Source organism: Dipodomys ordii, unplaced genomic scaffold, assembly GCF_000151885.1.
Source record: "Dipodomys ordii isolate 6190 unplaced genomic scaffold, Dord_2.0 Scaffold91, whole genome shotgun sequence".
NCBI classification, from domain to species: domain Eukaryota; kingdom Metazoa; phylum Chordata; class Mammalia; order Rodentia; family Heteromyidae; genus Dipodomys; species Dipodomys ordii.
In genome coordinates, this window is record NW_012267307.1 from 1,059,163 (window position 1) to 1,130,850 (window position 71,688).

Here is a 71,688-nt window from a genome sequence, read left to right on the forward strand (position 1 = left end):
GAGGCGGCTGCTGCGGTCGGCGTGCGTGCCCGGCAGAGCCTGCCCGGGGGCCGAGCCCGGCGCGCGGTGGCGGCCGCCGGGGCCGAGGAGGACGGCGCCCCCCAAGGCCGTCCTCACGGTCGCCCCGAAAAACATCTGGTCGCAGGCCCACGGGCCGCGGAACGCCAAGGACGACGGCGGCAAGCCGGTGCCGGTGCTCCGAAGTGAGAGACTGGAACCCGCCGCGTCACCGTCCCAGAAAGGTAACAGGAGGCCTTCCGCAGAGACCAGGCCCCAGCCACGCTGACCGGCGCGGCCAGCGCCCCGGTGCCAAGCTCACAGCCAGCTGCCAAGACAGTTCACACGCAGATCACGAGGTAGAGCCCATGGGGCAGGACTGACTTAGAAACGCAGAACACAGAGCTAGGTTCACCGACTGAAACGCACTTAAAAGCTTGAATTTGGTATCACTTCGTCGCATTTCTGTCATGGAAATTTTTCTCAGCCTTAGTCTGAGGAATATTAGAAGTGGATAGGATAAGTAGAACAGACAGGTATGATTAAATCGTGATAAGCAGCGAAAGTGTTTTGTTCCTCAGCTCAATAAGTATTTTACTTAATAACTTCCCACATACTGAGTTAAACTCCGTAGGAACTGAATTGAGAACGTCTCTTGCCATCACACACACTTGGGTGCAGTGATAGGAAGAACACATGAAACAAAGAGCGTGAAGCATAATTTTGTCAGAAAGCCAGAAGTATGTTCATCTTCATGGGTGAGAGCTGCAACAGTTAACACTACCAACAGAATCCTCCATCTACAACCAAGGACAGGGTCCCCATGGCCAGTGGGTGACTATTGTCCCAGTCCCCAAATCTTAATCTGAGATGGCTTTCTAGGAGCACTCTTGGTAGCCCTTGCTGTAGGTATGCTTCCAAGGAAGCAGATTCAAGAGCTTTGTTTAACAGGGGAGTGTTAGGGAGTGCTCTCAGTAAGGGTCAGGGAAGCAAGCAAGACCTGGCCCAGGATGCAGCTCAAGTACATGGCAAAAGAGGCCTCAGGCAGGTGCAGGAAAGAACTGTCCTAGGAGACTCTTCAGAAGAAAGAATGCTCAGAAAGGAACTTGACCGAAGACTGACAGCCACCAGTGTTCTCACAATGGCAGTACCCCCACCACAGCATGAAGATTAGAGAATTGTAGAATAGCAAGAAGTCTTGTGGATAAACATATTAGGACTGAGAACTCAGAAGAGTGAAGTAGACGATGAGCAGTTTTCACTGGAGACATCTATAAAATAATACTAAACAGAAGTCTTTTTAATGAGTAGTATTTAGCATAGGCCTAGAGATACTGTAGACACACAGGAATGTTAGGAGGGTTAATTAGGAATCCAGAGTATGTGAGCCTAATTTGTGTAATAGGCACAAATATGGCTACTCGTTGGGGCAGTTGTTACTATACTCTTAACTTAGGACTTGGCACACAGCTGGAAGCTAGTATTTAAGTATAATTCATGACATTAATGGACAACAATGAGATGTTGTCATTGAAAGCCTATCAACTTGTATACCTGGTACAAATTAGATTTGTGATGGCAGTTATTGTCTGGATTGGTCCCATGAGTTACACATGTTTTAGGAGATGCAGTCTCTGACATTTTTAATCATATCTTTTAACTTTTAATGAAAAGTTGGATTGTGTTATGCTAAAGAGTACTATACGTACTATCTCATAAAAGTAGTAGAAGCTTACATACAAAAGGTAAAAATAGAGATAATAAAAACAACTGTTAAAATTTTGCTTAATGCAAAAAAGATATACATAAGTCTGAGTTTCTGATGTAATGAATAAATTAGTCTGTATAATAACATAAAAGGCCCTAAATATCTGTAGAAAAGTATAGTTATAATTTCAGTGTAGTAGTCCTTCATATATAAGTGAAAATATCTATATAATAGGTACATAACGGCTATATTTCTTTACACCCCATCCCCACCCCAGGACTTCTCTTTAACCTGTATATCAACATACTTGGAAACAGTGGTTGAAACAGGTCTTGCTGTGTAGTCCAAATTGGCCTCGAATTCACAGTAATCCTCGTGCTTTCCAAGTGCTGAGATTACAAGGCTGTGCACCATGCCAGGATCACACATTTTTTATTAGTGTTGGAAAAAATACGTAAAGAGCATTATCTTTGTAGATTCTTCATTTTCTGAGTTTAATTTGTAAAGCTTTCTAACAGGAAAATTCCATTCCACATTGTATTTTATGCAGTCAATGAGGGAACATGGTGAAATGGCATTTGGGAGGACTGCTAACAACTAAGAGTTAATATCCATTTTGTTCTCTGGTCTCTTGGCTTTAGTTGACAAAGCCAGGCTTAATCTGTGTGAGGCAGACCTGTGGAAGTCATTCTGAGGGACTTAAGAGAACTACCTTCTAGAAAATAAATAGTAGGGGCTGGGAAGGTGGCTCAGTGGTAGAGCGCTTGCCTTGCATGCCTGAGGCCCTGGGTTCGATTCCTCAGTACCACATAAGCAAAAAGAAAAAAGCTAACCGGAAGTGGAGCTGTGGCTCAAGTGGTAGAGCGCTAGCCTTGAGCTGAAGAGCTGAGGGACAGCGCCCAGGCCCAGAGTTCAGGCCCCACGACCGGACCAAAAAAAAAAAAAAAGAATAAATAGTATTCCAATTATAGCATTTAAAAGAAAAGCAGAGATTCCTAGGCCCTATCCATACCACCCTAAGCATGCCACTCTCATCTGATTTTGAAGGCTAAGTGAGGATGGTCCTGGTTAGCACTTGGATGAGAGAGTTCTAAGCCCTACTCCAAGGCGCCCATAAAGTTTTATGGTCCAGGACATTGGAAAACAACTACTGAGAACATAACAGAACCACTCATTTGGACTCTTAACTCCGTGTCACCCACTAGAAATGCTGAAGCCCTGGGTGAATCGGGTTACAGTGGGCACACAGGTAATTTAGTGCCATTTTCTCTTTGCAGTGAGAGAAGCTGGGAGAGATTTCACCTACTTAATAGTGGTGCTCATTGGAATCAGCATTACAGGTTGAAAAACACAGCAAGTACCACACTCGCAAATAACTTTTAACATACCTTTTCATCTTGCTGTTGCCTTGGCTCATCTTCTTTTTCTGTGATTTCAGGTAGCTTGTTATACACGATTTTCAAAGAACTTTTTTCTTCATCCAGTCCTAATAAGATATATGGGAAAGCCTTAGAAAAATGCAGAATACATCCGGAGGTTAGTTCTTTGATGAGAGGGAGAACATGTTGGGGAGGAAAAAGTGGGCCGAACTCAAATTGCAGCCTGGTGCCTAGCTACCCAGGAGGCTGCAATCTGTGGATTGTGATTTGAAGCCAGCCCAGGCAGGAATGCTTTAAGTGGAAGTGTGGCTCGAGTAGTAGATCACTAGCCTTCAGCAGAAAGGTTCAGGGACAGTAGTTAGGCCTGAGTTCAAGCCCCAGGATCTGCACATACATACACATGAGAATAAAAATTCAAATTCCAGCTGAGAAATCAGTAAAAATATATAGTAATACATTGGTGGTGTTGGTTTTATGGTACAAGGCCTTTTTTGTACTTGAAACATGTTGATGACACCCAGAGGTCAGGTAGGATATTTTTATCCTAACTGTGCAAGTGAGATACTTTACTGGTTGTTCATAGATATTAAATGCTTAAAATACATTGAAGTAGCAAACTCAAGTGATGAATTTATAGTCTTTTCAAAATCAAGATTTGTGATCCGTGATCATAACAATAATTGTTGGCACTTACCAGTATATCATATGCCAGGATTTACAGTGCATTATCCTGCTAAATCTTATAAAAACCCTTTGCATCTCCTATAATTGCACTATTCACTAACACAGCCATCGTCTCTGGTAAATGGGAGAGCCAGACCTGAGACCTGAGACCAACTCTGTCTGATACCAGATCTTACCTTCCTGAGCACAGCCTACCTCAGCTACTCCCTAGAAGTGCAGATGTGGGGACAAGCTGTATCTTCTCTGAACAAGCCTGCCTGAAAGAAGGCAGTCCATAGCCCACGTGGCTTGCTCCCGGTGACATGCCAAATTTCTTGAGTGAAAAGCTTCCGAATGGAAAAATGGTCCGCACTGAAATCCTAATCCCAGTGCCCTGAAAACTCGCAGGAGACAGCATCACAAAAATCCAGGCTGCTCCTCACCAAGCAATGAAGTCAAAGGACAGAGAGTCTGTGGTCCCTGGGCAGGGAAAGAGGTGAGCCCACAGATCACCCCTGAGTGATGGAATGAAGCTGCCTAGGGAATGAGCCTTTGACTTTGACAAGGTGATGAAAATCAACTGTATTTGACCTGGAAGATGGTGGTTTCTGTGTGTAATTGGGCTGCCAGTAAATGCTGCCAATTTTATTTACTAATAACAAGAATAATGTACAGATTTCTCTTGATTAGAAAGCCTATGGAACACCTAGAGGAAGGGAGGGAGGGAGACACGTGTGAAAAAAAGTTGAAAGTGTGGCTGGAACTAAGGAAGTTAATGGGACTCTAAATTATATCTGACAGGAAATGTTCTTTCAGGGTGAATAATAAACAGGTGTGAGAGCAGCCCAGAGAAAAGGAACAAAAGCTGATAATCAATGGGATGGGAGGGAAGAGAAGTAGACTCTGGGTGGGTGGGGAGATGGAAAGAGGGTTGTACCTGAGAGGAGGATAAAGAAGATTGAGTACTGCCATAATAGACTATCCCCTCCTGTATAACTTGATAAGAGCCAATTAAAATGGAAAGAAGGAAAAGCTTGGCTCTTTCCCTTCTGCAGAAATAAGTAGGAATAGGAAGTACCTGGAGCCTCATTGGATACCTAGATGAATTGAGGTGATCCAGTGTGCTAAACAAACTCAGTCTCAGAGTTTCCAGCATTGAGAACAGAACTCCACAGACTAAACATGAAAAATGAGATATTAATAAGATCATCACTTAATCTACTGCCTAAGGGACCTCGGTGGATGATAATTAAACTCTAACCATTTAGTTTTGCCGGTACATTTTAAGAGCCACTCTGCCAAGTGGTGGGCATGTTTGAAAAATAGAAATCCTAGTGTCTGATGCTGTTTAACCATTTATTAAAGTCGTTTATTTAGACAATTGCTCCGCTTGTTTCACCACACTGATGTCTGTCAAATATCTTGCATATTATTCCTTTTCATTTATGCCTGAGAACTCTGATAATGAAGACAATCCAGAGCGGTAACAAGACAACCTAGCTGTGAAAAGAAACCTGTAGTTCTGTTGTTTTGAAACGACAGATACCACCCTAAGATAACCATTTCTGTGCATGACTTACAGGATGTTCCAGGCCTAGCCTTTTTGGTCGTTTTTTTATTCTTGGAGTCACCATCTTTTGAAGAGCCTTAGCCTCACTGATTTTTTTCACTGTCAGAAAATATTTCCCTAGGACTCATTTAACAAGTGACACTAAGGAAGCATTGTCTCGACCGCAGGTGATCAGTATTTTCGGTAAACCTTTGAAAGGCTACGGGGAAATGTCGAGACGTGGACGGAGGCAGCATGTCAGGTACCACCATCCCTTTGGAGTTGGGAAGCCCGTAAATTATTTTTAAACAAAAGGAACTTATGCCCGTATGGTTTCATTTTCTCCACAGTTTCATTGAATATGTTAAAGATGGGCTGAAACACATGCGTTTGAAGTTCTACATTGAGGGGTCCGAGCCAGGGAAGCAAGGAACAGTGCACGTGGAAGTCAAAGAGGTGTGAGGATCTTGGCGGGGAGGGGGGGTGGTAGTGGTTTGGAGTGTGCTGTTTAAGCTCCACTGACGGAACTAACACTTGGAAATACATTTCTCCTTAGAACCCAGAGAATGGCAAATACGAATTCCGATATATATTTGTGGAAACAGAATCCTTTCCTAGAAGAACAATTGTCATTGAAGATAATCGGTCTCAAGACAGTTAAAAGAATCGAGCAAGGATGCTGTTTTCTGAAGGATGTGGAGAGTGCAGAAGCACAACTATGTTCACAACCCTCTTCCAGAATCAGCTCACAGGAGCAAGAACATTGTTCAAAAAGCAAATGGAGTAAGATATTTGATTTGTTTAGGCAAACCAAATTAGAGATTTTCTTGTGAGAAATCATGAAACAGTGTATTTTGCATTTTTTTCTTTGTCAATCATGACAGTATTTCTATTCTACTTTCATGATGTGAATTTTTTACTGAAAATTTTACGCAATGTAAATAAAAGATTTCAGTATTTTATGCTTTTATATTGTATAATTTCATAAATCCCACAGAAAGAAATTAAAACTATCAAAATGGTATCAGAAGCATCTTCCACATACTTTGGAGTCTGACTTGAGACAAACACAGTGAACTATATGATAAATACCTCCTGGGGAGCCATATACACTGTACACACTTGGGATCCTTCTCTGTCACACATCCCCTTCCATGACTGAGCTTGTGTAGGACCTTAGCATTTGCAAACCTCACCATCACGTGGCTGGTTAGTGTTAGGGGTTGGAACATTCCCAACCCCTCAGAGTTTGAGATTTACACTGCAAAAAAAAAACCAAAAACTGGAACTATGTGAGATTCATTTAAATGTGTGAGGCTTTTTTTAATGTGGTCACAGCCAGGCACTGGAGGCTCTTGTCTATAATCCTAGGTGCTCAGGAAGCTCATATCATAGCGTCACAGTTTGAAGTCAGCCCAGGCAAAAAAATCCATCTCCATCTTGTTAATCAGCAAAACGCTGAAGTGCTCAGGTGGTAGAACATAAGCCACAAGCAAGATTCTGGAAGTGTGGCTTGAAGAGTCCTATCTCTACAGCTTGCCTGTTGTCTCGTATGCAGTTTGTCTCACAAACCTCTGGGCCAGACCAGTGATTCAGGTGACATCTCCCGACCTGCCTGATGATTACAATAATGGCTGACTCCGCATTTCACACCCTGTCTGGTTGTCAGAAAACAAGTCTTCATAGGACTAGAGCAGGGTCTACTTTAATCTACAACTACCCAAAGAAATGTCCCGTAGCCTGGCTGAGATAATAGGACCTTACTTTCACAGTGTGGAGGCCAGAAGTCTGAGGGCCGCTCTCCTGCAGGACGCTCCAGGGAAGGGAGCTCTTGGCTGTGGCTGCCTCACTGTCCCCTCTACCTCCCTCATCCTAGGGCAGGGTCTTCTGCTCACAGCCCCCACCTCTTCCACAGGACCCATCCACATGACCTAGGTTGACCCCCGTCTCCAGAACTACGTCCTGAAAGATGCTTCCAATATAAGGAATAATCATTTATTCAAACTCTTCTATCTTCTTCCAAGCAAAGCATTTTTCCCATGAGCTATTGTCAAATGCTGATGTGAATTCTTAATATTCTGAAAGAAAATGGTCCTAGAAAGTATACAATATTTACAGCCTTCTGTCTGTTCTGCCTCACTTAAGGAAAACTCATCCACACAGGAGCATTCTTTGGCTTTGGGGAACAGATGGTGATGGCGAACAAAAAGGCATGAAGTAGAGCTTCTATCTCCTATAGGGAGCAGTGGTCTGTGTTTGCCAAAGCACTTGACCCTTGACTCCTCATACCTCAGCCACACCTCCTCTCTATCACCTGCACACGACCTATCGCCCAAGGACACTACCTCCCTATGTGCATTTTCATCCCACTAAACAGGAACGTCACATCGCCTAATAGTATCAAATCCCTGCCAAGGGGGGGGCCACACGTGCACTTTCCCTCAGAGGTAGTCCATCTCATTCCACCTTCCTACTGCTCTAAAGCCATCCTCCCTCCCTTTTCCTTTAACTCCATCTGAACAATTGCAACTTGGATCCATATTGAAATACAGAGATGAAGTCCCACACTGGGACTTGACAACACCCACCTTGCAACACCCAGAGGGGGCAGGAGGCCAACCCCTTTCGGTCCTGATTCTGCTGTGGGACAAGCATCTGGTGTGGGCCAGCTCCAGGTCACATGGAGACTTTCTCTAGGGATAGACCCCAGTTTATTTGAGAGGTGATCCAGGAAACACCAGGAAGAAGGGCAGTGAGAAGGAAGCAAGGCCTGCCAAGGAGAGGGACAGACTGACACCCAGGAGCTAGCCATGGGCACAGGTGCCAGGGGCCCCGCTGCCTCATGCCAGCAAGTGCTGAGCTCCCGGAGCAGGTGTTCTCCAGGTGCCCCACAACCTCAGTGCTGTCCCCGGGAGGCCTTCCCAGTGTAACTGGTGAACACACTTCTGAAATGTTAAAGTCGCTTGAATCAAAAGGGAATGAAATAAATATTTATAAATTATGGCAATTAAACTAGTTTTTTAAATTTATATTTCAAATGTTGTGATATAAAATTCTACTTCTCCTAAGCCCTGTTTTTATTTTTAAATCCGTCTTCAAGAATATAATCATACCTCCTAGTCTTGTAATAAATTCCCTTACTTATTGAACCACCAAGCTGTTATAAATTTATTGGTGGTTCCTTTTAGAAACCCATAGCTTTGCATTTGGGGAAGTTACCTTAAAGCAAAGGAATGTCATTTAGACTATGGGATTCAGGACCTCTCTAATGCATGGACCTCACCTAACATTCTGGAAGGAGGCAGCTGGACCTCTCTCCCCTGCTTCTTCCTCTCTTCCTCTCCTCTCTCCTCTGTGGCTTTTCTTTCACTTTCTTTCTGTCTTTGTCTCTCTCCTTTCTCCTCTCTCTCTCTCTTCCCTCTTTCTGTCCCTCTCCTCTGTTTCTCTCCTCTATCTCTATGTCTCTCTTATCTCTCTTGACTCTGTGTCTCTCCCTTTTGTCTCTGTCTGTCCTCCCCACTTACACACAGTGAGAATATACACAAAGGTGTTTTCTGCAAATATGAATTTTCCATTTAGGGAGAGCAGATTTGCAACTGCTGCTCCCCAAGGATTTCATCCTGGTTTCTTCTAAAAACCAAGACGCCTTGATATATTTAGTTGGGATTTATATTTCATTCAATAATGTAAATAATCATCAAGAGCAGAAATAATGGTGACAGCAACTAATATCAAAAAATACTCATCAATAAGGAGGTACAATTCTTTTGAATGACACTATAAAGTAAAAGCTCCTACATTATTCATTCCACAAACTCTGAGTTCCTACTTTCCACTGGGCCGAGACCAGAGAAAGATGACTAGATGGGTGGATAGACAGATAAATGATGGATACACATTGTACAAATATATGGATACATACATAGATGATGCATGGAAAGAGACATGGATAAATGAATGAAGATATACATGGGGAGAAAGACAGATTACAAATAGGCATACTGATAAACCACTTTGCTTTAATTTGCAACAAAGAACTCTTATAAATAAAAGTCAACCTGGGCACCAATGGCTTGTGCCTGCAGTCCTAGCTATCAAGAGGCTGAGATCTGAGGATCATGGTTCAAAGCCAGTTTGGGCAGGAAAAATCTGTAAGACTCTTATCTCCAACTAACCACAAAAAGCTAGAAGTGAAGCTGTAGCTCAAATAATACACTAGCCTTGAGCCAAAGAATTCTAGGACCATACCTAGGCCCACGCGTGCACACACACACACACACACACAATATCAAAATATTTGCTTTGGGTGGGTTTTTTTTTCAGTTCTGTGTTTGAACTCAGGGCCTCACACTTACCAGGCAGAAGCTCTACCACTTGAGCCATATCCTCAACTCTAAGGATACAACAAGATCTGCAATATCCCAGGCTTCTGAACATGAGCAACTGTTCTAGCTGACATACTGCACAGCAGTTGAAATTTAAAAAGCAGGTCACAGTAGTATTGGATCAATGGACAGATGTGGTAGTCTACATGGTGATTTCGTGGATATTTATCACTAGTATGTTGTGATGATTGATGTTTTCCAGGACTTTCACCATGATTGATATGATTGTGCAGCAACATATTTGTATACCAGTGTAACCACAAGGTGAGTGCTGAACATAAAGAGATCATACACTTCATCTTACGATTCCCTATGGCAACTATTGGTTTACTCGTTTAGAATTTTTGTCAGGTTAACGATAGCAAGAAAGGCCAAGTTGCCACCAAGTTCATAATACCATTACTGCTTACAATATTTGTCTTCTGCCATTGTTTTCCTCTGACTCCAAACTTGTATGTTCTACTCCTCCTGGGCCACAAGGTGTATTGCCTGAGCCCCACCGTGATACTCTAACCTTTAGGGCCACCAGAGGGCCACTGTCACCACCATATGGAGAGGATATACCAGATTCATGAAAACAGTTACAATCAACTGCATTGTGTAAGACACCTGGGATCTGTTCTGCTCTGGTGTGTGTGTGTGTGTGTGTGTGTGTGTGTGTGTGTGTGTGTGTGTGTGTGTGTGTGTGTGACACAGAGAGAGAGAGTTCTAGGCTATGAACTTGGGACCTGGGCATTATTTTGCTCAAGGCTAATGCTCTACCACTTGAGTTCCAGTTCTACTTCCAGCTATTTGGTAGTTAATTGGAGATAGTGTGTCTCAGGGACTTTCTTGCCCCAGCTGGCTTTGAACTGTGATCCTCAGATCTCAACCTCCTGAGCAGCTAGGATTACAAATGTGAGCCACTGGTGCTGGGCAAAACAATTGTTTTTAGGTAGCCTCTTAAAGATACTTATTTTTATAAGATTCACCCTATATAGTATTTACTTAAATTTCAAGATCCTCTAGTAAGTTCAATTATATATGTGTATGTGTGTGTGAGCTAGTATATATATGCCCTGGTTCAATTCCTCAGACCATATAACAGAAAAGGCTGCAAGTAGCACTGTGGTTCAAGTGGTAAAGTGCTAGCCTTGAGCAAAAGAAACTCAGGGACAGACAATGCCCAGACCCTGAGTTCAAGCCCCAAGACTGGCAGGGAAAAAAAACAAGTACAGATGCCTGCGTTTATAAGGACTGGAAAAATTAATGTTAAGGTGTCCATATTGCTCAAGTCAATCTAAGATAAAATATATATATATGTAAGTTGTTCATCAAATCTTCATACTTTCAACAACATTTTAACTATTATAGCCTGTATTCTCAAAGCTTCTGTGACAGACAGTGAGACCACAAAATTGAGAAAGACTAAATTCTTATCTTCAAGAATAAACAAATTGGGCCAGATGCCAGTGGCTCATACTTGTAATTGTAACTGAGAGGCAGAGAATGGGAGAATTGTGGTTCAAGGCCAGACTAGGTAAAAAGATTACAAGACCTCTTCACACGCAATAGCTTGCACCTTTCACCCAGGTATCATAAAACAGGAAGTGTAAATAGGAGGATCAAGGTCCAGGCTGACCTGAGCAAACAGTGAGCCCCTACCACAAAAACAGTCAGAGCAAAAGAGGACTGGGTGCATTGCTTATGTAACAGAGCACTTGACTAATGCACACAAACTCCTGAGTTCAAACCTCACTTTTGTCAAAGAGGAAAAAAGAAGGAGGAGGAGACATATTGGAAGCATAGAAACCAACTGGTTATCAGGGTCAGAATCTGCTGTGAACAGCAAAGAAAACACAGTAGGAAAGTTATTGCCTCTTCACAGGGGTGGAGCCAGCTAAACACATGTCAGTCACATTGAACAGTAGATAAAGAAACAGGCATCCAATAAGAAAAGCAACACAATCTGTCCACTCAACATGGTTGCTACTTGGATCGGTAGAAGTCTGAAATCATCTTTACCCTCTCCTAAAGGACATATTATGCCCACTGTTGGGGTGATCAGAGAAGAAAGGAAGGAAAGACATCCCTAAGACTGAGCTGTATAGATTTCTACAGCAGCCTAGGAACCACCTCCATGGTGGTTTACTCCCATAAAAAATAAAACTTTTTAAATCTTCTAAAAGATTTTTAAATCTGAGAGTGCTCTCTCGCACGCGCTCTCTCTCTCCTAGACAGAAAGAAAGCCTTGTTGTGATTCAAGGAACCTACCCTCCCCACCCCCCATTCTGAGATGCCAACACGCTCTGAAAGCAGCCTGCTATGCCTGAAGCTCTCCCATGCCAGTGAAGGGCACAGTGTCCTCTGAAAGAGCTGCTGAAAACTGGAGGGAAGAAGGGGAACATGCAAATTCCTGACAGACCAAAGACTTGAACACTTCCCCTCCCACCACTTGCCTCTGCCCTTGGCATCAAGCGTGACTAAAAAGTAACCCAGCTCAGGGATTCCGCTGGGCCTGGAGGGCCTTGGCACCATCCCTGCAGCTCCAGGAGCTCCAGGAGCTCCACCAGCCTGTAAACCAGGGCTAAATCCATCATGAAGGACAACTGGAAACCTAAAGGTGTCTCTCATCCAATGCTTGCTATCCACACACAGAGCGAAGAGGCTGGAGTAGGAAACCAACTGTCAGTGCCATCTTTCATGAATGCCTTGGGTCAGGCCATGGTGACAGGCTACAGGCTAAGTAGCCCATCATGATGCTGCTCCATACACAGGTTTTAGTCCCCAAGTAATAATGCAATCCATAGATAATAGGTTATAGTCCACAAGTAATAATGCAATTCAGCTGTGGATTTGTTTATAGGTTACGAGACAAATTAATATTAGTGATGTGAGATCATGGGTGATTTGGGGGGAAGGAGGGAGGGAGGCAGCGGTTCCTATAAAAGTTCATAGTGTTTGGATCAAATTAGCGCCAACATTAATGCTATGTGACTTACAGGTGAATATGAATGTGCCACAATTGATTTTGAATGTATGGCAGAAATAAGCTTAGTTTGTTTCCATTTTTTTTCCTTAAGATGCCACAAGAAGTTTTAGAATTCTAGAAATCTTCATTATATACACAGACTTCCAATTCAGTGACATAGTTGCAAGAACTGGACCCAGAGATCAGGGCATCCACATGTGTTTCTGTTGTCATAGAAAGGTCTATCATTTTTTTGGTGAGGGAGGGGGACTTGGTCATGGGGCCTGAATTTTGGGCCTGGGCACTGTCCCTCAACTTTTCAGCTCAAGGCTAGCACTCTACCACTTGAGCCACAGCGCCACTTCTGGCTTTTTTCTTTTTTGCTTATGGGGTACTGAGGAATCGAACCCAGGGCCTCATGCATGCAAGGCAAGCGCTCTACCACTGAGCCACCTTCCCAGCCCCAAGACTAACATTTTTACCTGAATGCTGTTATCCATATTAATCACAGGAGGGCATAAGATCAGAAAGGTTTGAATTGAGGTCTTCAACAGTAGATTATTCAACAGTCTAATGAGCCTGTTAAGTTTGGGATATAATTTAATGTCATGAGGAATAGAAATAATGAGCTGATATACACAACAGAAAGTACAGCTCTGTCCTTAAGTTTGTTCTCTATGGTTTCCTCATTGGAAATGAGGAAGCAATTCTACCTTTACCTCTGCCTCTAATGTACGGGTCGTTGGGGTTAGTGTGGCTTCAAAGAGAATACAGAATACTATCATCTTGCAACTGCAAAGGCCGTACAATCTCCCTCTGTGATAACTGGGGGTACCTGGTCAAATGACTAGGTATAAGTGACAAGCAATGACTAGGCCCCTGTTTGCTCCAACTTCAGAATGCCTGTCACCCCTCCCTTTGGTGACTGGGGTCTGCAGTCCTTCCCATCAGTCTCCATGCAGTACCTAGGACAGATGGACATAGCCACTCTCTCCAGCCAGGATTCCCAACAGGCATTCTCTCCCACTGAGGGTGCACTGGCGCCTTATATTATAAGACAGCCCTATGGATATGAACCTGTGTAGACTGCAGGGGGACCCTGACCATGCGCTGGTAGATTGGCATGGGGCCGGGAGGAGAGGCCGGCAGCCAGGTATCACTGCACGGCCTAGCAGAACATGCACTGGCCAGGACAGGACAGGCTAGAATCAAAATTCTTCCTTTTTACAAATTGAGCCTCGACAGAGGACTTTCTTGCCCTAGCATTCACTTAGTCATCTATAAAATGGTGGCATTTGGCATTTTTTACTCATCCTATGTGAGCATGGGTTTTGAAGTGGTGTCTTTGAAGCATTTTTTTTTTTTTTTTTTGGTCATGGGGCTTGAACTCTGGGCCTGGGCGCTCTCCCTCAGCTCTTCAGCTCAAGGCCAGCGCTCTACCACTTGAGCCACAGCGCCACTTCCGGTTTTCTAGTGGTTTATTGAAGATAGGAGTCTCACGGTCTTTCCTGCCCGGGCTGGCTTTGAACCACGATTCTCAGATCTCAGCCTCCTGAGTAGCTAGGATGACAGGTGTGAGCCCCCAGCGCCCGGCTTCTTTGCAGCATTTAATAGATTTCATAAGTGAAGATGGGTCACTATGAATTCAGCTTGGTTCCAAATCCATTAGTAGTTGTGTCCTTATGAGAAGGGAAAGTGCACGGTTAGGCAGAGAAAAAACAGGAAGATGTCTGTGTCAAGATGGCCATGTGACATCTTTATGTAACATAAGGACGCCATGCTGAAGGAGGCCTCCAGGGGGAGCCCTGCTCACAGCTTGGGGGCTTCCAGAACCGTCTGAGTTAATCCTTTCTTCTTTAAGCCAAGCCCGCTCTGGAACTTTTTATTAGCAGCCCTAGGAAACTAATACAGTAGTGAAAGCTACCATACAGGCTGGTTTGTGAGGGGATTAAGTGAGATTACATAAGCAAATGCTTATTAGGTGTTGGATATCACGCTTTTCTTCCTGTTCCCAGGACCTGAAAATAGAAATCAATTCAGGAAGGGTTTTGGTGGCCTCCTGTCACCTGGGAACTGAAGGGGAAGGCTCCAGGGCATAGTCAGCCTGATCTAAGGCTAGAAGTATACAGGGGAATCGCCCATTCAGAGACCGCACGTCACAGCTGTCGGGTACATCCCTAAGTGGAAGACAAGCAGCAGAAACCTGCCGAGGAGAGACAGACAACAAGGAAAAGGCCTACGTACATTCTGAGACTATTCCTAAGTCTGCCATCTAAAAGAAACAAGCTTAATTTCTTCCCATATGTTCTCAGAAAGCAATTAACTCATGTTAAACTGTCATTAGATAGTTGGTAGCTGGAACGATGGCTGTACTGAAAAGTGTGTTCAGAAGGCAGTTAGCTGCATGGAGTCCAGAGGCGAGGCTGCTGAGTGCAGGGCATGCACCTGCCCAGGTAGAGGAGCTGGCATGTCTCAGGTGTAACCTGAGGTATGATCTGAGGTAGAACAGCTGCCATGTCTCAGGTATAACCTGAGGTATAACAGCTGGCATGTCTTAGATATAACCTGGTATGACTTGAAATGTAACAGCTGGCATGTCTCAGGTATAGCCTGGGGTATGACTGAAGTATATAACAGCTGGCGTTCTCAGGTGTAACCTGAGGTATGACCTGAGGTATAATAGCTGCCATGTCTTAGGTATAACCTGAGGTAGAATAGCTGCTGTGTCTCAGGTATAACCTGAGGTAGAACAGCTGGCATGTCTCAAGTGTCTCAGATATAACCTGAGGTAGAACAGCTGGCATGTCTCAGATAAAACCACCATTAGAAGCTGCACTGCAGGGAACAAGCCAGCCCTCTCCTCAGAAGACACGCAGACCTCCTTCTCATTTTCTGATCCTTAACTCTGTTTCTCTAATCAAACATGGAGGATACTCAAATCTGGATACAATTCATTAACCAACTGCTGACACAGTACCTAAGAAGTTAATCATGCGCGCACACACACACATACACCAAGCATTTGTAGCAATCAAACTTAGGCATCAAAGAAATTTAACAGCCCTTGAAATCTAAGGAAAAGATTGGGCAACCAAATGTGAGAAGGTAGGTCACAGATACAGCTGGGCTGAAGGATGAAGGCGCGGCCTTGACGCCACCAGCAATCTCTGCAGGTATGCTTCTCGTTCTCAGAATAGCCAGAGACCCTGGCTGTCCAGAAACAAGGCTACGATGCTCGGATCCCCAGCCCACAGCCTGAGAACTCAGGGGCAGCTCTTCCTGAGTCTTTTTCAGTAGCTTCTGGCAGACACCATCCCCCAACCAGCCAGCTGTATGTAGTCTGAGGACAGAGTCAAGAGGGAGCCCAGCAGTTCTGCCAAAGCACTGTGGTTAGAATCAGGAGAGGCAAAGGGAGTATTCTCCCAGTCAGTGACAAGTTCTTGGGTGGGACCAGAGAGGAGGACGAGAGTTCTAGTAAGTAACACAATAGAGGTCTACCAGTCCTCAGCTGACTGGTTTTACCATGGGAGCATCCGAGATAGTCATCAGCCTCCTTCCTAGCTACAGCAAGCCACACAGCATGGTTAGAACCTTCTGCTCCCTTACACATCCACAGTGAGTTATGCCTTACATCTTGTCCATGCTAAATGTGTTCTAGTCTATTTTTGTTTTGGAAATCCAGTGGTGGCAAATTTTCTGTTTGCCTTCTGTTTCCCACAATATTTAATCTATAACAAAACTAACAACACCTCACATTTGAATTGCAGATGACAGTGTGAGACTCCAAGCTACCTAATTAAGTCAGCAAATAATCAAGCCTTAATCGCTCTCATTAACGAGAGGCTTAATATAATAATGACATGAGAGGGGGAAAATGAAATAAAGTTAAAGGATGACAAGTTTAACATTTAGAATATTTTCAACTATTCATCATTTTTTTTTTGGTCGGTCGTGGGGCTTGAACTCTGGGCTTGGGTGCTGTCCCTCAGCTCTTCAGCTCAAGGCAAGTGCTCTACCGCTTGAGCCCCAGCGCCACTTACGGTTTTCTAGTGATTTATTGGAGATAAGTGTCTCACGGACTTTCCTTGCCTGGGCTGGCTTTGAACCGTGATCCTCAGATCTCAGCCTCCTGAGTATCTAGGATTATAGGCATGAGCCACCGGCGCCTGGCTTTCAACTATTCATCTTCAATGTGAGATTTTTTTTAACTTAATAAGCCATCATTGGCCACAGGCTTCAAGAGCACTTCTGAATTTCTTGGTAGCTAGGAGCTGCCAGACATAAGTGGCCTCAACTAGCAGACTACTGTCTCTCATGGCTGTGAAATCAGTCACAAGTTTGTCTTTCATTAATTGTAACTGAGAATGGTGGAATCAGTTCTAGAAAGTTGTTTCTTATAGAGAAGTTGCAGTAGCTGAAGAGTAGGAGGCATGGGGTAGCAGAGTTTCACACACAAGTTTATACAAACTAATACCAACCAATGTTAAATGGTAAGTCATTGAGGACTTTAGCTTCCCTGATCTGTGAAAGAGGAATCTAAAACACAGAATTTCTACCTGAGTACCAGTGGCTCTTATCTGTAATCCCAGCTCCCTAGTAGGCAGCAACCAGCATCCAGACAAACAGACTCCATCTCAACAAATAAACTAGGCATGATGATACACAAATGTAATCCCAGCTACCTAGGAGGTGTGGCCTGGGGCTAGCCTGAACAAAAAGTATGAGACCCTATCTGAAAAGTAGATTCACATGGTAGAGGTCTTCCTTAGCAAAGCACCAAGTTCTGGGCTCAAACTCTTGTGCCAACAAAACAAAGGAACAAACATCATAATTTCTAGATTTTTGTGTGAGATTATACCATTGGAGGTAAACAGCCAGGATGTATAGCCCCAAGTGCTTCCTGCTGCTGGGATCAGACCCTGCGGACCTAGGCCATCCCTACCACTGTGTGCCTTGGAAAGCTCATCATAGAACAAAGGATCTACCCAAAGGGAGTTATCTACCCAGAAAGCGAATGGCCACAGGACCAGTGGGACAGTGCTAGCACTAATATTCTGCAGGATTCTAGCTCTGCCCTGAGAACGCTGGCAGTGACCTTGCTCTGGGGAAGGATGTCACAGCCCCTCTACGAGCTGACCTGGAGCAAGGATCTAGTGCCGACCTGGAGTGTGGCCTGACTCGGGTAGCCCCAACAAGTGGTCCTCACCAATGGGGCTGGAACCCTGAACCTGAGGGAGAAATTGGGGGCCTACCCTCCCCCCTTCAGACTTCCCTCTCCTTCCCTCAAAGTACAGCACTTGCATGGCCCTGCTCCCAACGTGGGGGTTGCTATTGAGGGGCACCCCGCTCACTCCACTTATTCAAAGACACGAGATGCTCCACAGGTTCACAGACCTTCCCTCCATAAAAGACAGCAGAAGCCACATTTGGAGCCATTCATGCAGAGATTTATCCACAGTTTGCCCAATTTGAACTCTTCCCCTAAGTGAGCAGACATGGCGGTATTCCGCCATCAGAGGCCTTCACATACCAAAACAAGACAGATGTGCCACGTTTGGAGTACTGCTCTGTGTAATGAAAACGTCTGGAGAGCAACTAGAGGAAAGTTCCACAAGCTGAGTTCGCCATGCGTGCTGTAACTCAGCCTCACAAACGCAACCTCACTTACAATGGAAGAGGACACAGTATCCCAAGGACAGAAACAGTGCCCTCCCCCTGGCCAGCAGCACCAAGCAACACACATCTTTGTGCTGCTGCTACAGAGCAGATCTGAAATGCATGCAGTAGATTGACACAGAGGTGACCTCTCTCGTCTTGGGGATTTTTTCTGGATTGCACAGGCTAACTCAGTAAAGCTCTTTTTTCTTCCAAGAGGAATGATGCAATTGTAAACACTTGACCTGTAAATACTCTTTGACCATTAAATTTGTTACCAGTACTTTAACCAAACAGTAAGTAAAAAGAAATAAAAAGAGACAGAGTTCAAAGGATGTCATGGTTATTGTTAGCTGTGTTGCAGAAAGGCCAACTTAATGAAGAAATAATATTTTTTAAAGGTTAATAAGTAATTTGAAGTGGGTTTTGCTTGATTAAATTAAGGATCGAGGCTAGAAGTATGAATCAATCAGTATGGATATGAACTTGATTCCTGGGCTTGTTAGGCAAGGTAGAGTGCTTGCCTAACAAGCACAAAGCCAAGTTCAAACCACAGAACTGCAAAGTAATAGAGAGAATGTAGCTTCAGAATCTGGAGACCTGCGCTCCCTCATCCTGGAGTTCATCAGCTATATAACCTGTGTCAGCATTTCCTCCACTGTAGGGTGACAACTCTCATCTATCAGTCTGGGTGCAATCAGGAAATCAGAAACCATGCTAAGTGCAAATGCAATTCTGAGCAGCAATGGCAGAACTTGGCGTTAGAAAGTAGCAATTTGTTTGCCACACAAGCTGTCTGTTAAAGAAGCAAAATCTAAACCTCTTCTCTCCACCTGTGCCAACGGCTGCAGACCTGCAAGGGGTGAGACTGGGCATTGAGTCTTGAGGACAATGCTCTTTACCTAGGGAAAGCCCACTTCCTCAGACAAGATACAATACACCAAGAGGGACTGGTAGGGATCAGGTTGGCAGTGTCAAGGGTCTCTGCTCAGTAAAGCCTAGCCAGTGTCTCTTCCTTTGTTCCTTATCTAGAAAGGGACCATCTAAAAGCAACACAATGTCTAATGCTAGGAGAAAGATAATAAATATTAAGTTTAAGGGCAAATATGGCATTACAATTTGTGTGTGTGTGTGTGTGTGTGTGTGTGTGTGTGTGTGAGTGTGTGTGTGTGTGTGTGTATGTGTATATGGGGCTTGAACTCAGGGCCTGCGTGCTGTCCCTTAGCTTTTGTGCGCAAGGGCAGTACTCGATCACCTGAGCTATTGCTCCAATACTGATTTTTTAATTAGAGACTTTTAATTAGAGACTTTCTTATGGGCTAATTAGAGACTTCTCATGGACTTTCTTGCCCAGTCTGGCTCTGAACCACAATCCTTAATCTCATCCTCCAGAGTAGTGAAGATTACAAGCATGAGCCACAGGTGCATTTTTAGTTACCTTTTCTTACCATTTTTGAAGGCAATCTGTCTACCTAGCTCTTATGCAACAGGATTTTGCTTATCATTATGTCATTATCCTACAAATACTGGGGCCAAAGATGCCACATGACTCCGTGCTTATAGGCAACTGGAAATTTAAAACCCAATTCCTAAGTTCTAATATGGTGTTTCTTCTGTTTCAACTAGCGACCACTGCAAAGCACAAGAGAGGTGGCCGGAGATTAAAATGAAGCAATAGCAGGTTGCCTTCCATACTGTCCTTTGAGGTCAGAAGATTGCGCCAGCCTAACCTGTGTTGCAAGATGGCTTCCAGTGGGAGCCCCAGCTGGACTGCAAGTGAAAAACTTGCGTGAGAAGAGGTCGAGATGTGGTCAACTCTAGCTCTCAGTTGGAAAGAAAGCACGTTCTATCTCCACTACTACATTCCTGGAGCCTTGATTATCTTTGTTTGGCAGCACATCACTGGCTCAACTGGATTTGGGCAAGCTGGGGCTGCAGCACGTGAACTGCTTTCCACAGGAGCCTCCACCTGCCCAGGGATTGGCAGCTCTGTGGCTCTAGTGACTAAAACCATTCCCAACACATTCCAGCACTTGACACATGTCCTCTCATAATGAAGTAAATACATGCAGATCTTTCAGCAGGTAGGTGGGTAAATATGCAGGCAAACAGGCAGACAACAGGCAGACAGACAGATAGACAGAGAAAAGGTTCCCACCCTTTTCCTCTAAGATTCTCAGTTAAGACTGGCAAAGAAAACAGGGATTAGAAGCATAGACAAGAGAGTCTCACCACACCAGATCTAGAAGCCCACTATTCCTTGAGTTGAGTTCATGTATATATCCATCAATGCCACTCGTCCCTATGCTGATTATCTCTCAGAGCAAACTTACTCCAGAGAAAACAGTATCAAGATGAGCCCAGCTCCTATTTTCGGCAAATCTTTTTCTCCAAAAAATGTATTCTAAAGCATCACGATTATCCCTATCAATATTATTTTTTCTGGCAGTACCAGGGTTTAAACTCAGGGCCTCAAGCTAGCAAGTAAAGTATTGTATCCTAGAGCCAGGTCAGGGCCTCAAGTTAGCAAGTAAAGTACTGTATCCTAGAGCCAGGTTTCTAGTCTTTATTGCTTTGGTTTTCAGGTAACTTCTGCATATGGCTGTTGTTCCCTGCATGAGTCTGCGCCCCTGTGGAGAGACACCAGAAGACCTTACTGTCCCTCGTCGACGCTTGTCCCAATCCATCCCATGGTCTTGGCAGCAAATGGTTTTGCTCCTCCTGTGCTCAGCCACCCTTACCAGTATAAGGAGCAAGACTTCCTTTCCCTGCCCTCTGTCCTATTAGCATTATGGGTTCAGGATCTTTTATTCTTTTTCCAACAGTCCATAGGTCTGGACTCCATTGGGTGCTCAACTTGTGGGGTAGTCCTTCTAGTGGACCTCTGTGTTCTTTAGATTTGCTCTTTCCTTAGTTATTTTGTGGCATGATAAGGAAATTCCATACCCATGCTGTATCTGCCCTGTCCTAGCCTGGAAATCAGCCACATCTCTTCTCCAGGGGCTGCTGGAGACTGCCCTCTGGACATTGGTGTACACACACTGGTTCGGACAGCTTGGCCTCCTGGCCCGTCCAGCAGCCATGGGGCCCCACATGTCCCAGGATGAGTGAGCAGACCTGTGCGTTTCTATCATGGAGATGAACTTTCCAAGGGTCAATCTTATCGGAACCAGCATTATAAAACAAGAATCCATGTTCTCTATCTGGAACAAAGAGTTCAAGAGTTCATGCCAAGAGAAGAAAATCAATATGGACTGACTGATAAAGGATACTGGCTCATTATGCAAAAGGGTGCTGCGCTGCGTGGGTCTACATGAGAGCAGCTATGCGGACAACAGGGACCCTGTCAGGACAGGTTTCAAAGTCAAATTGGGGCCCTGCCTGTTTACCTTTTCTTCAGCTTCCTCATGGTTTTGTTTTAGACATATTAACTAAAACACGTGGTAGCTTTTCAGGATCAACTGTGGAATCTTAGGAGAGCTACTTGAATTTTTCAACTTCCCTTGTGTGGATCAATAAACTTAATGATGCTTCCAGCCCCATGTGTCTCCAACTGCAATTTACAGCATGTTTGCCACCAAAGAACAAATAGCCCCTGGGTCCTTTTCCTATTTCTTTCTTTCCATGGACAGTACTGGGGATTGAGCTCAGGGCTTTACGCTTGCTAGCCAGGTGCTCCTCTACCACATGAAGTCACTCTTCCAGACCTCTGGTTACTTTTGAGATACGGTCTTACATTTTGCCTGGACGACCCTGGAACAGAATTCTATTTACTCTCCACACTGTCATTGGGACGTCAGGCACATGTCACTACTTACCCATTTTTATCCAGGCTGGTCTGGATCTTTGACCCTCCTGGATCTTTGATCTCTGTTCTTCAAATAGCGAGGATGACAGACAAATGTCACAATGCATGGTTTCTGGTTGAGATCAGGCCTCAACTTTTTGCTTAGGCTGACTTCAATGCATGATCTTCCAGATTTCCACCTGCAGAGTAGCTAGGATTATTAGCATGAGCTACTGGCAACTGGCTGCTCCTTTTTCTTTTAAGAAAACAAAAACAAATACTGTTGGGCACTCATGCCAGTAATCCTAGCTACTTAGGAGGCTGAGATCTGAGGATTGAGGTTCATATACAGCCAGGGCTAACAAATCTGAGAGACTCTTATCTTCAATTAATCAGGAACAAACAAACAAACAAAACCCACCCAGAAGTGGAACTGTAGCTCAAATAATAGAGCAAAAAACGAAGAGAGAACATGAGGTCCTGAGTTCAAGCCCCAATTTCAGAACACAAAAATTACTGTGAAACATTCTGAACATGAACCAACATGGGGAAACTCCCATCAACAAATTTAAAGTGGTGATCAAATTACTTCATCTACTAATACCCAGTCTATGCTTATTTTTCTTGGGTTATTCAAAACATGTCTTTTTATACTTCAAAACCTAAAAATAATGTTATAACCATTGTACTTAATATATATATATATATATATATATATATATCTTGTGTGTGTGTGTGTGTGTGTGTGTGTGTGTATACGCACACGCACACATGCGCATGCACCTGTCAGTCCTGGGCTTAGGCACTGCCTCTGAGCTTTTTTTGCTCAAGGCTAGCACTCTACCACTTGAGCCTCAGAGCCACATATACCTTTTTCTGAGTAGTTTTTTGGAGATAAGAGTCTCATGCACTTTCCTGCCTGGGCTGGCTTCACACTGCGATCCTCAGATCTCAGCCTCCTGAGTAGCTAGGATTACAGGTATGAACCACCAGCACCCAGATTCTTCTGTGTATTTTAACCTACAGTTTGTTACTTTTCTTCTTCTTTTTTTCTTTTCAATGCCATAAATCTGAATAGTCCCTTCCCACATCTTAGATGTAGTTTATACATACCTTGCCAAAGAATCAATACAGAGGAAAAATAAAATGGAAGCAATTTACACTTAATTAACCTATTGACTTCACTGTGTAGATACATGGCTGCAAGATACTATGCCACAAGACATGAAGGCCCCCATGCAATCCAGATCAGCCCCTGGATGTTGTTACCCCCTGGGAAGCAAGATAGAGAGCAGGGCCTTGGCCAGACCTGAGATCACCTGATCAGCACAGGCGCAGAAGGCTGAAGCCAGGACCTGGCTGAGTCAAGAAGGCTCACCTCTGAGGTTGGTTGTGCCAGAGAATGAAAGTGCACGGGCCAGTGAGAAGCAGAGGCGCAGCAGAGACGTGAATCCTTGGATACAGCAGTCCTCCTGATTCTGATGGAGCCTTCTCTACCTTCCGTGAGCAAAGGCTCACTCAACTTCTGTGTTAAAAGAAAAAACTTAGGAAGTGGAGCTGTGGCTCTGAATGTCACAAACTCTGCTCATACCTTTAAGCAAACACACAGAAACATTCCAGCCAGGGCACACGCCCTTCCACTATTAAAGACTGACAATCTCAACACAGCTGATCATCCCCAATGGAGGGGTAGAAACCACTCCAAGCACACCTGTATTCACACTTGCTCCAGAGCGATGCCGCAGACACTGGCTGGGTCCCATCCACAGGTGCCACAGCACCTGTGCCGGGCCTTCCCGGTGAGTTCAGGGGCAGAGCAGGCAACAAACCACACTGTGAGAAAGCCCAAACCATAGTGAACAGAGTCCTCCCCTTAGTGCATGGTGGTTTTACTCCGGGCTCTATCCTGACAGTTCTAGAACTTTCCACCTGGGAGTGTGGTCTCTGGCACATTTGCATAGCAGCCGAGGCCCTGTCTCTTTACCTTTAGATGCAGCTGTCCTTCATCCCCAGCTTCTTGTGAGAACAGCACAGGCCCAGACGGATCCTGCAAAGTTCAGGTGAGTCCACCTCACTCCCCACACCGCCCAGCACCTCCGCGCCTGCAGTATCTGGACCCTGAGCTTGTGCAGAACTCTGGCAGCAAGCACCAGGACTGTGGCCCCTCTACCCCTTTGTCAGGATAGAAACTTCTGTCAGGTCCTAGGGTATGTTTCATTCTCCTGTTTGCCTCCTCTACTCTTTCTGCTTTAAATAATAATAATAATAAGGGGCTGGGAAGGTGGCTCAGTGGTAGAGAGCTTGCCTTGAATGCATGAGGCCCTGGGTTCGATTCCTCAGCACCACATAAGCAAAAAGAAAAAAGCCGGAAATGGCGCTGTGGCTCAAGTGGTAGAGCACTAGCCTTGAGCTGAAGAGCTGAGGGACAGCACCCAGGCCCAGAGTTCAGGCCCCACGACCGAACCCCCCCAAAAAATAAATAAATAATTTAAAAAACTAATAATAATAAAGCCTCAAAAGTAGGCCTGTGTATATTCCCCCTGAACATCTGGCCCAGGGTTCACTTACATTATTGTTACAGGTTAAACACCCCCTCCCCATGTCTAGAGCTTCCCACAGTTGTCTCAGAGTGTGAGCTGGTTTGCTGAGAGCTTAATTAGTTATCATGAGATCATACTGGAGTGGGTGGGCCCTAACCCCATACATCTGGAGTCCTTATATATACAATGCAGACGTGAACACAGGCAGAGCCAAGAGGGCCGCATGACCGTGACAGCTGAGACCAGGGTGAGCCCTCTGCAGGCCAGGGGCACAGGCAGACCCAGCTCCCACCAGAAGCTGAGGAGAGCCTGAGAGAAGCCCAATCCTAACCCCAAACTACACGTAAGCCGTTTCTCTCTCCCAGCCCTCAGGAAACTGTCCTGCAGATGACCTGTTCCAAGATTTCTAACTTCCAGCATAGAAATGGGTTTCTATGGTGTAAGCCGAACTACCTGTGGCTTTGTGATAACATTTCTAGCAAACAAGCACACCTGAATAGATGGTTTCTATTGAACTCGAACGTCTATTAGTGGTATTTCATGTATATACCTAAAATGAGAGTGATTTCTCACAGTTTACAATTAAAAGAACAGAGAAAAATCCTGCCTGCCAGAAATGACCTGTAGAGCTATTTTTATCACAGTCAGATTCTTCATGAGCTCGGCCCTCCAGCCAGCATGCCCCCTCAGTGTGTCTGAATGGATGGGTTACAGCTATATAGTTCTACTATACAGAAATAACCCTATCTCTCACCCATTAAAGCCAACCAGCTAGAACTATTACCACCAAACAACTTAGCTAGCTCATGCCTGTAATCCTGACAACTTGGAAGGCAAAGGTCATGAGGAGGATCTAGGTGCAAAGCCAGCCCTGGCAACAAGTTAGCAATGCTCCAACAAGCCAGCAGTGTACTCTGTGACCCCAAAACAAGGCAGCAGAATGAGGAAAAGAGGGGTCCACAGCTGGACCCTAACATATAATAATATATTACTATTATATAATAATAACAACAACTAAAGCAAAAAGATGGCTTTGAAATGACTCAAGTGATAGAGTATCTACTAAACAAGCAAAAGGCCCTGAGTTCAAAACCCACTACTGCCAAAGAAGCAAGGAAAACATGGCTCCCAGATTAATCACTGTGATGTCTTTCTCCCAGGACAGCCAAGGGATGGCAACAGGAGTCAGACTGCTATCAGTGTGCCACATCTAAGTGAATTCACTTGGCACATGGTACAAGTTTTATGATTTATTGTTTTATTATCTTACGATTTATTCTCCTGTTGACTGGTAGCTATTAAATGAGGATCTTGGTTGTCATCCTAGCTTTCTCATGCACGTCCCTCAGTAAAGCTCTTTCTTTCTTGCAACAGGTGGAAGGTTTATGACACAGGAAAACATTATATATGAGTGGCAACATACGAAAAATTATAGCATAAATCTGGTGTATTATGAAATCTTTTGGCTGTGTGGAAAACCAATCTGTCCATCAAGGCCACACACTATTAAGTAGAATCAAAGCAGGTTACGGAGTGTTAGACTAGCCTTTGATCTCTCAAAGGAAGAGACTGAGAATCATTTCCTCATCTGAGTATCAGACACTTATCAGAATTCTGAGGAAGCCAGTTCCACAGGAGAAAGCCAGGGGCTTTCTGAGCAAGAGATGCTGGAGTTCAGCCGTAGCAGTTAAATACCACGCTGTGACCTCCCTCCCTGCAAACACACACTTAGCAAGGCATTGCACATACATAATAATCACTACTTGAACTTCAACCCTGGCAATGAAAGTAGTTACCTAACGGGGTATATACCACAGGTCAAGCTGTGTTTTCCATTTCTTGGCTCAGTGAGGAGTTTGATTTTTTTTTTCTTTCCTGGGGTCAGAGATTAGGAACAGATAAGTAGGAATGGAGTCAATATTTAATTTAATGCACTCTGCTGAACTGGGACTCAATTCTGGAGAGTAACAGCCATGAAAGGCTTTTGGTTTGACAAGTTTGGGCTCAGAGTCTATGGGTCATGTGGCCCACCAAGGTACAGTTAACCGTAGATGACTCAGAAAATAAGAGGCTCTAGTAGCCACTGCTCACATCTGTCAACTTGAGAGAAGCCGGAAGTGCGTCCGTGGTGATGTAGGAACAAGTCGTGCTGTGTGCAAGGTGGTCTAGCCCTCTCCTAGAGGGCTTCCCCGTGGCCGGGAGGGGTCTATGCTCAGGGCCCTCGCCTCTGAGCATGACCCCACCCACCCTGGAACTGGTGTCATCCCGAGATGGTCTGGGGGAGGCTCTCCGTGAGGAAAATGGACATCACCCCGCAGGAGCGTCTGCAAACGCTGCCGTGCCCTCTCTCCACACAAAAGGCCAAACCTGCTGACCCGTTGGCACGGGCCTAGCCTGCAGTGCATCTAGAGAACCACTGAAATCTTTCCCCTGGTCACTTGTGAGACATCTTTCTGCACACAAAGCTAGCCTGGGTCAGACTTGCCGCAGCTGGGGCCCTGGCCATTTCCAAGCACCGGCTGGACGCACGATTTAAAGCCTCCGGGTTTGCGTGCCACTCCAGGCCCTTCAGCGCTTTCCCTACCGAAGGTCTGGGAAGGCATGGTGTTCAGGCCATGCTGGTGGGGGGGTCGAGAGGGACGTCCCCATCCAGGACTGCCCTCAGCAATGGCCGTCATTCCCCACAGGAACTGGGCCTCTGAGACTGGCTTCCACCTGCTGTCAGGCTGGCTGGCTCCCTGGGGAGCGTTTGGCCAATGGACTGTGGCGGACCCACCCCGCAACCCTGAAATCCCTTTGCATTGCCCCCGTGGTCAGCCAGCCCCAGGGTTCAGTGCTGTGCCCCCGCCCCTCCTCAGAGTCAGGCTCTAAGCTTTACGTTGTGTTAACCGGAAGTCTTTGAGTTAGACGTGAACAGCTGATGCCAGGTGTGTGCCACCATGCCCAGCTTTTTCTGTTGAGATGGAACCTCAGGACCTGGAGCCGCAATCTTCCCCATCTCAGCCTTCTGATATCTAGGGTGACAGGCTTAAGCCCAGCATCCTTCATTCTGAATAAACTCAAGTCTTTTCTTAGATGAAGAAGCTCAGCAGCCAGAGATCAGAGATGACTGAGGTTCCCACGTGTTTCCCAAATGATCAAAGCAACCTGTTAACAGCGATTCCTGATCTTTACAAATAGATCATGGCTTTCTTAAGGATTAAAGAAGGCTTTTAATGTTGTCAGAAAAACTTTCAAGGAATATCTGGGAGTCTTAAGAACTCCAGCTGAAATGTGAAGTTGATATTTAGTACTCTAAATGTCTGGAGTCCACACTGAAGCCTAATTGCTACTCAGCTAGCCAAGAAGCTACTAGAAAGATCTCTGGGTTTCTCACTGCAAGGTAGCCAAGCATTCCCACCGAGTGATTGCAGCTCATGAGAGGATGCATGTAACACCAAGAATTCTAAGTGGACATTTGTAATTGGAGCTTGAGACATGGAAAACAGATCAGAAGCCTAGATCACATGGGCTAAGTGAAGGAAAGCTTTGCCATCCATCTCCATCCACTCACGGGCTCCACAGATGCCTTTCTTACTCCATGTCCTTGACAGCACAAGCCTGAGGCTGGGGCCTGGGGTGCTCAGCCAGGCCTGCAGCTGCATGGCCCGTACACCCTCGCTCTCATGAGGCTGTTTTGGGGTTTCCCATTGTGCACCTATTAGTACTTCCTGTAATTGCAATTAGAACACCGAATATTATATATTCGGTGAAAAAGAAAATGTTTTCATAAAGAGGAAGCTGAGTGTCTCTTGAAGCTTTAATTAAGAGGTTGTTGAAATGTCAATGAGGAGTGAAAAGTGCCACTTTAAAAGGCCAGGTAGAAAGCCCTGACACTGTAGGAAATGCTAAAACGAGGAAGAAGGTTCTCCCCGAAGCTATAAGGAAGGAAAGAGGGTGGGAGCTAAGTAATGCCCATGGAGACAGAGCTTCAACCAGCTGATCCGCACACAAGGAAAAGCTCCTGGCAGACGAATTAACCATTAAATCAGCTTAAGATGATTCTGATTTCCTACATGGCTGGACACCAGCCCTACACTCAGAGCTCTACTCGACTCTAAAACCAAGTGAAGAGCTAACCAGCCCGAACCTCACAGATAAGAAAGGAAAGGACAGTAGACACCTCCAGTGGAATGGCCTTCCTTTTGCCATCTTCTTCTTAGCAAAGGAAACAGAGAAATGGTATGTAACTCCAAGAGCAACTCGGGAGGAGCACGGGGGGAGCTACAGCATGTGGCATCATGGGAGAGAAATCAGAGTGCATACAATGTTGTGGGGCTTGAGAACTCCCATCCAGGGGTCTGATTCTGAGCCCAAATGATTGGGAAATTGATCCGAGGAATCCTTGAGGTCAAACCAGATAAAGAAAGGGCAGAGGTCCACTCCCCGCTGGCCCTACGAAGAAAACTTCAACTCAAAACATTTCCTTGTTCTAGGTGGCATAGCCTAGGACATCTCCTCTTTCTGTGTCCAGAGGCCAATGACACACCATTAGGGACCAGAGGACTTCTCTCAGAGCTCTGCTAGGCCTCAGTACAAGTCTAGAGTGCCAGGAAAATCAGTGTTTCCTCAAGAGGAGTAGCTCAGGAGCCCCAAAAGCCAGCAGGTGAGGGCAGGAACGCAGGTGGCCCCAATGAACTGCTCTGACCCCAGGGAGCAGGTGCCTGGGGCTGGGCTTGAGTTGCCGCTTGCAGTGAGATACTGCAGCTGTGCAGAGATAAAGACAGTGGGGTGGGAGTGTGGCTGCCAGGAGATACTGCAGTGGAGCAGAGATAAAGAGGATTGGAGCAGAAGTTATCTCACAGTTGGAAAGCACAGAACTTCCCTGACCTTCCAGCACGTAAGCAGCCCTGCCCTCCTTCCTGTTTGCCTCTGATAACTCTCTACCCTCCCTCACCCGCCAAGACCAGACATCAACTCCACTGTCCCCGGGGTTTCACCAGCCACCAGGACCTGGAAGGGACAGCCGCCACGTGTATTAGCCACATCTTTCTCACCGCTGCCATACCGGGAGCAGCTGGAGAATAAATGTAACTGTGCCCACAGTGCATGCAAAGCCCAGGACAGGCCCATGGATTTCAGTTCTCAGCCTGTCCTTAGAGAGCTGAAGAACAACAGTTCAGGGCATCCTTGAAGCTGGTTCCACAAGGTTGTGAGAAACCGTGTTATCAAGTTGATATCTGCCAGAAATAACCTAACGACAATAGGAACCAAAGGCTGGAAATACAAACTAGAGATTGAACACCAGTTAGGATAATTCACATATCCATTTAGTTTAGTCATTCACTCAACAAATGCCACCTATTTACTGAGAATTGGTCCAGGCTCTGGATAACGTCAGAGCAGACAATGGCGGGGCAGGCAAGGTGATTCTAAGTACTTAGCACATGTATAATAATCCCAAGGCCTACACTGGAGGCAGAAAGAGGGGATGAGTGTAGTCCGGATGGATAGACTCTAGGCTGTCAGTAAATACTACTTATAAATGATTCGTTTAGACTCGCTTACTCTAATTACTAGTCTATCTAATTATTAGTACTATTATCTAACGCTTAGAAGGGAGGGGATGGCTGGAAGCAGTACTCAGGGAGGACCATGGAGAAGACGACTTGTTTCCAGGTTTAATGGAATGGATACGTCTGAGACAGGATGGATAGCTGTGACTAGGGGAAAGCATGCACGTTCATGGCAATGTTGGGCTTTGGTTATTACTGCTTTCCTTAAATATAATACCTATGTCATACAGCTCCCTGGTTTTCAGTGTTTGGCTACACAGTCATCTCCACTATCAAATTCAGAACATTTTCATCAGCCCTGAAGCAAACCCCACCCCTGTCCAGCTCCAGATCTGTGGGGTACCTACTGTGAGCATTTCACATGCCTGGAATCACATGGGTGGTCCTTTCTGAATGTCTTCTTTCATTTAGTGAGTGTGATTTAAATTTCAGCAATGTAGAGCCTACAGAATTTCAGATTTCAATGAATATTCCATTGTATGAACATAAGGTATCTCGTTTGTCCATTCATACACTGCTGACTAGTTGGCTTGTTCTACTTTTATGGTTATTATGAATAATGCCATGTATATTCACTTACAGATAGCTCTATCTCAATGCCTGTTTTATAAAAGGATTTCTGATTGTGTATGTACTAGTACTGGGCCTTGAACTCAGGACCTGGGTGCTACCCTGTAGCTTTTTCACTCAAGGCTGGTGCTCTACCACTTGAGCCACAGATCCACTTTCAGCCTTTTTGTTGTTGTTGTTGGGGATAGGGAATTGGAAGTAAGTCTCTTGGACTTTCCTGCCAAAGGCTGGCTTTGAGCTGTGATCCTCAGATCACAGCTTCTTGTGTAGCTAAGATTACAGGCATGACCCACCAGTACTTGTCTTAAAATATATTTTTATTAGTATTTGTTAGGTATTCTAGGGAGATTTCATTGTGACATTTCCATTCACATTCTCCATCTCTCTTCTTCAGCTTTTCCCCTTCTTAAACTAATTTCAACAAATTTCATTATTCTACCTCATGCAAGTATATTAAGTACGTCCACCAGTCTCCTCATTCACTTTGCATTTGAGCCTCATTCCCTCCCCCTATGGTACCCAACCCCAGGGGAGTCTGGTTTCCTTTCATGTGATTCTCTTTTCCTTTGTCTAGCACATATTAATTGTTCAAAGGGCTTTCACCATGGTAAGTCACACACACACACCACATATTTTAGGAAAGAACTAGAAGAGTGGTTGTCAAGTTATAGGGTAATTCTGTTTAACTTTCTAAGCAACTGCCATACTGTTTTCCATGGATATTGATCTGTATCGTGTTCCCACTAGCAATGCACAAGGATGTGTTTCTCTACATCTTTGTCAAAACTGGTTTGTGTGACTTTCTGATTCTGTGCTTCCTAAGGGGAGGAAGGGGGAAATAAAGTGATTCTTCCTGCGCTTCAGATTTACATCTAATCTCCCCAGGATGCCTGGCCTGCTACAGCTCCTGTGCCTTTCTTAACTTGCTTGAAAGAGCAATGACATTGGAAGTGATCGGCAACTGCATGCTGCCCACAGTTATTCTGGGCTATTCTGAGCTATAATAGGAAGACCACAGGGTGGGATGCGGGGCCGCCCCTTCCCAAGGTCACAAAGAGTGACATCCTCGGCATGGAATGTCAAGGATCTCTAAATGATTGGCACAGTAAGTAATTCTGCTTCACAATCAGAGATTCTAAGCCTTAAAGGTAATTATGCACCAAACGGACAGACAAACACGGTATGTTTGAAAAGCCAGATATATTTTTTAAAGATTATGCTTACAATAAGTAAATTATGTAGTGAAGAAACATCAAAATCAAGTTGATGAATAAAAAGGCACGTCTGAAAGACTGAGTAGTAGACAGTTCTTTTTGTTCCATTTCGAATGTGGGAGGTGAGAGAAACAGACACGTTGAAGTTATTTTTCCGGGTAAAGGTTCCTGTCAGGGGAAGTGATTAACACTGGCTTCTTTTCTCCCTCAGCCAAGGTGCTCTCTTCTTCGTCAGCATCTAGGGACGGTCAGTCTTCTGCCACGTAGAAGCGATACATCAGACCTACCACCAGGGCAGAGATGGCTGGGATCACCCAGTTGGACCACCAACTAGAAAGAGAAACACAGGAAGTGAGGGTGGCATGAGGCAATGCAGGGATGACGCACCCTGCGGGGACCACCAGCCCCTCCCCCTGCTGAGAAAAGACCTCCCCCTCCCGGCCCAGATCCCTTCTATAAATTAACCCAGCTCCTCTTCAATTGTTTCTATACACTTCTTCTGGCTCCACACCAACCATTTCTACAAACTGAATAGAGAACTCCTTCTCCCAGAAGACACTGTCCAGCAGTGACTTTCCCACTGACATTAAGCTCTGTCTTACCTAACAACAGGGCAACAGAAGTAAAGACTCCTAATGTGTTATTCCATCCCAATGTGTTCATCAAGAAGTTAAAATAGTTGCGGCTCATGCCTATAATCTTAGCTACGCAGGAGGCTGAGCATCCCAGATTGAAGCCAGTATGGGCATGAAAGTCTATGATACTCCTATCTCCAATTAACCACCAAAAAGGTAGAAATGGAGTGGTGGCTCAACTGGTAGAGCACCAGCCTTCAGGGAAAAAGTCCAGTCCTGAGTTCAATCCCTAGTACTGGTGGAAGGGGAAGGGGAAGGGGGAAAGGAAGGGGAAGGGGGAAAGGAAGGAGAAAAAGAAGGGGAAAGGGAAGGAGAAAAAGAAGGGGAAGGGAAGGGAGAGGGAGGGAAGATCAGAAGTCAGCAAGCTCCCAGCCAAGGGCTGAGCCAGGGCCTGAGCCGTGAACTGGAGAGAGGGAGATGGAGGAGAGAAGTCTGACCCTGTGAGCACTTGGCTGTCACCTACATCCTGGTACTAACACTCTGAGATTCTGCTTTGAAGATCCATCTTGACAACCTTTGCATGCTCTTTCTAACAGAGCACCTAGTCTGTGGTCCACCTGCCTAAATTCACAGACGTGCCTAACTTATACACTATTCTATGTTGAGCTGTCCAACTTCAATCAACTATAAATTACATTTTATGAGTCAAATCAGGGACACGGCTGGGAATAACTTTAATGTAGAATTTTTAAGTTAGATTTGAGTACCCAATTTAGTTTTCACTCCTTAGAAAGCAGAAACTAAGGTAGCGACTTTAGAAGCCAAATAAATTATGCATATACATATTTTCCATCATAAACTTTCTGTTCCTTACTATTTTTTATAAAGGCTTGAAATGTGAAAGGATTACAAGTGTAATTTTTGTCTCAGTGGGGTCTGCTGGTGTTTTCAGTTTTCAATTACAATGAAACCAGCATGTCAGAAGAGTACCCTGAGAAGTACTGCCAGAAGCTGGGACTGTTCCAGAGCACTCAAAAAGTCTCAAGGCAGTTGAATCTCACAGGATGAAATACATGCATGTGGTTGCTCTTTGGAAACAAAGAAAGGGAGGGAAGGGGCTATTACTTAAGTCAGCATGGTGGAGCCACCAACACTGTTCATGAGAGCCTGGGCCACAATAAAGAAATCTGGTCTGTAACAAGTGACTCCTGCTACACTTGGACCACTGAGTTCAACTTTAGGAGCAACTCTATGACAAAGGAAAACTCAGCCGGCTCAGGAAAGGAAATGGCCGCCATGTAAGAAGCCGACCTTCTATTCAGAAGGAAGTGGTTAGCGTTGCAATGGGACTGCCATGTTTGTTGCTGGGGCAGAAGCAGCCCAGTGGCAAGACCTGGGGTTGACCATTTAGGATGGAGAGTGCCAGGGTATAAGCACTCAGCCATGAGCAGGGTGACAGCTGAAGGCTGTGTGCTAGCTGAGGGAGGCTCGGAGGGAGCCTGGCATGGAGGGGCAGTGTGGAGCCCACCGTCACACCCCAACTTCAACCCAATCCTGCTTAAAAAGATGAGCCCCACATACCTGGAATTAGACTCGACAGTAGTAATGAGAGTGTCCTGGAACAGGAGAGGAAATATAAAGTTGAGTTGGCATCTGAATATTCACACCACACAAGCCTGCTTTAGAATAACTCACAGCATTTGATTCAGTGCTACCTTAAGACACTGTGGAAAGGGTAATTTCCATCATGTAGCTCTCTTTACTAAACCATCTAATTTGTCTGTTTTTCAGAAACAAACCTTCTATATTTAAATTGCTTCACATTACTGGGATGAAAATATTAAAAGTTGATATCCTACATGGAATAGACATCTAAATACTTTAACATAGGAACTGAAAACAGACACCCAGATACAAACACACAACCCCCTCGTGGTCTTTATGGGAGAGCAATTTTATCTTCAAAACCATAAAGTGTATATTAAAAACATTAATTGCTTTATTCAGATCTTCTAAAAAGTAATCAAATATATTTAAGTTAAAAACTAAGGACTGTCATTTCACATTCGAACATTCTAGCCCACATTTTCCAAGCCTCCTTTAACCAATGGTACCACCAAGATTCCTACAACATCCACAAATGGCCTCAAGGGCCACTCTGCCTAACACAAAAGAAAGCTCTGCTTTTCCCTTACAGCACTTTCTAAGAGAAGCCCTTCTTGTGAGTACCATGAAGTAAACTGACAACATCTGTGGAAAGTTCCCCCAAAAGCCTAAGAATTGAGGTGTAGAGCTAGATGCATTCCTGAGCTTGAAAATGTGTTAAGAAGCATTCTTTTAATAATCCACACCAGCAAAAGTATTAGTGCTTCAAGCAACAGTAGCAACAAATGAGGCAGCTTCAGCAGTCTGCAGCAGAGATTAAAAACACCAACAGCACTGGCCACGTGTAAATGGCTCACACCGGTAATGCTAACCTAGGAGGGTGAGAACTGATAACTGTCATTTAAAGCCAGCCCAGACAGGAAAATCCAGGAGATTCTTACCTCCAATTAAAAAAAGCTTCCAGCAAAAAGCTGGAAGTGAGCTGTGGCTCAAATGGCAGAACACCCACCTTAAATGAAAAGCTATGGGACAACGCCCACGCCCCTAGTTTATAATCTACAGTACAAGCATTTTTTTAAAAAAATAGCACAAATAAACAGTCAGCTGCTTGCACTGAGGTTAGGCATCACTCCAGCCAAGCACAAGGTGTTAGACACTCCACACAAGGGCAGCAAGCTTTCAAAGAATCGCAGGGTGAGCAGTTAGGAGACACACCAACCTTGACATACCGCCTTTAAGATTCCTGACACAGTAGGGGGAAAAATCAGTCATTTAAAAAGAAGATTTCACATTTATTATCTACTTAAGCAATGTTCAAATGTCAAATCTAAAAACAAAAAGTATAACTACTGCAAGATTATTTTTTACACACGAATCAAATCAAGGTGATTAGAAATAAAATATGCAATGTGTTATTTTACTACTAGATTTAAGACATTATCAGTTCTGAAACCAGGTAAACTGGTATTGTCACACAGCAATTAGTGGTGACACAACAGACAGAAGGCAAACTCCACCAGCGATGGCTACACCCCTGGGCAAGAGCTCATGCACACGTGCACTTTGCCAAACATGCAGCAATTCTGCAACCTCAACCCCCACCCCCCACACTTTTATGGTTGCCATGAGGGCTGATGTCAGAACACTGCTATAAAGTTTAAATAGCCTTGTAATGTGAAAATGATTTCTAGCAAGTCATCAACACCAGCCACCAGATCCTCGTGGCAGGGCGCTTAAATCACACAGCTTTTATGCGTGTCACCCAAAGCAAGTCCGAGCTACCACTTCACACTTGGATGGAAAAGCCAATTATTGTGTAGTTAGTGCTCTAAGGGCCTCTGCAAGGTTCCCGGAGAGCCGTTAAGTGTGTCCACATGCACGGGGAGAAAGGGCGGTGGCTTGCATGACAGCTCTGCCACCTGCTTACAACTCAGAGCACCTCCAACTTAATAATTTTTAAAAGGTTAACCATGTATGGCACCTTAGGGAGCCATGTAAATCAGTATAAAGTATGATAAGCTTCTATAAAAACATGAATCCCAACACGCTTCTGCAAATCAGAGTTATTTCATTATCCCTCTCCTTAGAAAGTTTCTCTCAAAGTACTAACAGTGAGCCAACTGCTGATGGCTCACACCTATAATCCTAGCTATGTGAAGAGAGGAAGACTGCCGTTTGAGTCCAACCTAGACAGAAAAGCTCATAAAACCCTATCTTTTTGTCTTTTCTTTTTTGATACTGGGGATCGAACCCAGGACACTGCCCTTGCTAGGCAAGCGCACTATTCCACTGAGCTACACCCAGCCTTCATGAAAGCCTTTTTTAACCCAAAGCTAGACACAGTGGTGCATGTTTATCATCCCGAGCTACGTGGGAGGCAGAGATTGGGAGGATTATAGATCAAAGTCTGCGATCTCAGCAAGGATGGGATGTGGCTCAGATGCATACCTTGGAAACGCTAGACCCTATCTCAGAAACAGGGCTGGAGGCATGGCTTAAGTGGTAGAGCACCAACCTAACAAACATGAGACCCTGAGTTCAAATCCCAGTATCACTTCCTTAAAAAAGTCCTAAGAATGATGGCTTCATGAGAAGTCCAGGGCCAACAAAACTTACAAGCCTACAACTATAAGCCACAGATGGATGCTGGATGCCTGACCTTAACAAGGGGCTTAACCAAGTTCTGTATTTTCATGCACTTGGTAGGTCCGTATTGAGAGCCAGGTTAAGAGTATCTGTAACGCTTAAAAGTTATAACAAAAGAATATTGCTATCACTCCTCTCTTCCACATAAACAAAGTAGACATGTTTAATTTAAAAGGTATCATTTCTATCCCTACAAGTACTTTAATTTGGCAGTTGAGCATGGCTTCATTTGGGCAGGTCCAAGCTAATCATCTTTGGTGCATCGTATTTCACAATTCAAGTAGAGATTTTAGGGAGCCAACTTTCTAAACACACTTTTCAGCAGCACTGGGACTGAACCAGGACCTTCAACACGGCAGGCAAGCACTGAGCTACAACTCCAGGTCCAAGAAAGCAACATTAGGGGGAAAAAAATCACAGCATGGTGGGCATTTTCCAGCCTAGAGATAGATGGTGACAGCCAGTTAAGAAATATCTCAGGACCCACTTTGGTTCTGATAAACTGAACATACAAGAAAGAAAAAACTGGCCATGCCTTTCAGAAAACTAGGTTCTTGTTCTGCCTTCAGCTACTTTTTTTTTTTTTGGGTCCAGTCGTGAGGCCTGAACTCTGGGCCTGAGTGCTGTCCCTCAGCTCTTCATCTCAAGGCTAGCACTCTATCACTTGAGCGACAGCGCCACTTCCGGCTTTTTTCTTTTTTCTTATGTGGTGCTGAGGAATCAAACCCAGGGCCTCAGGCATGCAAGGCAAGCGCTCTACCACTGAGCCACCTTCCCAGCCCTTCAGCTACATTTTGTTCAAAGTCACAACAGAGATTTTCTTTTTTTCCAAGAGAATACTCAATAGTTAGCCCATTTGTAAAATTTCCGAAGTGAAAAATGTCTACTTTTAAATAAAGTCAGTGTGCCTCAGACTGCAATGCCAGCGTGTATGCCTGGCAAGTGGATCAAACACCAGCCACTGTGATGAAATGGAGGCAAAGGGCTTTACCCAGAATACGGCTGGCTCTACCACAATGCCGGCTGGACTCCTCCTTTGATGTCAAAAGCTCCATGCCCAGAGTCCAGTATGTTATTTTGCTTCTGTCCCCCAAGTATTTCAAGGACCAAAGTGATCGGCATGTTAAACAGAAAACTAAACCAAACAGCAGAGCAAATGGTAATAAGCCATGGGTACCACACGGAGCCCAACGCACATTACTAACAGTATACCCAAGGCATTCGCGAGGGCCGCTCATCCACAAGCCAGGACCTGCCGTACTCACGGGGAACGTGAGTGCCATGGCAGGCTGGCCAGTAGCAGAGCCCAGTTCAGTAACAAGCTCCCTGAAAGCCTGTGTTCCTCGCAGTTGAACAACTTACACCAAAACTATTAGCACACTGAACACCGACAGGAAAAAAACAAGACAAAACAAGACCAGATGATTTCCTGACACACTTCAGAAGTGAATCAAATCCTTGTTGTATCAGAGATTTTTGGTTATCAATAGCAATGAATTAAGCCTTGTTTAGAACAGGGAAAGGAAGAAACATAAACAAAATTACTTGCTACTAAACTGCACTATGGAAGACTTTTATTGGACTTGAGGTGAAGTCATCGTGAATTTCTGCTTCCACTTTGTGCTGTAAAGACAAGATTTTGCCAGGCACTGGTGGTTCACACCTGTAACCCTAGCTACTCAGGAGGCTGAGATCTGAGGCTCATATGTAGATGCCAGCTCAGGCAGGAAAGTCCATGAGACTCATCTCCAATTGATCAGCCAAAAGCTGTAAGTGGAGCCCTAGCTAAAGTAGTAGCGCACTGGTCTTGAGCAAAATCAAGACAAGGTGCTGATCCTGTCGGCACAGTTCTCCACTTGTCTCTACAACCTCTGAGTCTTGCTGATTTTGCTCTCTCCAATAAAACCAAACTCACACACCAACACAGAAGAATGGACCCTTCTATTGCTTGAAGCAAAGCTTTCCCCTCATCTTTTAGCTGCAGGACAAGAATTAAGCTGCCTACTTATACGTTTTAGGAAACTCTAGCTTTTCTTACCGATTCTGACTCTGGATTTATGTGCAAATTTAAGTCAGAAGGGCAGCTCAGAAGCAGACCATGAAACAAATGCATTTACTCAACACCTATTACATCCCAGAAATACAGAGGAGATACGGACAGTGACCTCAAAGATTTAGATAAAAAATCCTTTATCTCAGTTCTCTAAAAATAAGTTTGTGTCAAATCTTTCAGAAGCACAATGCTTTGGGTTTATCTGCTTGATCCTTCCAGTCTGGAGATGGAGCCCAGGGCCTCATAATGCTAGGCAAGCACTCTACACGGACTGAGCTACACCTCCAGCAATCAAAGCATACTTATAGACCATTTGTTTAAAAAAACAACAATAAAAAAACAAGTAACTTAAGTATTGTTATAAATATGCTCCCCAAGAACCACTGGAGCCAAGCGGACAGGGCAGGCAGTGGGCCCAGTCAGGTATTTATTCCTAAGACAGCTGGCCCCGCCCCTCCACTCAGATTGGTTGAGCTCAGGCTCACAATCTGCTAGCTTGAATAGGGTGAAATGTATTTACAAAATAAGATTTCTGAAATAAGATGAACAATTCACAAGTAATCTAAAAATATCCCACACCCTTTCTCGGAAAGAAACCAGTTTACATTTCACAAATCCTTTCTTATCCTGAGGCAGTTCCTCTTTTTCTAAACAAGAGCCAAACTGCCAGGCCAAAGCAGGAACTTTTTAGCAAAGTACTTTGATAGAAAGGGCAGTTTTTCTCACAGTACTGAGAGCTATACAAAAATATTGCAAAATATACCAATCGGTTCATACATATAAAAACAGCTACAAGTACAACAAATTACTGGCAAACCCGGAAGTGTCAAATTTGACAGGTATTAGGTACAGGAAGATCTCTCCACCCGCCAGCACATTCCAGGTGCGCACACTCACCGAGGGCTTGGGTAATTTTGATCTGTCGTCCTGCAAAATAATTAATAAGGGGCATTAGGAACATGAGACCATCTACAGAAAGTACCATTTCCAAAGTGCTCACTTTAAGGATTTCTCTCTTTCATTAACTGCTAGTAATTAACATTTTTAGTTCAGCATTCGACTCTTTGTAAACACGAAGTTTGTTGCATCTGGCTTGCAGCAAAAATGAACAGCCACCATCACATGCCGGACATCCATGCTATAAGCTGAGGTCTGTGGACACTTCTAGATGGAAGCTGTGGCCTTGGCTGAACCATCCCTTCTTCCCCATCAAACTCCCTGAGAAGGGCATCAGTCTCTTACTCACGTGGCTCACATTTAGGGAATCCTTACGGTCTCTCAATGGCAGGGTCAAAAACTATCTAAACCTCAAGCGGAGTATGTAAAAAAACCAAGGCACTAGGTGAACGAAGCAGAAACCCAGCAGTGTGGCCCGAAACCCACCCGCCACACCTCCACAGACACTGGGCTGGAAAGAAGAGAATGTACTGAGCTTTTAATGACTGTACTTCTAGGATGTATGAAGATATACATACAGGCATATAAGCTTCCCAGTAAGTACATTCCCCAAAGTACCTATGCCCCAACACCAAAGAACAGAGCAATGGACAAAATCCTCCTCGCTCACAGAAGTTCTCCAGGGCTTCTATGAAGAGCCAACGTTCAGCTTCCCACCACTGTTATTACAAAAGGCATCACATTTATACATAGTAAAAATCCATACCTATCAATATCTGTTTGTCTAGCTATCTGTCTCCATCCATCCATAAGTTGTTTAATAGTTTCAGTGTTTTCTCACTTGAGGTGAGGCCACTGGAAGACATTTATCTCTTATGAGAGAACTCCCTGTTCCTGGCCTCTCCTCCAGCCTCTAGCTGGGACCCGTAGTGCACCAGGAACAGGGTAGCAGAAAGCAGCCAGGTGCTCCCTGGGGACCATTTTGATGCATGGTCTGGGATCAGTCTTCTCCCAGGTCTCCACCTCAATCCCAGCAGCTGAGGGCCCACGAGGGAATCTCCCTGTGGTTGTATAAAGCTGCTACAGAATGCCCCAAGTTCCCATCACAGCCTGTGTTTCTCTGAAAGCCCAATGCAGCCAGTGTTTTCCAAAAGTCCACCAGAGAAGACATTCTCAAAGGCCTGAGAGTGAGCAGGAAGACAAGATTTTAGAATTAAAACATCCTCAGATCGATGACAGTAGCATGGGTTTCTTAAGAAAATTATTTTGGTTAAGGAAAAAAAAAAAAGAGAAAAGCAAACTGCTGGTTGACAGGTCCGCTGTGTGGGATTAGGCAAAGGTGGGACCCCACCCCCGCATTCCGACTGAGTGCCTGAACGAAACACAGCCTCACCAGGCAGAGGAACCCTGATCAACTTTCCCACGACAAAAACAGTGTCCTCTATCTACCCAGGCAAGCTGCTTCTGCTTTAGCCCTGCTTAAGATGTGTGCAGATGCAAACGGAGACTTGGGAGGTCTTGAAGGAGACAGTACTCACTGGATGCAGCTCTCCGATGATGAACGTCTTGGACAGTTCTCGAGCATCGGTAGAATGGCCGACATCTTCGAAGTTCTCTGTAGCATCACCGCCGGCCTGTTCTCTGAGGACTTCTTCCCCACCAGGATGCTGTTCAAAGGTACACAATACACATTTTTTTTTTCAGGCAAATGAAGTAAAAGGGAATGACCAGAGTATTTAGACGAACAGGGCGCTGAAGAAGTCACAGGTGACAACAGGAACTCAACCCCATGCTCCTTCCCACTCAACTTCTACAGCAGGCCTTGCTCAGTGTCAGGATACGGCTCCCCTCACCCATCCTCAAGCTGGCTCTTGGTCCTCTTCCTGAGAGAGGCCCTCAGTCTGCGTGTGCTCACAGGAGGGAGGTGGGCAGCCATTCCCTTTGGGAGCACCTTCCATCTGCAAGGAAACAGGGAGCCCGGCTGGCCAGCATGTGAACAGGCTCCGCAAAGGGCAAAGCGGAAGGTACTTTCTAGAAGAAAAGGTGGGATGACAGGCTGACATCAAGATAAACAACTAAATGGGGAAATGACAGCAAAAGGAAGAGTTAGTTCCGAACAGGAAAAGGGGTAATGCCCTTTCATACGCTAGGGGCATTTATTTTATCAGCTGCTTGAGCCAGTGAAATGAAGCACAGCCAGGAAGCAGGGAGGGCTGTTCTCGGAGACAGGTGGTGAGATCAAGACACTTGGCTTTAAGGGAAGGTGTTCTCACACAGGTAGAAAGAAAAATAGCTCTTGGTTAAAAGAAAATATTCCTTAAATGGAACTCAAGGATTATCTTAGAATTTCCCCTAATAATGGAATACAAAGATAGCTAACCTTGTACAATAGGGGGGTCTACACTAAAGCTTGTTCCTCCTCCTACTTGTTCAAACATAGCTAGTGCTAATGTAGTATACTATTTTTAGAGACCAGACATGGTAGTTGATGTCTTATATCCCAGCTACTGGGGAGGTGGACTTCAGGAGGGGGATAATAACTTGAGGCTAGCCCAGGCAAATAAACCCCATCTGAAGGAACAAAGCGTGCCTGTGGTCCATGATGTGGGAGGCACAGGTAGGTGGTGGTCTGAGGCCAGCCTGGGCAAAACCAGAAGACTATCTGCAAAATAACTCAAGCAAAAAGGGTCGGAGGTATGGCTCCAATGGAAAAGTGCCTGCTAACAAGTATGAGGCCCTGAGTTTAAACCCCAGTACTTCCAAAAATAAAGGAGGAGGAGGAGGAAGCAGAGGAGGAAGCTGAGGGAGGGAAGGAAGGAAGGAAGGAAGGAAGAAAGGAAGGAAGGAAGGAAGAGAGGGAGAGAGGGACGGAAGAATGGAGAGAAGGAGGATATTTATTATTTTTTCTCTTTATAAAAACTACTCATTGGGCTGGGATGTAGCTCAGTGGCAAAGCGCTTGCCTAGCAAGTGCAATGTCCTGAGTTCGATCCCCAGTACAAAAAAAAAAAAACCTACTCATTTATATGGCAGTAAAAAACTGGAAAGCACTAGAAAATAAAAATCACTCCTAATGGAGAGCTGGATAAAGACTTTTTATCTATCTATCTATCTATCTATCTATCTATAGATTATATAAATTATATAAGTATATGTCCATAGGTTATAAAGATAGACATTAATATACAGATTATCTATAGATACATATGTGTGTGTATACACACACACACACACACACACACACACACACACACACACACACACATACGCTGTGCTAAATAATCAGAAGCAGATGAGGCTACCCCTGGGGCAGACATGGTGCCACTAGTGCCACTACTGTATAAACAGTGGTCACCTTTTACTAAGTGAACCTCAGAAAATAAAGTGGCATTTATCTCACACAGCTCTTGAGAATTAAAATATGTCTGGCATAGCCCATGCTCACCTGTGTCAAACATTTCTCAACATTACTCTTTCCTCACTGTGATCTACCAAGTGTAGCCATTCCGAAATTCACTGCAATACATTCCTGCTGGGGGCATCTGGATTAGTGGAGGGATTCAGATGTGCCTCCTAGGCTATGGGGGTGAAAACAGGCTTTGTTGGTTCTAGAACAGTCTGAAACTGAAGATCAGAGAAGCAGGGAGGTGAAAGGTACATAGTGACTAGGGCACCAGCACTCAGCTACACAAATGCAGAGCGGTGCTCCTGACTAGCTTCTAGCTTGTGTCTGACAGGTGAGGATAGATACACGGATCACCTGGGCTAGGTGCCCATGTGTCAGAGCAGCCTGTCTCCCAAGGGCAATTCCAGTGAGAATAAAATCATTGCCTTGGACTTCTCTCTACAAAGAGTCATAAAGCTAGAGAAGTGATTGAGATAATTCTGAACTGGAAAGTACATCATGCTACAGACTCACAACCATTTTCACCCAAAACCGAAGTGCAACAGGGCAAACTCTCCCCTTAACCTCTGACCAAGGATGGAAACAGCACATAGGTGCTACTGCCTGCCAATCTTCAAAGGAAAAAGGAGAAAAGAAAGGGAAATCTCCTGGGCTAGAGTGGTCTGATAGATAAATAGAACTATTTAACAACCATAGAAACTAGTATTCAATACAGTAATTTATGTTAAAGTATGTTTACTGTACCCTAAACACTTAAAAGAAAAAGAATCAGTAAGAAAATCAAAGCCTAAACCTGGATGTCAAAACAATTTTTTCTTTATAAGACAATAAAGATAATTACTACTTGCTTTTTCGATATTTAGTGTTTTCTTTGAAAAAATACTTATGAGAGACACAGAGTCAGGAGAAATAGATAGGCACAACTGCACACACAACATCAGACAGAAAGAAGCACGCACACACACGCATGCACGCGCACACACGCACACACACACACACACACACAGAGTGGCAGAGAAAGAGACAGAAAGCCCTACCATCATAATCTAACTAATGATGTTTTAACACGGGCAAATTCATACTGTCAGTGTTTTCATTATCTTGGTTGTTCCCAAGGATTAGCATATGACAACCATTTGTATCCCATCTTTGGAGTAGGTTACAGAATTGGAGAGTAGCCCACAGAAAAGACAAGCTTTGAAAAAGGAAAGTAACGAGTGAGTAAAACAATCTGATGATTTTCTGCCAGAATGCCATCACCCAGGAAGCGCAGAGGTGATCCACCTGGTGACATCTGTAACAGCTAGACACCGGTCCCCCAAAGAGCTCAGCCCTGACCTCCACCCATCCCACTCCCTTGAGGCCCAGGGCAGGGGAGAACTCGGGTGGAATGGGAGGTCAAGGAACAGGAAAGAGGGCCTGTGAGGACAAAGCAAGAGATAACAAGAACACTCAAGCCCAGTCCTCCTGAGTTCAACTTTACCATAAAGTCTGTTTATTGAAAGGAAGAATTCTTTTGTTTTGTTGTTGTTGTTTATAAGTTCAGGTTAATTCACTCAAAAAAGACACATCAAGTGTGTGGCCAGACACATTAGTACAGAAAGATGGCCCTGGCTGAAATTACAGGGTGTGAGCAAGGGGAGGGGCAGGCCAGGCCCCACAGGGCTCCGAGACCTCTTGAAGGACTTGGACCTTTGTCCTGTGAGCAATGGGAAAGTCACTGGAAAGACCTAAGGAAAAGTGACAAAATCAGATTTTAAATGTAAAACGTACTCCAGCTTCCAGAGTGAGCAACAAACACCAGGAAAAGCAAAGAAGTGAATATAGAGCCTCGGCAGGAAATGAGGGGGCTGGGCGGGAGGGTGTGGGGGAGAGGCTGAGGACACAAAGGTGCAAAGCTTTTATGGAGCCAGACTAGAAGGCAGGGCTTCCTGACAGGGAGGACGGCAGGGAGAGGTGGAGAGAAGAAGCAACAAGCAACAAGCAACAAGTGGAGGCTCAGAGTTGGATCAAGGCACGCTCCAATGGAATGAACCATGGTGTTACTCACCTGCTGAACTGAGAATGGGAATCCTGGAAAGTGACTTGGTTTAGAGGATACACTGGTTACTGAAACACCTGCCCTACTTCACTACTGCCACCTATCCTGTGTGCCCATAATTCCTTCCATGCATTTCTGTGAAATCTCAACATCACAAGCTATCCCAGTATACTTTGCTCTGGACAGTACATGACAACCATTTCCAAATGAAGGAAGGCAGTTAATAAGCAGAAACAGCTTTTGCTTTCTTCATCTATAACGTTTTGGTTATTTATAGGAAAATAAACAAGAACTATTTTTTATTAATTTTTCACATATTAATTGTACCAAGCAGTTTCACTGAAAAGGAACTATGTTTTAAAAGATTTAGCCAGGCACTGGTGGTTCATACCTATAATCCTAGCTAGTCAGGAGGCTGAGATCTGAGGATCATGATTCAAAGCCAGCCTGGGCAGGAAAGTCCATGAGACTATCTCCAATTCTCCACCAGAAAACCAGTAGAGCTGTGGCAGAAAGTGGTAGAGCACTAGCCTTGAGCATAAAAACTTAGGGAAAGAGCTCAGGCCCTGAGTTCAAGCCCTATGATCAACAACAACAACAAAAAAAAGAGATTAAAGGTTGGAACTATATATAATGCATAAGATAGTAATTGCCACAGCCCAACTTGATATGTAGAAAAACAGGGTATATATAGGATGTGCATTCCTAATCCAAAAATCCAAAATGCCCCCAAATCCAAAACCTGTGCCAACATCACGTCCTAAGTGGAAAACTCCACACCTGAACTCATGTCAGGCTGGAGTCAAACATAAACACACTAAAATTATTGTCTAAAATTATCTTCAGGCTGTGTGTTTAAGGAGTATATGACACATATAAATTTCACATTTAGAGTTGGGTCCTCTCCCTAAGACTCAAATTTATGAAGATGCAAATATTCTAAGATCTGAAATCTGAAACACCTCTGGTCCCAAGCAATTCCAGTAAGAGAGGCAGGAAAACCCACACATCACTGTATTATTAACAGTGAATGTTGACTACCAATTCTTGATGTTTCAACTGGCTTTACACAGCTCACTACATGAATGCTCTTAGCAAGATTCTGCATTATGGACCTCCTGTGATTTCCAGGAAAACAGACTCTCTTGGCTGCCCCTCAGCCTTCAATCAGCATAGCTACTGGAGATTATTCTCCCGGTGTCCAGACCTCCACCATCCCTTCTTCTCTAGTCACAGGAGCTCTCCGGGTGATCCTGCTGAATAGCTCCACTTTGTCCACTAATGAATGATCTAGCTAGACTCCTCCCACATACAAATCTAACTCGACACCTTCACTCACTACCAATGCACATTCCAAGTGTAACATTCCAAGTGTTTCACTCTCTCCCTGTCTCTCCATTTTGGGTTTATGTTGCTACCGTGTTCCCAGTGGCTGTGGCCTACAACCTAAAGTCAGTTTCATTCCTCTTTCCTTTTAATCCCACACCATCAACCACTCTAGCTGATTACCTTCAAAATATATTCAGAATCTCCCTCCTTTTCACCTCTCCTCCGTTACCACCCATACCACATGCATAGACTGCTAGAGCTGTCAAGTAGGTCTCTGGCTTCCTTCCTTCCTACAACCTGTCTCCCACACATAACTGCCGTGAGGACTTTCAGAAGATGGTTTGGTAATTTAGGAAGTGGATGGTGTTAGTGTAGTCTAGTGAAGAGAGGAAAAGATAAGGAAAGTAAAAGACGAAATAGACACACATTGCAGGTGTGACATACCAAAGACCAAGGGTTCCCATCCAGTCTTTGCCATCTCTTACAAGGCTCTCTGGCACCCTGAACATGGCCGATCAGACTTCCAGCAGCCCTCACACAGGCCAAACTCATTCCCCACCTCAGAATTCTTGGGCCCGGGACCTGCCTTCTGCCCCTGAGCCATTGCTCCTGGCTGGCAGTGTGAACTCAAGACATAAGAGAACACAGCAATCACAAATCCTGAGAGCTGAACCTTTGAGACAGATGAATAGGCGATCTCACCAGGTTCAGGCACAGTTATTTGAGTTTCCTCTGAGCCAAACCTAGTGACTATAGCAGTTACTCAGCCAAGATAATATTGTCGGTGACTAAGAGGAAGAAGGAAGGCATAGACCTGAATTCTGACGCTTAAGAAATCTAAAAGTTAGGCCAAGACAACTGTCCTGACAGATAAGTATAAGGACAACCATTGTTGACTCAACAATGTAGATATTCTAGAAAAGTAAGGACTTAAAAAATAATAATGCACGCCTTATCAGATGGTCAGATTCTGAGCCCACGGGAGTACAGGCCTCAGCTGGTTGCTCTCAGACAACGTTCAAAGCCTGCTTGGGATTAAAGGCTATTTTAAAGAGACAACCGTGGAAAGCTGGATGTATAGGAAGGCCCCAACAAGCACCAAAGGCATAGAGGACAGCTCCATGCAGGAGACCGAGGGGACCTCCTTGAGGCCTGCAGCGAGCCGACGGGACAGATAGGCTGCAGAGGGGCCTGATCCACCACACGGGTGGGGGTGGGGATGGGGGCCCGGTGGCATGGGGGCCAATGGAGGCACATCCTGCCAGGCTACCATCACCAGGAATCTGGGCTTCAGGACACCTTGGTGGCACAGCACAGTCGCTGCCTGGCACAATCGTCACACAGGGCAGCATGACAGATCAGAGCCATCCTAGTGCTGCTTGGAGCCTGGTCCAGACCTTTCTCCCCATCGGCCACTCACAGGCCCTGGTCTCAATCATGAAACACTCAGTTCCTAGCAAGCCTGACCTCCACTGCTGCAAGCCAGGCTCAAAGCTTACAGCTGAGCCGCAGACCCTGACGCCATACAGTGGGCTAAAGGTTAAAACCCCAGAAGGCCAGTTTCAAAGGATCTCTGGACTTTCAAGGACCAATTTACAGATGGAGAAAACGGGACCCAGAGGTAATAATGCCTGGGGCCCACCACAGTTCAGGAAAGAGGCAAGGCCAGGACCAAGCATCCAGCATTCAGTTCACTCTTCTTCTTCTCTTGGGGACACACTAATTAAATGAGCATGTTTGTATTTCTGAGCATACACACATACAACAACAAAAATACCTTAAACATAAACTTTCTTCATAAATTCCTATTGAGCATTTGGAAGGAAATTTCTCTTTTGCTAAATTTAATGTTGTTGCTTGTTCTAGGAATTTATCAACAAATTGAAAACTCTGTCACTCTCACCACACACACACACACACACACACAAACTATACACTTCTATGTCAGGGCTTCAAATGGCTACAAGATAGCTCCTTATTTTAAAAAAGCCACCAAGAGGCATGCATATTATATTTATAATATTACAATATACATCAAGTGCCCTCTCCTCTAAGATTTACCTTAACCAAACAACAGAAGTAACCTTTGCCACCTAAATGTAATGCTACACGGATCAAAAGTCCACCAATTCTGGAATTTCAAACAGGCTTTTTCATTTCACTTAACACTGCCAAAAGGGGAGAAAAATAGAACAGACTGTCCAAAAACAATGACTAGGCAAAAAAAAAAAAAAGTAATTAAAGAAATTATCAACAACATTTAAACCAAATGTAAAAACAATTCCACTTGAGTCTGAAAACAAAGAGTTCATACAAGACTTCAAATAAACACCAACCAAATGTTTCCTACCATTTCTGGATTCTGTTTTTTCTAAAACAGCCAAGGGTACCAAGGGTGATGACTTCAATGCGGATTTGGATCACTTCATGGAACTCCTGTCAGTCCCTCTTGGGCAAGCACTTGAGTGTACAGCATAAGCTTCGTTTCCTCCTCCTCCTCTTCCTCCTCCTCCTCCACTACTACTACTATTTCTTCTCTGATGATAAGGAGAAGGGGGAGGAGGAGGAGCAGGAGGAAGAGGAGCAGGAGGAGGAAGAGAAGGAAGAAGAGGAGGAAGAGGAGAAGAAGGAAGATAGAATACATTTTGGAAAGGAAAATCTGGCATTGAGGTCGTCTTCCTCTTTTGTGCCAGTACTGGGGCTTGAATTCAGGGCCTCAAAGCTTTCTTTTTTTTTTTTTTGGGTCCGGTCGTGGGGCCTGCACTCTGAGCCTGGGTGCTGTCTCTCAGCTCTTCAGCTCTTTTTTTTTTTTTTTGGTCGGTGGTGGGGCTTGAACTCTGGGCCTGGGCGCTGTCCCTCAGCTCTTCAGCTCAAGGCAAGCGCTCTACCACTTGAGCTACAGCGCCACTTCCGGTTTTCTGGTGGTTTATTGGAGATAGGAGTCTCATGGTCTCTCCTGCCCGGGCTGGCTTTGAACCGCGATCCTCAGATCTCAGCCTCCTGAGTAGCTAGGATTACAGGCGTGAGCCACCAGCGCCCGGCTCAGCTCTTCAGCTCAAGGCTGTGCGCTACCACTTGAGCCACAGCGCCACTTCCGGCTTTTTTCTTTTTGCTTATGTGGTGCTGAGGAATCGAACCCAGGGCCTCAGGCATGCAAGGCAAGTGCTCTACCACTGAGCCACCTTCCCAGCCCTCAAAGCTTTCTTTAAAAAAGGTAAAAAAAAAAGAATTTATTTAACAAAAAGGAAGTAAAGCCTGTTCAGAAGAATGAGTAGTGGGACCCAAAGCCTTCGCCCCTGACTGGTGCTCTACCACTTGAGCTACATATAGCACTACTTCCAGCTTCTGGCTAGTTAAGTGGAGATAAGAGCCTCTCAAAGTTGTCTGCCTAGGCTCGCTTCAAACCCCAATCTTCAGGTCTCATCCTCCTGAGTAGCTAGGTGAATATACGTGAGCCACTTGGCACCTGGCTGGCAATCAGCTTTTAATATGTGAAGTTTTTGGAGTCCATTAGACCGAGCCCAAAGTGAAGATGTGAAATAGATGGGGACGTAAGAGCTGAGCGCTCAGGAGAGAGGTCTTCCTGGATCCAAGATTCGTCACAGTTAACACAGTGAGCTGAGAAGGGGAAGGACAGTGGGGAACCCTTGGCCCTGAGGCCTCCAGCACTGAGGTCACAGGTAAGAGAGAAGGCAGGAAAGCAGAAAGCATGGTCATGCTCTTTGGGGTGGGAGGAAACCAGGAGAGAATGGTGTCCGGGAAGTCAGGAAGGAAGCGCTTCCGAGGACAGCCAACACATTCTGCTGACAAATCAAGAAAGAGGAGAACGAAGGTGGCCAATGCTACAGGAACCGAGGCAAAGCAGCTGTGTAAACTGGTGGAGTTAGAGGAGAAGGAAGGAGATCAACGGAAAATAGACGAGAGAAATAGGTTTAACAGTCCTTGCAGAGGCTCTATGACAGAGTAAGAAAAATGGGAGTATGACAGTACTGCTGTAGCGTCCGGATGTGTGTGGGGTGTGTGTGTGTGTGGTGTGTGTGTGTGTGTCTGCTGTAGCGTCCGGATGTGTGTGGGGTGTGTGTGTGTGTGTGGTGTGTGTGTGTGTGTGTGTGTGTGTGTGTACAAAAACAACATGTTTTTGTACTGATGAGAATGGTCCAAGAGGGAAAGGGCAAGGAGGGAACTGTGAGAGAACAGAGAGTAGCTGAAGAAATTGCTTGGAGTGAGAAAGAGGTCCAGGACTCACTGCAGCATGGGGCAAGGCTGAGAAAATGCTTCCAGAAGTCCTCCCTCATCTTTAGCTCTGCTCCTCCTTTCTTACCGAACAAAAGCCTTGCACAATGCCAGCCCAGTATTCCTTGCTCTGAGATTATGTCACAATCCTAATTTTGTTTTTCTGTGTGTGTGTATGTGTGTGCACTGGTACTGAGACTTAAGCTCGGGGCATGGGACTGTTCCTTAGCTTTTCCACTTGAGCCACAGCTCCATTTCTGGCTTTTTGGTGGCTAATTGAGAAAGTCCTGCTGGTGTTAAATTCTAAATCCTTTAGGAGAAAACATGTCTGAGTAAGAAGAGATCACATCATAGTAACACACTAACAAGTGCCATTTGTGTGGAAATGGTGGGGGGTGTGGAAATGGAGAGCTTGGGTGTCAACAAGACATAGGCAGAGAATGAGCGAGCCTCTGTGTTTCTTCCTCCACCCATTGGGAGGTCCTCTGCCGAGCACATACTGTGTGCAGGGCACAGAACAGTGAGCAGGGCAGACAAGAAGCTTGCCATCTGGAGCACAGAAAGACAACACGCACAGCAAGAAAGCATGGCAGATAGCACAGGGCAGAGAGGGCTCCCTCTTTCTGGGAAGAGACTGCAATCTGAAGAGAACACAGACCAGGGACACACAGGGCAGGCGGGGAGGAAAGTGGATCAAAGGCAGAACAAAGGTCTCAAGGCTGAAACAAGCCTGGCTGGTTTGAGAAGCACAGAGAGGGCGTGGTGGCAAGGGGGATACTGTTACTAGCTGAGGGGGAGCAGCTCCCAGGGCCCCTCTGCCTGGTGCTTGTGAAACCAGGGCACAGAGTTGGGGTTTTGTTCTGCATACCTCAGGCAGCCACTGAAGGGAATGAGGCAGAGGAGTGACAGGCTTTTCCTTCACAAGATGAAGTTATGAGCAGTGCATGGTTAATGGAGAACTCACATCTATTACTCAAGATGGATGCTGAGGAAGCCAAGGACACACTGCGGGCTGACCCCGTGGGAGGTCCTGGGAGGTCCCGGGAAGCAGGGACAGGGCGGGGGCATTGCTCACAGTCCAGAGAAAGATGTGGCACCCAGCAGGAGTGGAACATGGAGAGAGTGGGAGCTGAGGGGGGTGGGAGGCAGGGGTCCTCAAAGCAGCATCCTCACCAGGTTGCGGGGAGCAAAGGCTGTACTTAGGGAGCCTGCATCTCCTCACATGCACCCAGGCAAACTCTTTCTGGGTGGAAACAATCTGACACTGAGCCAGGGTGGAAACAATCTGACACTGAGCCAGGGCCCAGAATCGGCCAGACACAAATTCTGAGAGCTTCCATGAGAAACCAGAAAGGCTGTTTCTTCCTCTTGGTTCTGAAAGCAGCAACAGACAGAAATCTATCCACGAGTTTAGTCTCTGCAACCATCACAGCTTTCTTTGGCTTTTCCTCTGGTTCCTGCTGAGCAAACACCTCAGTGCACGTGGAACACTTTTTACAGCTGTGCTGCTTATCTTCCGAAGAGCTCCCTGGGCCTCCGGGCTGAGGCGTAGCACCATGAGCTCAGGCTGGGCCACTCAGGCAGGGCTGGGTGCCTAACTTTCCTTGGCAAAGGGTGAAATCGCCACCACCACCACCACAGAGAGTTGTTACGAAGTTTCAAAGTACAAAGTTTTATGCATCAACAGCACTTAGCATATTGTCTAGTACATAATACATGACCTGTAAATATCCATGGCCAGAGGTTTATTATAATCAGTTCACTGGGGACTTTTTAGGGGGAAGGGAGAGTTTAAAAGAATGGCATTTACTTAATACTTCCGGAGGAAGAGAGTAAGAGGAAAAAGCAGGCTTGATATGTTTTGTGTGCTAGCCAATGGTGGACGCAGCTGCACAAGGCTCTTCCAATAATGAACAACAAGCTGGAAACGGACACCCCACAGCTGCAGCTACAGAGGTGCTCAAGTGATCCCAACATGTGGTGTCCTGCAAGCCAGGCAGGCGTAGCCTTGCCCCAACCTAGACAGTGTTAATGGCCCGGGCTTCCTCTTTCTCCTCCTCTTCCTCTCCATATCCACTCCACTTCCAGACTCTTCCCAGCAGTAGTGTCGGTTGAATACAGTAATCACTTAGACTTAAGCTATCTGTGAATGCAGAGAAAGTAATTCCACTCTCCCAAGATCCATCCAATTATCAGCTTACCCTACCAAGAGCCTCACAAGCCAGTTTCCTGTAGCCAGGAGGAACTGGTTTGCCCTACCCATAATCTCCAAATCCTTCTCCTAGTTCCCTTACTAAAACTTAACAGAAGATACAAATACAGGTGGGTATATATTTCCAAGAAAACTAAGCCCCAAGGAATGCCAGGGGGGGAAAAAATCTACTAAGAAGAGCCTGCCATGGTGGCAGCCTATGATCCCAGCAATAGGAGATAGAGATTGGAAGATTCACAGTTTGATGATGCAGCGCAGGCTAAAAATTACTGAAACCCTATCTCAACAAATAACCTGGATGTCCAGGTGCACTTCTGTAATCCCAGTTACATGAAAGGATTGTAGTAGAGGGCAAAGGCTTGAGACACTACCTGAAAAATAACTGAAGGGAAGAAAGTAGAACAACTACCTCACAAGCACAAGGACTCCTGAGTTCTAACTGAAAAACAGCCAAAATTTGACAAGGAGGAAATGGCTTTGACATTTCTCTTCAGCCTAGGCCTGCTCCTCAGCCTTTTTTTTTTTTTTTTGTCAGTCACGGGGCTTAAACCCTGGGCCTGGGCTCGCTCTGTCCCTCAGCTCTTCAGCTCAAGGCAAGCACGCTACCACTTGATCCACAGTGCCACTTCCGGTTCTTTGGTGGTTTTACTGGAGATAAGAGTCACATGGACTTTCCTGCCCCGGCTGGCTTTGAACCACGATCCTCAGATCTAAGCCTCCAGAGCAGCTAGGATTACAGGTGTGAGCCACCAGTGCCCAGTTTCCCTCGGCCATTTTCAGATGGCTTTGAGCCTTTAGACCAGCGCCAATAACAATGGCTTTTTATTTTATTCTTTTATTGTCAAGGTTTTATACATAAGGGTTAAAGTTACATAAGTAAGGTAATAAATATATTTCTTGTCAAACTTGTTACCCCTTCCCTCATTTTTTCTACTTTCCCTCCCCCTCCCCTACAATAATGGCTATTTTTTATAGAATAGATATAGGTATATTACCGACCAAAAATTCACTTTTAAGATCATTTATCTGCTAAATTTATCTGTTAACAATTTTCCCATACATTTCCATTTTTTATTTTTTAAATATATTCAAATAATTTAGGAAAACATGGGTAAATCACATCATAGCAAGTTTCTCAGTTGCTCAGAGAATTCACACACATTGTCCAGGTGAGGCCAGGGCTGTGCAGACTCCACTCAACTAACAAAAGCACTTGGGGTTGTCTTCCTCCTGCCACCCCACCCCATCCTCACCCTCAAGGGCTTCTAGGATAACAGACAACGACACTAAGTAGAGATCAGTGCAGAATGTATCTCTGCTTTACCCAAGAAGGCAGCACAGCCTGTGCTCCCTTATTTAAAAATTTCAAGTGTCAAGTACTCTTCAGTGATTTTTTTCTTTCCTGTGTCAAAACAAAGCAGCCGGTTGGAATCTCTTCTGAAAAGTAGCAGCTGGTTACAAAAACAAAAAATAGAAAACACATAAAAGACCCACAGGTCGCATTCCCCAGGTGACCTTGTGGTTCTGCTGCTTACCTAGGATGCCTGACCCCACCCAGATCTCTTCACTCTTCCTTCTTTGCCTTTGAATGGCACATTTTCTAAGTTTTTTATTTTTCCAAAATACATAAATTATACTTGCACTTGACATTCATCAAATGCAAGGGCAGCACTCATAGCAGAGGACGGGAACCTGCCCAGCCTCCTTACACAAAGCATGGGCACTGCCATGCTAGCCCGAAATAGGAAAACCCTAAAAAGGTATCTGTCCTGTCTGTCACAAATAAAGACATGCATCTTAAATACTTTCAGTCTCTTCCCTGATCTGGGGTTATCAGTGGTCCCCAGAATCAGAACTCTAGCTTATGCAGGGTCGACAGCCCCGTTATGTGAGAAACCACAGCAGGGAAGCTCCCCAAACCTCCTGAACACTCTGTATGTGTGTTAACACTGGTACCCCACACATGTATTCCCAGCTACTTGGGAGGCTGAGAACTGAGGATTGTAGTTAGAAGCTAACCTGGGCAGGAAAGTCTGTGAGACTCATCTACAATTAACCACCAAAAAATCAGAAATAAAGCTGTGGCTCAAGTGGCAGAGCAACAGCCTTGAGCAGAAAAGCTCACAGTGCTCAGGCCTTGGATTCAAGTCCCAGTACCAGCATGCGCACCCAACACACAGACACACACACAATCAATATGAGTCAGAAGCTTTTGCTTTTTCAAAAGCAGAAAGATATTCAAGATTTGACTCAGAATGCCAGAAGCACTAGACAACATTCTGCTGAAATAAATTTCCATTTTTCTAATAGAGAGAGAGGACAATTTGCTTCCTAAGTATTTCACAGGCACCATCTATTCCATGAATACCTTAGCTCAACTGTAACTAGTAGAGCTGTTATTGTATAATGCTTTTCTTCTCTCCCTTCCACAGCTCTGATGCACACTGGATAAAATGCTGCTTCTTTATCCTAGACCCCTGTCTAGTATTGTCATCTCAGATGGTGGTCCCTCAAGTTCTAGAATCATATTATAATCACATAGGACAGGATTCAGCTTCATAAATACAAACTCAAAAACTACATCAGGATTAAAAAAAAAAACTAGTTCAAAAGGCATAGGCAATATGGCTCCTACTCTTGTTGGTAGGTATCAAATCATAAACACCTGCTGCTAGCTAGATTGCCATTAATAATCAGCCACCCCCCTTCTTGGCTTTCTGCCCCTCCCCCTACACAGCAGAACAGTTTTGTGGAGGAGGACAGAACTCACATTGCACAACTCAACTTCAACTTGGAGTTTCCACTGGAGACAGAATTTTCATAATGTTCCTTACATTTCAACATCCCATGCTGGATTTAGTTTCACCTGAACGCACACATTAAACACTCAGCTACAAATGCTGCTGCCGGAAAAAAAAAAAGTCAATCCCCAGCCTGGACCACTACCAGCAGAGGTCCCAAGTTAACAGAAGCAGCCGCACGGTGGTGTGTGTGCAACCAGCTCCACTTGGTGTACGTTGGCTATCAGCACAAGCACGTACAGTTCTCCTCCCCTCTGACAAGTAACCCGAGGTTCAGGGCAGGAGTCCTCCCACAGCCCACACCACATCTTTCCTCAATTCAAATCAATGCATGAATCAATGATTTTTCTGGAAGATGAGGAGAAAGTACTCAGGAGGAAAATACTCAGTCACAAGAAAGCTTGTCGAAATAGATGGGAATATTCAGAGTATATGGATATATTGACCATAATGACAAAGATTCATTTTAGAGGTAGGAAGGACCCTCCCCCACCAATTCATACTAGATAAACTAGGGAAGAGAGAATATGCTTCATGAAATTTCTGAAGTTTTTCCTGTTACTGTTGTTGTTGTTGTTTCCTCTGTGCAACCCCCTTCAGTGCCAGCAGCCCACAGGTCGAGGCCAGGCAGTGGTTTGGGATGATAGTTTGCTCTAGCATGGGACACTATGAAAGGCTCCCTGTTACTGTTTTTTTTAGTTGTTGTTGTTTTGTTTCCTTGTCGGTCATGTGGCTTGAATTCAGGGCCTGGGTGCTGTCACTGAGCTTTTACACTTCAAGGTGAGCGCTCTACCACTTTGAGCCACAGCACCACTTCCAGTTTCCTGGTGGTTAATTGGAGATAAGAGTTCAAGAGTTTCCTGCCCCAGCTAGCTTCAAACCATAATTCTCAGAGCTCAGCCTCCTAAGGAGCTAGGATTATAGGCGTGCATCACTGGTGCCGGCTTGAAAAGTAAACATTGACTAGGTACTACTAGATGATGTTAGGTAATTGAATCATTATGTTAAATTTAATAAACATGAGAACTGTTATAAGTGTTGCATTTTGAACTATATTTACAGTTGGCTTTGAAAATTTCCTGACAAAGCTGCAGTAGACAAACACCAGGACAAAGAGTTATCTGGCCCAAAATGCCAACAGTGCCAAGGTCTAAAGACCATGTTTTATTTGGGGGACAACATAAGGTAGGTTAGAATGGTTTAGAGAAAAATATTCAATGCTTCATAATAGAAAATATCCCAATATTCTTTTGCAAATGCTACTCATTTTTACAGAAACAAAGAGTCAAAGTACATAGGACATGTTAAAATTCCAAAATTACACATACCATGGGAAATGGGAAGAGACAGTTCCATATGGAAACTGTCGCATGGGCCCGAGGTTGTAATGCACGAATGTTAAGTTTGAGAAATCATAAAAGCAAAATCGCTCTATGGCTTTGCAGAAGGGAGGACAGATCTAATTGCATACTATAAACCACTCCTAACTAAATGGCAACCCTGCTTTATCTTCTGGCACTCTGCCAAATCACAACTGAAGAGTAAAATACCTTACAAAGATATAACCAGTACGGGTGGCTCACGCCTGTAATCCTAGCTACTCAGGAAGCTGAGATCTGAGGATCTCTGTTCAAAGCCAGTCAGGGCAGTCAAATCCAGGAGACTCTTACCCCTGATTAACCAGAAAAAGCCAAAAGTGGAAGTATGGCTCAAGTAAGAAACATGACTCCATCGATAAACTTCTGTGTTGTTTTTCTCTGCAAAACTGAAGTCCAGTTAAAAACAGACCTCTCTTTCTCAATTTTCACTCCCTTCATCCCCCCAAAACTGAGCAATTCCCATCACTAAACACTCTCATTACTGAAGAGTGGTGGAAAAGTGTTAAGTCATCAATCAACACACACACACCAAGCCATAAAATACATCCAGGGTAATAAAAACAATTATTAGAAACACTCTTTAGATTACACAGAAAAAGTTATATTCCAACGCAAAGCGTTTTACCAAAAGGATGCCTTCCTTTTAAGCTGAGCAAAGTTATTTTACAACTCCCTGGGGCAGGCAGATGTAGCCCACAGCACTGGGTGATCCAGTCTCAGGACCTCTGAACCTTGCTCTCACCTCACTCTGGGATGAGGTTAATCCTCACTATGTCCCCTCTGGGCACACAGGGGTGGAGGTGGGCTTAAATGGTAGGCGGAGACTGACAGGTGTGAGGGGAGAAGGAATCCAGACCCACTTAACCTCAGACCCCAGGCTCCCACAACTCGGGGGAGGGTGAGTGTGTGTAGATGTGGGATGCTCTCCTCCTGTGCTTGACATTAGAAGTCCATTCCAGGGCTAATGATGGTGGGTTGATCCCTGTCCTCGCTGGAGAGCTTTCTATTCAAAATCCAGAGCAAGGTTGGAAATGTGGCTCAGTGGTAGAGAGCTTGCCTAGCAAGCATGAGGCCCTGGGTTCGATTCTCAGTACCACATCAACAGAAAAAGCCGGAAGTGGTGCTGTGGCTCAAGTGGTAGAGTGCCAGCCTTGAGCAAAAGACGCTCAGGGACAGACAGAGCCCAGGTCCTGAGTTCAAGCCTCAGCATTGGGGGTTAAAAAAAAAATCACAAAACCTCAAGAGCAAAGCACTGTTCAAAAAAGAAATGTACTGATCACCTGACTTACTGTAACGCCTCCCTACACCACCTTTAAGACGATGACAACCGTCTATAAAATAAAAGCCCTAGGTGGTGCGCTCTCTTCTACGAAGGGGGGGCTCGGGGCCACTGGGCCCAGGCAGGCAGGTGTCCGGGGGTCACAAACGTTTGGTCCCTGAGATGCAGGCCGAGTGCGCACGCGCAGGGAGGGGTCCCGGTGTGCATCCACAGGGGCGCGTGGACCACGTGCACGCGCAGGGAGGGGTCCCGGTGTGCACCCACAGGGGCGCGCAGGCCGAGTGCGCACGCGCGGGGAGGGGTCCCGTGTGCACCCACAGGGGCGCGTGGACCGAGTGCGCACGCGCGAGGAGGGGGTCCAGGTGTGCACCCACAAGGGCACGTGGACCGAGTGCGCACGCGCGGGGAGGCCGCAGGTGCGCGGGCGGAGCACGCCGGGGACCCCCCACGACCGGGCTCCGCTCTCGAGCCCCCCTCCACCTAGGTCGGACCCCAACCCACCTCTTCCAGAAACTTGGTCAGGTCGTACACCTTGTGATGCAGAATCACCCAGGTGCTCTTGCTGGTTTTGTGCTTCTCTATCTCTTCCAGGGTGTAGTACTTCACAGGCTCGTCTGCCTTCTCCGTCATCTCGGAACGCCGCGAAACTCCCCAGGCCCCGGACTCGCACAAACGCGCCTGGTGGAGCCGAGCGCGCGTCTGAGGCACCTCCGCCTAGGACATCCCGCCGCCCGCTGGTGCCGGGGACGGGGCGGAGGCGCCGCGAGGGGGCGGGCGCCGCGCCGACTCCGTGATTGGCCAGTGTGCTGGTCACTCAAGAAGCCTCGCCCTCAGGCGGTGCTTCCCCGGGCCAGCCCAAGTGTATCCCCGCCCATCGCCCAGCTGCTGATTGGCTATAAGAGGTATCCTTCACAATCACCCGCGCCCGGAACGCGAATGGGGCGGGAGTTCGCTGAGTCTGCGCGGGAGGGGGTGGGAGGCGTCTCGGGGGACTGCGGGTCGGGGTTCAGAGCGGGGCGGGGGTGTTCGAGCTGGGGGTGCTGCTTGCGTGGCCCAAGGTGAAGGAGCGTGACCGGGTACCCGGAGCGAGCGATGGGGTGGGGCGGGAGCCGCTTCGGTCCCGGGGCACGAAGTCCCCGCGGCGTGAAATGGTAGCGGAGTGTCGGCGTTGGCGAGGCCCGAGGGCCGGACCTCGGCGGGCCCAGCGTGCCGTCCCAGACAACAGCTTCTCCGGCCCCGTTCCCACCCGGGAGAATCATAAAAACTCCAGGGGGGCGCCCCGTTTGTCTGCAGCCCGTCTGGCCGGCCGGCGGGGCCCGAGGACTCCATCCGCCTCTTATCTGCCTTTCGCCACCGTGCTGTCTAGATAAGGCCTCGATGATGGACAGCACTTGGAAGCGAATCTGGAAGACGCTCCCGGCCAGACGCTCCCGGCCTGGCCCTCCGCTGCGCTCCTGTTGGGCCGGGGTGAGGAAGGGGACGGTTCCAGCCAGGCACAAGTCCAATGCTAGTTTTCTTAGACCCCTTTCAGCACTGGGAGTTCAATCCAGAGAGAACAAGCCAGGTGATCACAGGTGTCCATTACGGTCCAAAGGGCTCAGCACAGTCGCTGCACATCTTAGGTTCTTGGGAGAGATGGTCCCTTCCTGTCGAATGGCTGCTCATTAAGAAAACATTGCTTAAGCATTCCTCAATATTTACATTTTTCCTTTATCTTTTTCACCATAAGCAAACAGTTCAAGTGCAACACTTTGTGATTCAGATATACTGTATTCCTAATAACAAGCTAGTCCTCACAAAAGAGTTTCCGTGCTGAGGTTTTATAGTTATTGTTCATACGTAATACATAAAATTTTCGTTTCACATTAACTAATAAAAATATGTTGGAATAATTTCCAAGGAAGTTCTACTTTTAACCTTAAATTTTGAAATAATTATAGGGTTACAGGAAGTTAAATATGTAAGGAAGGTCCTGGGTATTTTTCACCCAGTCTCCCCCAATGGATACCTACAAAAATAACTACATTGCCAAACTCAGGAAATTGACATCAGTACAATGGGTATGTATAGTTTCATCCCATTTTAGACTTTGTGCAGCTGTGAGTAACCTTCACAAGGAAGACACCAGGAACAATGGCTCACACTTGTAATGCTGAAATTGGGTGGACTGCAAATTGAAACCAGCCTGAGCAAAAAAGCTCATGGTACCCCCATCTCAACCAGCAGAAAGCTGAGTACCACACAATCCTATCATCCCAGATGGTGGAGTAACAAATACAATTGCAACCCTATTTGAAAAATTAATACATCCAAAATATCTATGGGCCTGCCTCAAATCGTAGAAGCCAAGGCCCTGGACTCAAATGCCAGTATAACAACAACAACTACAACAACAATAATAATATTTTTTTTAAAGGATACAACTGCTTCATCACCAAATTCTAGACTGTAACTGGGGCTATCCCTATATATAGTCCTTCCCCGTCATCCCTAACCCTAGCAACCAGGCATGTTTTCCATCTATACTAGTTTATCATTTCAAGATTTTATACACACACAGAGCCTTTTGAGATGAACGTTTTTCACTTAGGGTAATGGCATGGAGATCATTGTACAGTATATCAATAGCTCCTATCCACTACTATTATTATTGCATAGAAGGAATGTACCACATTACCACCACTTGCTTTACCATTCCTTTATTAAGGGACATTTTGGTTAGTTTCCTTGCTTGGCTTTGCTATGGAAAAGTTGCTATGAACAATCACATACAAGTGTTGTGTGAACATTAGTTTTATTTCTCTAGGATAAATGCCAAGGAATGTGAGTGTTAAGAAATATGATTCAGTGTATGTTGTTTGGCCAGAAACTGCCAGTCTTCCACAAGGGCTGTTCTATTTCACATCCCTACACAGTGCATAAAAGATCCAGTTTCTCCAAATCCTCACAAACATTTGATATTGTTATGATTATGTATTCTAATAGGGAGATAGAGCTGTAGTCTTAGTTTGGAATGTCACTCTATGTTCTTTTTGTCATTTGTATATCCTGTTCAGTAAAATATCCCTTCAAGTGTTCTGCTTGTTTTCAAATCAAATTGTTTGCTTTTTTTAAGGTGGAATTCCAAGAGTTCTTTTTACACACATACTAGCTATGAGTCCATTGTTATATGTGTGGTTTGGAAACATTTTCTCTCAATTTGTACTTTGTCTTCTCATCTTTTTGGTCTTTTTTGAAGGTCCAATATATCAGTTTTCCTTTTATTAGATCATGGTTTTGGTGTAATATCTAAGAACTCTTTACTTAGTTCTAGCTCTCAACTGTTTTCTCATTTGTATCTACCAGTTTATTACTCTTACATTTATATGTGCAATCATTTTGAGGTAAGTCTAGTCTAGGCTGGCCTCACACTTTTGGCCTCAAGAGATTTTCCTATCTTAGCCTCCCACAATGGTGGCCCAGTTTGCAATATATTTCTGGTTAATTTTTGTATTACACAGAGCAAGTGATGGAATGAGAAAGAGTCTCTTCGGCTGGGTGAGATGGCTCATGCCTGTAATCCTAGCTACTTGAGAAATATAGAGTTCAGAGGTTGAGATCAAGACAAGGCCAGGCAAAAAAAAAAAAAAAAAGCTGTCGAGATCTCTTTTAATCAACACAAACCTGGGCACTACGGTATGCACCTGCTATCCCCCTTACATGGGAAGATAGTAGTCCTGACTGGCCTGGGCATAAATGTAACACCTTCTTTGAAAAATAAACGAAAAAGAACTAACAACATGGTTCAAGTGGTAGAGCACCTGCCTGGAAAGCACAAAGCCCTGAGTTCAGCCTCTAGTACTGAAGAGAAGAAAAAAAAGTTCTCTAAACTCCAAAAAATAATATTTGGGACAGACATTGGTGGCTCAGGCCTGTCATCCTAGCTACTCAGGAGGCTGAGATCTGAAGATTAAGATTTGAAGCCAACCTGGGCAGAAAAAGTCCATGAGACTCTTGGCTCCAACTACCCAAAAAGCCAGAAGGTGGAGCTGTGGCTCAAGTGGTAGAACACTATCTTTGGGCAAATAAAGCTCAGGGACAGCATCCAGGCCCGTGTTCAAGCTCCAAGACTGTAACCACAACAAAATTGGGAGAAATAACAGAGCATTGGAATGAGAATACATAGAGAACTAGGGGTAAGCTTCAGCAAGGGAAAGGAGAAATTTACATAAAATACTTGTATACATACAAAAGTCATTGTACTTGAAGACCTGTGGCAAGAGTTGGCCTGAGCTTACAGGTGGAAATGTATCTTGTCTGGATTGCTACAGTTTGTAAGAATATTAATGATAATCTTTGCTGCAGAAATCTATGCATGCCTGCTTGGAGGAATCTTCTTTGGCTTTTGAAAAGTGCTTACGTGAGACAGGCAGGCATAAGCCCTCTCCTTTCACTACTACTTAACCGTAATTCTGTGTGGGTCAGACCTTGGTATCATCAGCTTTCCTGCTCCCAAGTAAAGTCTGCGACCATCAGGACAGAAAATACCGTGTGCTTGGTAAATATCTGTCAAATGAACGAGAGGCACCTGCCATGGGCCTTCTAAGACCTTCCAGTTGTGGACACAGCATCTGCACAAGGCCTTCCGTAGCTTGCACAGAGCAGACATGAGAATCTGAGGGGAGTACGCGCTGCGTCCTGTGGCCAGCCAGGCAGCCTGGGCGGCCCTGGCTCTGGACCCACTGTGGCTCACAGCGGGTTCTTGTCGGCTGGTGCTCTGCCAGCTTACCTCTTCTAGGAACATCCAGATGACTCCAGCTTCTCTCTGCCAACAGCGGGTATGACACAACTTCGAGGGCGTCTATGGGGGCGGGTGGGCCTAAACACTGGTAGCCTGGCGTGCTGGAGCGGCATGGGGCACGGTGGAGCAGCTGGGCAGCTCTGGACGGCGCTGAGAGGCGCTCAGTGCCCAAAGAGGAAAGCCCTGGTGGGAATAGGGGTATGCCGGGGAGGGTGGCCGGCTGGGGGCCCAGGGTGGCCAGGCACCGAGCAGCCATGGGCCTGCTGGGTGCGGCTGCCCAGTCACTGAGGAGCGCGGGGCACGCTGGGAGTGCAAGGCATGCTGGGAGCAGCTGACCAGGGCCGCCAGACACTGAGGTGCGTGGGGTCGGCTGGGCGCACGGGGCATGCTGGGAACAGCTCCCCGGGGCGGCCAGACGCCCACGAGCGAGAGCAGGCTGGAAGAAGGTCCTGACGGGGGCCCGGAGTCCGGTGGGCGCCGGAGCGCGGGGCACGCTGGGAGCCCGGGGTCTCCGGAGCGGCTCCCCGGAGAGGGAAGGGCTGAGGAGAGCGGCCGGAGCAGGCCCCGGAGGCCCTGGCGGAGCAGGCCCTGCGCGCACGGGGGCTTCCCGGTGTGGGAAGCGAGTCGGGGTTGGGCCCAGCCGGGAGGGAGGATGGGACGGGGAGGGCCCCGACCTCCCTGGCGGGCCCGGCTCGGGCAGGTCCGCCGCACTGGCCTCGCAGCCTCCGGCTTTGACAGCAGGAAAGGCCTGGCCAGCCGGAGGCCTCACGGGTTCCAGTGGTTGGCTGGTGGTGTTTGTTCTTAAGGTTATACTTCGTGAGGAACGCATAGAATTGGCTTTCTGGGAAAAATGTGTTGAGGGCTGGGGAATGTGGCTTAGCTACCGCTCGCCTCGCATTCCCTGAGTGCTAAGTTCGATTCCTCAGCGCCACATACAGAGAAAAAGCCGGAAGTGGCGCTGTGGCTCAAGTGCTAGAGTGCTAGCCTTGAGCAAAAGCAAAAGCAGCACAGGGACAGTGCCCAGGCCCTGAATTCAAACCCCAGGACTGGCCAAAAAAAAAAAAAAAAAAGGTAATAAACCCCTCAGATAGTTCCATCTAGTTCTAGAAGCCCAGGACCTGCAGGAGGCCGTAAGTGCAGCCCTTACTGAACAACGTAATGCTTGGGCACCCACTATGTGGGAGGTATAAGTAAGGAGGATCCAGGTCTCGTTTCAAACCCAACGTACTATTAAGGAAAAAACAGGGATGGGAGCCAAGTGAGAACAGGAGGCTCTGACTTCAAGCCCTGATACTAGACCACAGAGATATCAAAAGTTCTGGGGGTGAAGTTCAAGTGGTAGAGCACCTCTCTAGCAAGCATGGAAGTCCTCGGCTCAAACCCAAGTTACTACCTAAAAAAGAAAAATCTACTGAAGTTTTCAAACCCTTTGTTTCTTAGAGAAATGGTTGGAGCCCAAAGGACATTCTCAACATTCTTCAAATGACACCAAATTACACTTTTGTTACTGTGATCAAGGTTAAGACTGTTCCAATTCCTGGGCTAGTATGTGATTATTTATCTCCTCAAAGAAAAAGTATGTTGATGTTAAAAAACAAGAGTCAAAGTTTCTTCCACCCTTGTATTTGTACTTGTTAGAGCACTTGACCTTCAGTAGATTAGCATACTCTTTACATTCAAGTTTTCTGTAATATTAAAGACTTCAGATATGCTCTGTGAATTACCAGTTGTCAAATGTGCTAAAAAAAAGAAGTTTTAAAGCCAGATAATTTAGTGGAAAAAAGTACACAATTAAAATTTGGAGGTCTTAGTTTCCTTTTATGTAAAATGAAAGATAATACATTTTTTCTTTCTTTTTTTTTATGGTTGTGGGGCTTGAACTCAAGGCCTGGGTGCTGTCCCTGATCTCTTACACTCAAGGCTACCACTCTTAACAGTGTGAGCCACAGTGCTAACTTCCAAAATAATACATTCTTTAACCTTGAGGTGACTTAAAATTGGGAACAGCAAAAGATTCAACTGTACATTTTGAGTTTTAAATTATTGTAAAGATTTTGTTCTTCTACAAAGAAGATGTAACAAGAATAACCATGAACTATGGGAAAATTTATGATAGCAGAAACATAGAGAAGACTACTCATTTAATAAATTAGTTGGTGTTTTGCATTATAATTATAGTATTCCACTGTAAGTTTAAAAGCTAAATTATCTTTGAGGGTGATGAAAATGTTCTAAAATTTATTGCATTAGTAGTTGAATAATTCTGAATATAGTAAGAAAATTTAATTGTGCATTGAGTAAATTCTGTTATATGAAACACACGCCACACCACACACACACACACACACACACACACACACAGGAGTTTTGAACCCAAAGCCTTGCCCTTGCTAGGCAGGAACTTCAATAGTTGACCCACACCCCCCAGCTCTTTTGGCTTGTAGTTATTTGCAGAGGTAGAGGAATAACTTTTTTAAGTTATTTTTTGAATTACCTTTTTTCCATTGAGGCAGCTTCAGACCCTGATCCTCCTCCTTATACCTTCCACCAAAGTAGGATTACAGATGCACACCACCACACCTAACTTAATTGAAATGGTATCTTGCTAACTTTTTACCCAGGTTGGTCTCAAACCTTGATGTTCCTAATCTCTACCTCCTACCTATGTGAACTATATCATTTTTGGTTCTATGACCTATATCTTAATAAAATGTACCAAAACAATCTAGAAATCATTAGAAAATCTTGAAGGTAAATAAAATATTAGTGAAATGTAAATGCTGAGTTTGCCAATTTGTTTTTGTTTTGTTATTCTAACACTATGTCAAATATTATGAGTTGAATTGATAATTGAAGCCCAGCAAAAGCCTAGACAGTTTACTATCTTTTATTACTCTCTATCTTTAAAGGTCTGCCTGTTAAAATACCCAACTACAGGAAAATATGAATGATTCTAGGCAGCAGTCACTGTTCTTCATCACCTTTCCAGATTTACACAAACTCTGTGCTGTCCGGATAATACTGAGTGAAAGAGTGGCAGATACTGAAATTAGGAGTACACAAATGAAAATGTGCAGGTAAATATGTGTCTTCTGACTAAGCATTTTAGACTTCTTAAAAATCTATAAGATTGTTTTAGACGTACCCCCATACAAAGAAAAATATTCAGTATGTATATATTATTTGAAATATAGGATCCCGATTTTGGCTAGGTATGTTAAATTACATTTACTTGAGATGGACTCTCTCACTGTTTAGTTTCATATGCAATCTATGTTCCATCTTAAAATTTAAAATCTCTCCATTCATGAATTAAGTCAAGCTCCCCAAAATATGTAGTAATTAGTGAGTATAATATTCTTTATAGACACCTAAACAGTCCATAAAATTTTCAAAATTTCTAAATTTTCAGATAAACATAAAACACTCAAAAGTATTTCTCTAAGAATTGCTCTGAAATACTGAAGACTGGGGACTTACCATGTATTAGTTCCTTAAAGTGGAGTACGTAAAGGATTCATAGAATGCATGAGAGGATTGTTTTTTTAAGTGAATTTCTTAGAAAACAACAAAAACCCATAAAACTGTTAGGAGAAAGGTAGGTGTGGTGATGCATGGCTATAATCCCAGCATTCTGGATGCTGAGGCAGGAGGATCAAGACTTCAAGGCCAACCTGGGCCATCTGGTAAGACTTTTCAAGAGAAAAAATGCTACGGGAAAAAAAATGTGATGAAAACAGTCTTGGAATATCCTCATTACCTTATTATTTATAATACATTCTTCCATATTGTGTATGTATTTTTCCATCCAAGCCCTTCAGGGAGTCTGAACTCTTTCTGCTTATGTGTAATACAGTGAATGATACCCATTGCAGATTTACCTGTGCCCCTTTTGGAAAATACTAAAATTGCAAAAAATTAAAATTAAAAAAAATCCTAAAATAAATAGTTTGCCCCTGAGTTAAAGGTTGCTATGCCTGTGGAGTGAGGCTGTCTTAACTCATCGTCATAGTAACCAGTGACCTAGACCAGAGAACAGAGATCCAGCTGTCAGATGAAGAGAGCCTTTGCATCTGCTTCCCAGATAGCAGGGCCTGCTACGTGGTTTCTAACAGGTTTAAAGCAACTAGAAGCAGGCTGGCCCAACTTGCGTTTATGTTTTAGATGTTACTATTTTATGTTTTTTTCTTCTTTTTTTTTTCTTTTTTTTTTCCAGGGCTGAGGACTGAACCCAGGGCCTTGCGCGTGCTGCACGGGCGGGCGCCCTTCTGCTGGGCCAAACCCCCAGCCCCTATTTTATGTTTTATTAGCTCTTCTAGTTATGTTTTATGTTTTATTAGCTCTTATTAGTTACAAAGAGAGAAATTTCATTACTATATCTCCACACGAATTTACTCTATTTTCCAATCATTCTCACCCTCTCTATCACACTCTCTCCTCCCTACCCCCAAAAAATTACATCTCCAACGAGTTTCCTTATTTTGCTTCTATAGTTGCAACAAAACTATTTCAACAGTATTTAACCTCTTTTATCCACCCCACCCCACCCCACCCACCTACAGAGTCTTTTTTTCTCCCCAACAGCCCATCTCACTTATAAAGTCAACACCATATACATACTGAGTCATCTAAACTTGTTCTCTAATTATTAGTGATATTGAGAAATTTCAAAATTTAATTGTGTTCCTTCTTTTTCTTTAACCTTTGAAAAAGATTTTGATAGTAATCCAAATTATAATTTTTTTTTTTTTTGGTTAGTCATGGGGCTTGAATTCGGCCTGGGTGCTGTCCCTCAGCTCTTCAGCTCAAGGCTAGTGCTCTACCACTTGAGCCACAGCACGACTTCTGGTTTTCTGCCCACGCAGGCTTTGAACAGTGATCCTCAGATATCAGCCTCCTGACTAGCTAGGATTACAGGTGTGAGCCACCAGCACCCAGCTGAATTATAATTTATAATTTTTGATGTTTATTTGGTTGGGGATCATTAAACTAAAACTCCTACTCACTTCTTTCTGGCTTAAGAAATTTTCTTTAATGAAAGAAATCTACTTAATAGTTCTGATTTTGAAGTGATTTGTAATTTTACTGATAGGTGAGCCATAGACTTCTACCTGCCTCGGGAGGGAGACAACAAAGGGAAGAAGGAAGATACTTGGAAGAGAAATGGAATTTTGAAAGAAGGAATTTAGATTCACAAATGAAAAAAGATTGAAAATCTCAGATATGAGGACAGATTCTCAGCCAAACTCCAGTGGCTTATGCCTATCATCCTACTTAGGAGGCTGAGATCTTAGGATCATAGTTTGAAGCCAACCTTGGCAGGAAAGTCCATGAAACTTTTTTTTTTTTTGTCAGTTGTGGGGCTTGAACTCTGGGCTTGGGCGCTGTCCTGTGCTCTTCAACAGGTGAGTGCTCTATCACTTGAACCACAGGGCCACTTCTGGTTTTCTAGTAGTTTATTGGAGATAAAAATCTCACAGCCTTTCCTGCCCAGGCTGTCTTTGAACTGTGATCCTCAGATCTCAGCCTCCTGAGTGGCTGAGCCACCAGTGTGAGCCACCAGCGCCCAGCTCCATGAGACTCTTATTTCCAGTTAACTACCAAAAAACTGGAAATGGAGCTGTGGCTCAAGTTGTAGAATGCTAGCCTTGAGCAAAAAAACAGGGACAGTTCCCCCATTCAAGCTCCAGGACTAGAACAAAGAAAAAGAAAGCCGGCGCCGGTGGCTCATGCCTGTAATCCTAGCTGCTCAGGAGGCTGAGATCTGAGGATCGCAGTTCAAAGCCAGCCCCATCAAGAATGTCCATGAGACTCCAATCTCCAATAAACCACTAGAAAACCGGAAGTGGTGCTATAGCTCAAGTGGTAGAGTGCTAGCCTTGAGCTGTAGAGCTCAGGGACAGCACCCAGGCCCAGAGTTTAAGCCTTACAACCGACAAGAAAAAAAGAGAGAGAAATTTTCAGATCTCTATCACCAGGTGCGATTTCATAACTCTCTTCTTTTTTCAGCACTTCAGTTTAAACACGGATCCTTACACTTGACCCCCCTCCAGCCCTGTAATTAACCCTCTCAATTCCGACATTGGCTGGCCCTGCAATGTTCAAGCTTCCACACTAAATGCAATGAGAGACACAGAAATCTTTAACACACTCTTTGCCCAGAAGGAACTTAAATTTTAGGAAAACAAAATCTCTAAATGTTCTAAATAAGCAAAAGCACAGACAATGTACAAGCCCATTTTGAAATTAACATATTTTTCTTCACAGGCAATTGCTATTTTTACATCAAGATATTCTTACAGCACCTGTGCCTGGAATATTAAACCAAATTTGGGTGGTGATGGCGGTTAGTATTACCAACTATTGAGAGTAATATTGGTGAACACTAATTCATGTATAGTAGCTGAAAGTAAGGATAGTTAATCATTCTATGTTGTAGCTTGAAAAATTAACAGACTTTGATGTGCCTAAGGTTTAAGATCCATTTTTGTGGCTCTAAACTAATATTTAATTTTCTAAGTAGATTTGTTCATGAATAAATGAATAGACTTATTAAGAATAATTTTTAAGATAGCATAGAATTTATAGCTTTGATCATAGAGTTACACTTAAAGAAGTTTTTCAATTTAGAATATCAAATGTCTGTAAAAGAACTCAGTGTTGGGGCTGGGAAGGTAGCTCAGCGGTAGAGTGCATGCCTTGCAAGCATGAGGCCCTGGGTTCGATTCCTCGGCACCACATAAATAGAAAAAGCCAGAAGTGGCGCTGTGGCTCCAGTGGTAGAGCGCTAGCCTTGAGCTGAGGGATAGCGCCCAGACCCAGAGGTCAAACCCCATGACGGGCACAAAAACAAACAAAAACAGAACTCAGAGTTATTGGTTTTGTTTTTGTTTTTGCTGGTCGTGGAGCTTGAACTCTGGGCCTGGGCACTGTCCTGAGCTCTTCAGCTCAAGACTAGCACTCCACCACTTGAGCCATAGCACCCACTTCCAGCTTTTACTGTGTATGTGGTGCTGAGGAATCGAACCCAGAGCCTCATGCATGCAAGGCAAGCACTCTACCTCTGAGCCACGTTCCCAGCCCCATCAGTGTTACTGTTTTTAACTTAAAAGTTTTATTTATTTTGCCATCACAACCTTACAAGAAACAGAAAGGAGGCCCAACAATCAGAAAGCCATCCATTTCTCACTATTTAAACCAAGGCCTTGGACTGGGAATGTGGCTTAGTTGTAGAGTGCTTGCCTAACATGCATGAAGCCCTAGGTTCAATTTTTCAATATGTGGCTCAAGTGGTAGAGTGATAGCCTTGAGCAAAAGAAGCTCTGGAACAGTGCCCAGACCCTGAGTTCAAGCCCCAAGACTGGCAAGAAATAAACCAAGGCCTTGGCCGTGTGTGCGTGTGTGTGTGTGTGTGAGTGTGTGTGTGTTTACATATAGTAGAAAATGGGATTCATTATTTTAAACTTGCCTTTTATATTCCCTTTAATAAACTCCACTGGATACTTTTCTATGTTAATGTGTACATCTTCCTTTTTTGTGTGATGATCCTGGGGCTTGAACTAAGGGACTGGGTGCTATCCCTGAGCTTTTTTGCTCAAGGCTAGCACTCTACCACAGCTGGCTTTCTTTCTTTGTGTGTGTGTGTGTGTGTGTGTGTGTGTGTGTGTGTGTGTGCGCTTAATCAGAGAGAAGAGTTTCATAGCCTTTCCTGCCTGGCCTAGCTGTGAGTGATTCTCAGATCACAACCTCCCAAATATCTAGGATTATAGGTGTGAACCACCAGCACCAACCCATCTTCCTCATTCTTTTCTATTTATTTATTTTTTTTTGGTCGGCCGTGGGGCTTGAACTCTGGGCTTGGGCGCTGTCCCTCAGCTCTTCAGCTCAAGGCAAGTGCTGTACCACTTGAGCTACAGCGCCACTTCTGGTTTTCTGGTGGTTTATTGGAGATAGAAGTCTCACGGTCCCTCCTGCCCGGGCTGGCTTTCAACCACGATCCTCAGATCTCAGCCTCCTGAGTAGCTAGGATTACAGGCGTGAGCCACCAGCGCCCGGCCCATCTTCCTCATTCTTAAACAGTGAAATGTTTTATTGTACGATGTGCAGTAATTTAAGTTTTCTAATGCACATCTCAGTTAGTTGTGTTAGTATAAGCATAGTACTTCAGAAAGCAGCATTGAGGTTATTTTAATTTCTGGTTGTTTCTAGGACTCATTTTTTTTTTTTTGGAGTGGGGGTCTGGTTGTGGAGCCTGAACTCTGGGCCTGGGCACTGTCCCTCAGTTCTTCAGCTCAAGGCTAGTGCTCTACCACTTGAGCCACAGCACCACTTCTGGCTTTTTTTCTTTTTGCTTATGTGATGCTGGGGAATCGAACCCAGGGCCTCATGCATGCAAGGCAAGCACTCTACCACTGAGCCACCTTCCCAGCCCTCATTTTTTAAAGTGTGTTTTGTTATGCATTTTCAACTATAGATATTGCTAAGTTACTCTCAGAAGAATT

The 71,688-nt window shown here is 45.0% G+C and overlaps 3 protein-coding genes across 3 annotated transcripts in view; 2 read left to right on the forward strand and 1 right to left on the reverse strand.

Moving 5' to 3' along the window:
* The window catches only part of Timm21 (translocase of inner mitochondrial membrane 21 homolog (yeast)), a 7,146-nt gene extending 882 nt beyond the window's left edge, over positions 1 to 6,264 (forward strand). The window contains exons 4-9 of the mRNA XM_013026109.1: positions 146 to 242; positions 2,983 to 3,045; positions 3,144 to 3,241; positions 5,485 to 5,558; positions 5,647 to 5,752; positions 5,853 to 6,264. Of these exons, the coding sequence (XP_012881563.1) occupies positions 146 to 242; positions 2,983 to 3,045; positions 3,144 to 3,241; positions 5,485 to 5,558; positions 5,647 to 5,752; positions 5,853 to 5,957 (543 nt within the window). The 3' untranslated portion in view covers positions 5,958 to 6,264. The remainder of the gene's footprint in view (positions 1 to 145; positions 243 to 2,982; positions 3,046 to 3,143; positions 3,242 to 5,484; positions 5,559 to 5,646; positions 5,753 to 5,852) is intronic.
* A 25,655-nt stretch (positions 6,265 to 31,919) lies between these two features.
* LOC105993009 (cytochrome b5) lies at positions 31,920 to 59,138 on the reverse strand. The gene is made up of 5 exons (XM_013026131.1): positions 58,909 to 59,138; positions 41,267 to 41,395; positions 39,729 to 39,758; positions 34,109 to 34,143; positions 31,920 to 32,282 (listed from the first exon to the last, which is right to left on the reverse strand). Exons 1-5 carry the CDS (start codon positions 59,035 to 59,037, stop codon positions 32,201 to 32,203), a joined length of 405 nt encoding a protein of 134 aa, XP_012881585.1. The 5' UTR covers positions 59,038 to 59,138; the 3' UTR covers positions 31,920 to 32,200.
* Positions 59,139 to 66,130: 6,992 nt separating this feature from the next.
* The window catches only part of LOC105992989 (chromosome unknown open reading frame, human C18orf63), a 22,307-nt gene continuing 16,749 nt past the window's right edge, over positions 66,131 to 71,688 (forward strand). Inside the window, exons 1-2 of the mRNA XM_013026110.1 lie at positions 66,131 to 66,264; positions 69,455 to 69,533. Of these exons, the coding sequence (XP_012881564.1) occupies positions 66,131 to 66,264; positions 69,455 to 69,533 (213 nt within the window). The remainder of the gene's footprint in view (positions 66,265 to 69,454; positions 69,534 to 71,688) is intronic.

Bases quoted from the DNA above. Each gene is read 5' to 3' on its own strand.
- LOC105993009 (XM_013026131.1), bottom strand. From the start codon at position 59,037: ATGACGGAGAAGGCAGACGAGCCTGTGAAGTACTACACCCTGGAAGAG. The intron at 41,396-58,908 runs GTGGGTTGGGGT...ACCTTTGAACAG, and splicing joins TGACCAAGTTTCTGGAAGAG to CATCCTGGTGGGGAAGAAGT. The intron at 39,759-41,266 runs GTGAGTACTGTC...ATTATTTTGCAG, and splicing joins TCATCGGAGAGCTGCATCCA to GACGACAGATCAAAATTACC.